This window comes from Nomascus leucogenys, unplaced genomic scaffold, assembly GCF_006542625.1.
Source record: "Nomascus leucogenys isolate Asia unplaced genomic scaffold, Asia_NLE_v1 000959F_65900_qpd_obj, whole genome shotgun sequence".
NCBI lineage: Eukaryota > Metazoa > Chordata > Mammalia > Primates > Hylobatidae > Nomascus > Nomascus leucogenys.
Window position 1 is genome coordinate 1 of NW_022096565.1, and position 65,949 is coordinate 65,949.

At 48.7% G+C, this 65,949-nt stretch overlaps 2 protein-coding genes and 1 long non-coding RNA gene across 4 annotated transcripts; 2 read left to right on the top strand and 1 right to left on the bottom strand.

Annotated features, from left to right (window-relative positions):
- Positions 1 to 350: 350 nt before the first annotated feature.
- Positions 351 to 7,143, top strand: LOC105740496 (mucin-4-like; the record flags this gene model as incomplete). Its single annotated transcript, XM_030808782.1, has 6 exons — positions 351 to 564; positions 1,257 to 1,330; positions 2,428 to 2,492; positions 2,587 to 2,858; positions 4,906 to 5,068; positions 6,568 to 7,143. Coding segments are annotated over 6 exons (993 nt in total), but the record flags the coding sequence as incomplete, so codon positions are not given.
- A 9,219-nt stretch (positions 7,144 to 16,362) lies between these two features.
- Positions 16,363 to 18,169, top strand: LOC115833989. Its single transcript, XR_004029152.1, has 2 exons — positions 16,363 to 16,826; positions 17,739 to 18,169. It is a non-coding gene; the product is annotated as an uncharacterized LOC115833989 (long non-coding RNA).
- Positions 18,170 to 25,752: 7,583 nt separating this feature from the next.
- Positions 25,753 to 57,471, bottom strand: LOC100588247 (zinc finger protein 354A). Of its 2 annotated transcripts, XR_004029153.1 has the most exons (5): positions 57,390 to 57,463; positions 55,403 to 55,529; positions 53,784 to 53,879; positions 35,205 to 35,439; positions 25,753 to 25,860 (listed from the first exon to the last, which is right to left on the bottom strand). XR_004029153.1 is itself a non-coding variant. In XM_030808785.1 (4 exons), exons 1-4 carry the CDS (start codon positions 57,420 to 57,422, stop codon positions 40,288 to 40,290), a joined length of 1,818 nt encoding a protein of 605 aa, XP_030664645.1. In that variant the 5' UTR covers positions 57,423 to 57,471; the 3' UTR covers positions 39,808 to 40,287. The 2 variants fall into 2 exon arrangements, 1 of the variants encoding a protein (XP_030664645.1); XM_030808785.1 differs by lacking the exons at positions 25,753 to 25,860; positions 35,205 to 35,439 and adding an exon at positions 39,808 to 41,849 and having other exon boundaries at positions 57,390 to 57,471.
- Positions 57,472 to 65,949: the final 8,478 nt, after the last annotated feature.

The following is a 65,949-nucleotide window of genomic DNA, read 5'->3' on the forward strand; positions in this document are numbered from 1 at the left end:
ATAAAATCTACAGATCACTGCGTTCAGAGCCGAGGCCAGAGTGGGTAGAACCGCAGCTGTTATAAAGGCAGAAAAGGAGATGGACGTGAGAGGGGAGGGCGTGAGGAAAGCCAGCTGGGGGCCCCTCCTCTGCCAGCCTTCGGGGTCCTTTCTGAAGCAGAGGGTCTGAGACACACTCCAGTCCCTCCACAGAAGTGGAAGAATACCTGCCTGGCCAGGGAAAGGGGTTGCCCTGCAGAGAAACGCCTGGAAAAGCAGGGAAGGCTGGTTTGGGGTTCTGAGTGGGGGAAAGAAAGCAGGCCTGTCCCGGAGCGCGTTTCCACGGGCTGGGCTGTCCCTCTGCTCCCCAGCGCGCGGCTGCTGACCTCCCTACTCACTCTGCAGCTCTGGGGAGCTCTTTCCTGTGTCGGAACCAGTCCTGCCCCATGAATTACTGCTACAATCAAGGCCACTGCTACATCTCCCAGACTCTGGGCTGCCAGCCCACGTGCATCTGTCCCCCGGCCTTCACCGACAGCCTCTGCTTCCTGGCTGGGAACAACTTCAGTCCAACTGTCAACCTAGGTACCGCCAGAGACCCCCCCCTCTCACCCGCGCACCCCGCCTGGGCCCCGCCCTCTCACCCCAGCACTCCTCCCGGGCCCCACCCTCTTGCCTCCGCGCTCCGCCCACCTTTGGAGAAGATGAGGAAGCTCTGGGGTCACAGGACAGAGCTCCAGATTTCTCTGGGACGGTGTAAGGTGCAGGCTATGGGAGCTGGCGAGGAAAGCTGTCATGGCAAGGACCATGGGCCTGTGTGGCCTATGGAGGAAGGACGGAGGCAGAGACCTCACAGCTGGCTCAGTGAGATGAGCGTCGGGGAGGTCCGGAGCATAGTGGAGTGAGCGCTAGGGTGAGGGCCACTTCTCCCGGTTTCTTCAGCGACCTTCTGTCACTGTGGAATGTAGGGTGAGGGCCACTTCTCCCGGTTTCTTCAGCGACCTTCTGTCACTGTGGAATGTAGGGTGAGGGCCACTTCTCCCGGTTTCTTCAGCGACCTTCTGTCACTGTGGAATGTAGGGTGAGGGCCACTTCTCCCGGTTTCTTCAGTGACCTTCTGTCACTGTGGAATGTAGGGTGAGGGCCACTTCTCCCGGTTTCTTCAGTGACCTTCTGTCACTGGAATGGAGCAGTCGGCCTGGGCTGGCCCGACAGACTTTTTGGGTAAGTCTGGGTAAACCGTGGGGTGATGACACATTTGCTTCTCCCATCTCCAGAACTTCCCTTAAGAGTCATCCAGCTCTTGCTCAGTGAAGAGGAAAATGCCTCCATGGCAGAGGTCAACGCCTCGGTCAGTGCTGCAGGCCGCGCTCTGGGTGGGAGGGGATGCTTGGCGGGTTCAGGCGAGGGCAGAACCATCACTGTGTGGCCTTCGTCTTGTCATCTCTCTGGATTCAACTGCCAGAGGAGGCTGGAGCCTCTTGCCCCATGGGAGGTGCAGGGCATTAGGAAGTGAGGAAGGCCCAGGACAGAAACCTCGACTCATCATAAGCAGAGGCCAGGATGCCAAGTCACCCCAGCTGAGACCTCTAAGCTTCTTGGTTATGATCTGAAAGAAACTAAAGGACATTTCACCTCCAGGGAGTCTTCCCTGACTTCCAAGAGGGAACTGGCAGCTCCCTCTTCTTGGCTGCCATGCCATACCTCAGTCACAGGCAAAGTGGCGCAACTGCCGAGTGGTTGGGGCTCTAGAATCCTGCACACCCAGAATCAGAATCCCTGCTCTGCCCCTCACTAGAGCAGTGTGCTAACTAGACACATCATATAACAGGTCATCTGTAAACACAGGGACAATCATAGCACCTGAGTCAACAGGCTGTATCACCATTTAAATGATAACGTGTGTCAAGCATTTAGTCCAGTGCCTGACACACAAGTATTCAAACATGACTGCTATTATTACTACTGCAAGCCTAGCACTCCACATTCCACACTCCACACGGTAAAATCTGTTGACATTTGTCACCTGCGCCAGACAATGCACTCTTTGAGTTTAGACTCCACCTAAGTCACCTTGACACCCCCAGCCCCTGACCATCTCCTAGGTCTAAACAACCCATGTTCAATATACGGGGAGGAGGTCATGAGTCATGCATCAGAGGCAAGGTAGGGGCCATTCATGTCAGATTCCCCGCTCGTCATATGAGGCCAAGGAGGGGGACAGAATGGAAAACCCTTCACTCTCAACAAACATTATGAAACAAGGACCCATGACAGTCACTGAGCTAGGCTAGAGTGTGAGGGTGCAGAGACAGGTGAGGAAGGTGCTGGGGTCCTAGGGCTTGCGTTCCGGGAGGAAACAGGGATGAATACACCCATCAAGGTGGGAGGGGGTCTCCCCCCGGATGGGGCCTCACCCCCACCCCCATCCCCCATCCTCTGGCCTAGGTGGCATACAGACTGGGAACCCTGGACATGCGGGCCTTTCTCCGCAACAGCCAAGTGAAACAAATGTAAGTGGGACTGTGTCCCCCTGAGCCCCCAGATCCTCTTCCTCATCCCCCGCCCCCAGCCCCCCAGCCCCCTCACTGTCGCCCTCCCACACAGCGATTCCCCAGCACCGGCCTCGGGAAGCCCCATTCAACACTGGATGGTCATCTCAGAGTTCCAGTACCGCCCTCAGGGCCCCGTCATCGACTTTCTGAGCAACCAGCTGCTGGCCGCGGTGGTGGAGGCGTTCTTATACCATGTTCCACGGAGGAGTGAGAAGCCCAGGAATGACGTGGTCTTCCAGCCCATCTCCAGGGAAGACGTGCGCGACGTGTCAGCCCGTGAGTCCGTCCATTCCGGGGACAGTATGGGGGTCACTGTGGGGGCGGGTAAACAGAGGTGCTTCAGCCCACACAAACAAGCTAACTGAGTTTTTCTGTTTGGTTTTGAGCGAAAACGTGAACATTTTATCCAGCTGCTTTTTAGATTCAGGAGCAGGAGCAGCCAGCGCTGCTAAGGCAGTCACATGCAGACAGCTTCACAGAGCAAGTACCCAGCCAGGGCCTTGCTGACTGTGGCTGCTAATCAAACAGCAGCAATTTATTTTCATAAAATTGCTAATAGTTTTCTTAAAATGCCATTGCACGTAAACATACACAGTGACACCCCCATCGTCTCTGCCCTCTAGCGGGAGGATATGAAGCTGGAGACTGGAGACTGGCCAGGGACAGAGGCAACTACTCCCTGAAATGATGTGACCCTGTGCAAGCCCCTTCCCCAGGCCAGGCCAGGCCTCAACACCCCCAAGCACCTTCTCCAGGCCAGGACAGGCCTCAATAGCCCCCAGCCCCTTCCCCAGGCTGGGCCTCAACACCCCCCAGCACCTTCCCCAGGCCAGGCCTCAACACCCCCAAGCACCTTCCCCAGGCCAGGCCAGGCCTCAACACCCCCCAGCACCTCCCCAGGCCAGGCCTCAACACCCCCCAGCACCTCCCCCAGGCCAGGCCTCAACACCCCCCCCCCAGCCCCCCCCCCCACCTTCCCCAGGCCAGGCCTCAACACCCCCCAGCACCTTCCCCAGGCCAGGCCTCAACACCCCCCAGCACCTTCCCCAGGCCAGGCCTCAACACCCCCCAAGCACCTTCCCCAGGCCAGGCCAGGCCTCAACACCCCCCAGCATCTCCCCCAGGCCAGGCCAGGCCTCAACACCCCCCAGCACCTCCCCCAGGCCAGGCCTCAGCACCCCCATCTGAAAATGAGATGGGATTTCTGAGCCCCCTTTCAGTGCTGACAGCCCCTGTTTCTTCCAGAACAGGAATAAGTTGGCAAGCTTGGCAGAGAAACAAAGGAATAATGCATCCTATTTTCTGTATAGGGCAGGGCAGTGGCCACACCCCAAACACAACAGAAACTGCTGTTTTACTTGGGTCTGGGACCAAGCAAGAGCTTCTCCCAGAATCCAGGCTAAGCCCGCTCTCTCCCGGAGCAGGGGGTGAAATCCCTCAGAACTACTGTATGTTGGGGAGTTGGGGTAGGAGGCGCAGGGAGGCAAGCCCTGACTATGCAATTAAGGAAAACCTATAATTTTTATTATACAAGCATCGTATGTTTATTGCAGAAACTTTAGGAAACCAAACTTAACAAAAAGAAAAAAGGAAAAAAACCCTGTAATCCCAACCCCCAGAGAGACAACAATATTTCATAGATATCCTTCTGAACTTTCTTTTATGCCTAGGAACCTTCACACATCGATTTTTTATTGAAGGATCAAATCATTCCTAATGTTGGATAACCTGCTCGTTCAACAATTGTGAACAGGTTGTCTCATATATTGTGTCCATATTCCCATTTGACATATTATAATGGTATGTTTGAATATAGTATCATATTTTAAAATACGTTATAATAATCATTACCATTTTTTGAGTGCTTACTGTGTGTCAGGCAGTGTACTGAGTACTGTGGACACATTATCTCATTTAAATCTCACAGCAGCATAAGTGCTACTATGATCATTTCCTTTTAAAGATAAGGAAACTGAAGCTGAAAGAGTGAAAGAGTGTTCCCTGAATTACACATCTAGTTACTAGCAGAGTTTCAGTTTCCACCCAGGTCTGGCCACCTTCAAAGCATGTGCTCTTCAGGAAAGCATTTTCCCTAGGAACCTTTTTCCATAGGAACCTTTTTCCCTAGGAAACTTTTTCCATAGGAACCACCATCCCTTGGTAAGGATGTGCAGTAGTTTATTTAACCAGACCCCACTTCTGAAATGTTGTTACTATTACCCACCACGCTGATCTGAATGTCCAGGGGCATATGTATCTGTGCACTTCTTATTTCTCAGGATAAACACCCGAAAAGGAATTCGTGGCTGAAAAGGTATTGATTTAGTGTTCATCAGTTGCTTTCTGTGTTAATCTGTGTCCTTCCCGACAGTGAGCGTGAGCACGCTGAAGGCTTACTTCAGATGCGATGGCTACAAGGGCTACGACCTGGTCTACAGCCCCCAGAGTGGCTTCACCTGCGTGTCCCCGTGCAGTAGGGGCTACTGTGACCATGGAGGCCAGTGCCAGCACCTGCCCAGTGGGCCCCGCTGCAGGTGCATAGGGCTGCGGCCAGGAGGTGGATGACAGTGCTGGGGAACCCAAGCTGGGCAAGACACTGCAAGGAGTCCAGGAATTAGGATGGCTCCCTTTGTAAAGAGAGAGATCAGAGACCAGGGAAGAGGGGACAGTGGAAAAGGAGAGTTGTGAGTGCCTGCTGTGTGTGGAGAATAAAGGCGCTATATTACAAACTCTGAAACCCAAAGGAGCCACAAGGGGCATTAGAGCCATTTTGAAGATGAGAAAACTGCAGCTTAGAGATGACAAGGAAGCTGCCCTGGGATGCAGCAGGTTAAGCAGCAGGGCGTGGTTTCCAAAGCCAAACATTTTTTATATTTTTATGTTTTGAGATGGAGTGTCATTTGTCGCCCAGGCTGGAGTGCAGTGGTGCGTTCTCGGCTCACTGCCACGTCCTTCTCCCGAGTTCAAGCGATTCTCTTGCCTCAGCCTCCCAAGTAGTTGGGACTACAGGCACGCACCACCACGCCCAGCTGATTTTTGCATTTTTAGTAGAGATGGGGTTTCGCCATGTTGGTCAGGCTGGTCTCGAACTCTTGACACCAGGTGATCCGTCCACCTTGGCCTCCCAAAGTGCTGAGATTACAGGCGTGAGCCACCGCGCCAGGGCCCAGAGTCAAACCCTCGCACCTGATCTGGCTGCTGCTTCCCTGCTGCCTCCTTGTGGGAAAAGAACCTGCAGTCCTGTGTCTAGGCCAGCCCTGCCCCTCAGTCGAGCGAGGCGCCTTTGCTCCTGCCCTCACCAGCAGTCCCCGGGGCTCCGCTGGTTAACGCGCAGGAGGCCGCGGCCCCAGGCAGGCCTGGTCTCGGAGCCCTCCGCCAGCTGCAGTTCCAGATCCCGCCGAAGGAGGGGGTGGGCGGGGTGGGGCTGGGGCGGGGGTGTGACTGCGCATCCGGGATGCTGTGGCCCGCATCCCTGCTGCACAGGTGCAGCTGACTGCACGTGCAGCTGAATTCACACCAGGTTTTTGTTTTTTTGTTTTGTTTTGTTTTTTGAGACGGAGTCTTGCTCTGTCCCCCAGGCTGGAGTGCAGTGTTGCAATCTCGGCTCACTGCAACCTCCACCTCCCAGGTTCAAGCGATTCTGCCTCAGCCTCCTGAGTAGCTGGGACTACAGGTGCGCACCACCATGCCTGGCTAATTTTGTATTTTTAGTAGAGATGGGGGTTTCACCATGTTGGCCAGTCTGGTCTCGAACCCCTGACCTCAAGTGATCCGCCCACCTCAGCCTCTCAATGTGCTGGGATTACAGGCTGAGCCCCCTCGCGCCGGCCCAGGCCCATGTTTCTAAAGCCCACACCTGCCTCCTTTGCCCAGTGGTCTCACTTCAGCACAGCCTCAGGGCTGACTCAGTCTCTCTGGAGAGTGGGCCGAGCCCAGCCTCTCCTACAGAACCTCTTCTTCCCCAGCAGAAGAGGAGGGGCTGGGAGGCTGAGCTCCCGCCTCTGACCACCTGTCGCTCTCTCTTGGTCCCCAGCTGTGTGTCCTTCTCCATCTACACGGCCTGGGGCGAGCACTGTGAGCACCTGAGCATGAAACTCGACGCGTTCTTCGGCATCTTCTTTGGGGTCCTAGGCGGCCTCTTGCTGCTGGCGGTTGGGACGTTCGTGGTCCTGCGCTTCTGGGGTTGCTCCAGGGCCAGGTTCTCCTATTTCCTGGACTTAGCTGAGGCCTTGCCTTGAAGGGGCAGCTGTGGCCTAGGCTACCTCAAGACCCACCTCATCCTCACCACACACTTAAGGCGCCATTGCTTTTGGGAGACTGGAAAAGGGAAGGTGACTGCAGGCTGTCAGGATTCTTCAAGGAGAATGAATACTGGGAATCAAGACAAGACCCATAGGCACAGGTGCACAGGGGGAGGCCATAAAGATCAAACATGCATGGATGGGTCCTCACGCAGACACACCCACAGGACACTAGCCTGTGCACGCGTGCGTGCGTACACACACACACACACAAGAGTTCATAATGCGGTGATGGCCCTAAGTTAAGCAAAATGCTTCTGCACACAAAACTCTCTGGTTTACTTCAAATTAAACTCTATTTAAAGTCTCTCTGACTTTTTGTGTCTTCAAAACCAGGAATTCCATTCCTGATTTTCTTCTGGTGGCTGAAGGGCTGGGCACAGGCTTCTCCCAACCATCAGAGGGCACCGAGTGTGGAGGTTAAGTGCTGGGCAGGCGGTGGAGCAGTAGGGGCAGCTGGATCCAGTCCTAATCAGCCCGGTCACCCATGCTGGAAGCCCTCAGTTGCTCCACCCCAACCTTGCTTCATAATCCACATCACCTTCTTCCCCCACCCCAGTGCAGGCCAAAGCTTCGCCCGCTAAGGATGAAAGCGAAAGAGATACCCCAAGATGGAGTGCCCCAGACTCTCTCCCAGGACCCCTCCCTGCCTGCCTGTCCATCAATTTCACAAAAGTCGTAAAAGGATTAATGTACAGTGTGTTTTCCTGTCTGGTGGCTGTCCCCACCGCCTGTGTTTCATGGAAGAGGGATTAAACCATTTCAGCTCCATTTCCAGGAACCAGCTCAAGAAACATGCCACCACCCCACCCTTAGATCTGGAGGACCCGAGCCCTAATATACCTTCTCTGTCCTTTCCCGGACCCCAGATGGAGTCTTCTGAGGTTCTCCATCCCACAGCCCTTCACCTCTACCCTGCCTCCACTTGTCCCCAGCAACCTGATCAGCTTCCACATAATCCTCTCAGCAGGTGGGGCTTTTACACCTATCTGGTGTAATAACTCCAACACAATTGGTCCACAATTCCTGTGTCTAGAAAATTTCAGTTCCAACTTTATGCAGAAACTAGGTAGCTGCCTCTTAGTTCTAAACCCCAAATCCCTGAAGAAAGAATGTGACTGGTCCAATTTACATCAGTTGTTTATGCCTGGTCCAATAAAATGCAGTCATGGGGTCAGAAAGGAGGTCACATGGTGCAAAGCAGGTGTTCAAGCTCATTCTTGTGGGTGGGTAAGTGCTGTTGAAGGAAGCTCCCAAAGGAATATCTTTGGCTGGGCACCGCGGCTCATGCCTGTAATCCCAACACTTTGGGAGGTCGAGGCCGGTGGATCACTTGAGGCCAGGAGTTTGAAACCAGCCTGGCCAACATAGTGAAACCCTGTCTCTACTAAAATACAAAAATTCACTGGGCATGGTGGCACACGCCTGTAATCCCAGCTACTCAGGAGGCTGAGGCAGGAGAATCTGTTGAACCCAGGAGGCGGAGGTTGCGGTGAGCCGAGATTGTGCCACTGCACTCCAGCCTGGGCGACAAGCGTGAAACTCCATCTCAAAAACGACAACAACAACATTATACCAGAGGATCCAGCCAGTGCAATCAGGCAAGAAAAATAAATAACAGGCATAAAGATCAGAAAGGAAGAAGTAAAACTTTATTAGCAGATGACATGGTGCTCTATGTAGAAATTCCAAAGGAAGTTACAAAAAAGCTTACTAGAACTAATAAGTCAATTTAGCAAGACTGCAGGATTCAAGCTCAAAATACAAAAATCAATAGTATTTACATATATTAGCAACAAACAACTGGAAAGTAAAGTGTAAGCAACGGTACCATCTTATAACAGCATTACTGACAATAGCCAAAAGGTGAAAGCCCCTTGAGGCCAGGAGTTGGAGACCAGCCTGGGCAACATGGCAAAATCCCGTCTCTACAGAAAATTCCAAAAAAAAAAAATATTTGCCAGGCATGGTGGTGCACACCTGTAGTCCCAGCTACCCAGGAGGCTGAGGTGGGAGGATCACCTGAGCCCAGGAAGTCGAGGTTGCAGTGAGCCGTGATCACACCACTGCTCTCCAGCCTGGGAGACAGAGTGAGACCCTGTCTTAAAAAAAAAAAAAAGGTGAAAGCAATCCAAGTGAATGGATAAACAAAAAGTGGTATATTCATACAACAGAATATTATTTACCCTTTAAAAAGAATAAAATTCTGACATAGGCTGCAATGTAAATGAACCTTGAATACACTACGCCGAGGTGAAATAAGCCAGGCACAAAAGAACAAATACTGTAAAATTCTCCTTCTATGGGGCACCTACAGGAGCCAAATTCAGAGTCCGAAGGTAAAATGGTGGTTCTCGGGGGCTGAGAGAGGAGGGAATGGGAAGTTACTGTTTAACAGGTGCAGTTTCAGTTTCACAAGATGAGAAAAGTCCTGGAGATGGATGCTGGTGATGGCTGTGCAACAGTGCGAATGTATTTACCACCATTGCAGATGGTTAAAATGGTAACATATTATGTATATTTTACCACAACTAAAAGTTTTTAAAAATAAAAAACCGATACTACCAGGAAAAACCAGTATCATTTACAACAGCATAAAAATAGGTACTATTTAAGGATATGTTCAATAAAAGATGGAAAAGACTGATATACCAAAAACTACAAAACACTGCTGAGAGACAGTAAACAAAGCCTAGATAAATACAGAGATACACACTGTTCATGGTCAGAAGGCTCAATATTGCTAACCCATCGATTCTCCCCAAATTGATGATACTCCCAATCAAAATCCCAGCAGGCTTTTTCGTAGAAATTGACAAACTAATTCTAAAATGTATATGGAAGTACAAAGAACCCAGAATAGCTAAAGCAATTTTGAAAAGACAAAACCAAGTTTGAGATCTTATCCTGATTTCAAGACTTACTATAGTTTATAAACCCACAGTAATCAAAATAGTGTGATACTGGGATAAAGATAGACAAATAGATCAATGGAACAAAACGGAATCCAGAATTAGACACACACAAACAACTGATTTTTTTTGTTTTTCTTTTTGAGATGGAGTCTCACACTGTCGCCCGGGCTGGAGTGCAGTGGCGCAACCTCGGCTCACTGCAACCTCCGCCTCCCGGGTTCATGCGATTCTCCCGACTCAGCCTCCCAAGCAGCTGGGATTACAGGTGCCCGCCACACCTGGCTAACTTTTTGTATTTTTAGTAGAGACAGGGTTCCACTATGTTCACCAGATTGGCCTTGAACTCCTGACCTCTTGATCTGCCCACCTCAGCCTCCCAAAGCGCTGGGATTAGAGGCGTGAGCCACCGTGCCCCGCCAGCAATTGATTTTTGACAAAGATTCAAAGGCAATTCAGTAGAGAGATACATCTTTTTAATAACTTGTGCTACTAGATCAATTAGATCTCTACATGCAAAAAAACGGGACATTGATTCATACCTTGCACCACATACAAAAATTAACCCCAAGTGAATCCTAGATCTCAATGTAAAGCCCCAAACTATAAAATGTCTACAACAAAACACAGGGCAAAACTGTTGGGACATTGGGTCAGGCAAAGATTTCTTGGACATGACATCAAAAATGCAATACACAAAGTAACAAATTAGTAAATTAATCAAAATTTAAAACTTCTCTTCAAAAACACACCATTTTGCACTACTGATCGTGAGAATTTTTTTAGAAGACATTGTTAAGGGATCAAAATACAAAGCCACATGCTGGAAGAAAAGATTTGTAAATCACATGCCTGATAAAAGTCTTATATCCACAATATATCAAGAACTCTTCAGAACTCAACATGAAAAAACCCCACATAATTAAAAGTGGGCAAACAATCTGAACAGACACGTCACCGAAGACATACATATGGTAAATGAGCACAGAAGATGCCCAACAACATGAGTCATTAAGGAAATACAAATTAAAATCATAATGAGATACTACAGATATGAGAATGTCTAAAATTAGAGACTGACCACATCGAGATGTGGACATATCAAAGACGTGGACAAACCAGAACTCTGATACACAGTGGGTGAGTACATAAAATGTACAACCACTTTGGAAAACAATCTGGCAGTTTCTTAAAAGTTAAATGTATACCTACCACATGACCCAGCCATTCCAGTCCTAGGATTTACTTCAGATAAATAAAAGCACACATCCACACAAAGACTAACAAACACGTTCACAGCAGCTTTCTCGGAAAACCCATCAACAGGTTAATGGATAAACAGACTTTGGCACACGTCTGCAATGACTGTTGATAGGTACAGCCACTGGACAAACTCCAAAATACTTCTGTTGAATGAAAGACGCGATTCTGTTTACAGTAAATGCTGCAAACTCAGATACAGTGACAGAAAGTAGACCAGCCTGTTACCTGGGGTAGGGGATGGCAGAGGAGCGGGGAATGGAGGGGTTCCACAAGAAAACTTTTGGGGACAGGGGAATAAGGGGGATGTTCACTATCTCGAGGGTGGGGGTGGTTTCACAGGTATATACATAGGCCACAACTTATTAAGTTGTATGTTTTAAATATGCTCAGTTTACCATACGTCATTATATCTCAATGAAACTGTTATTTAAAACAAACAAACAAAAAGAAACTGCATCTTCTAGACGAAGCACAAGGTGGGGCCTAATCTCGGGCTCAGGGGCCAGAGGGAACAGTCTGCACTTCCTCCCCGATGTCTGCCGGGGCTCCGGGGAGGTGGGCACCAGGCTCCAAAGGGCCTGAGGTTTCTTCACTCACGACACTGCAGGGGAAGCCCTGGCCCACTGCAGACACCAGGAAACTGAAACCTAAAGACATTATGTTGCCCAAGGAAGTTACACAGCTCGTAAGCGATGTAACCAGACCAAAAGCAATCTGTGTGATGCCAAGGCCTTTCTCCCATTCATCTACCACAAGTTCAAAAACGCCGACCTAAGTAGGTGAAGACTGCGTGTATGTGTTTAAAACAGTTCTCTCCACTGAAGCCAGACAGTGACAGCCACTCTGGCCATTCCAGAAGCGTCAGGCACCGTGGGCACAGCAGCTGAACTTCCGGTGCATGAGTGTTTGGGTGGCAGCGCGACAGGCATGGGACGAAGCTGACAGGCGGGTTTGAGTTTGTATGAGGAGCAGGCTAACCGGCTCCTCCAGCAGCTGCTACCTCCAGCACCACTCCCTCTGCCCCCACAGGAGAGCACCCAGTCTGGTTCGGGACAGGGGCCTGGGACCATCTGACTCAGAGCCACACCTCGGGCTGGGGCAGAGAGGGGTCCTCTAGCTCAGGCCCTGGGCAAGCAGCAACCCGGCACCCATCTCCACCCAGGGGCAGGGGAAGCAAGAACCTGACAGTGCCAGGTAAGAGGCGAACAGCTCTAGGAGAGTAAGGCCCACAAGCAGCCCGCCAAGCCCCCCCGGGGGCACGAGGCCACGAGGGAGTCAACAAGCCAAATACAGCCCCCACCCTTGGCCCCTACAAGCCCTACCTCTAGACTGCGCTAGGAGCTCCCGTCCTGACAGGTGCAGAGCCCATGATACCACAGCGGCCCATCTGCAAACCTCCCCAGGGTGGGGCCACAGAGGCAGCCCAGAGCCCTGGGGTGCAGGTGCACCCTCCTCTCCCGCCCCTCTCACGCTGGGGTCGTGAAGTCCCACTCAGAGATGGGAGGGCTCACCAGTTGCTCTCCCTCCTTCCGCCCACTAATCATCCTTGGCTCTGGGCCCTCAGGGTAAATCAGCTGTGACAGGATGGCGTGGCAGGAGCGGGTCAGGCTCGTGCCGTACCCAAGCCACTAGCTATCACACTCACATCTCAGCTCACGTGACCAACAGGGCTACAAGATAAGGTTCTGTTAATCCCACGCTGCCCTCTTCCCTTCTGTGGAACGTGTTTTGAGGATTCGTGTGTTGACTGCACCATGCAGAGCATATGGCATGGAGGCACCCCTACTGCCATCGGAGGGCAGGTGGAGGGGTGACCGTCCTGCAGCTCCTCCCTGGGGCTACCCCTCTCTTCCCTCTGCACAGACCTGGCAGCCACCCAGACGTCCGCCTGCTGCCTAGACTCCAAGATGCCCTATCACTCCAATTACCATACACAGTACTGGGAGGAGAGAGGTCCTGCCTTGCAGCTGAAAACTGCACTGCTTCCTCCCTCCAGGGATGAAAAGGCCGAGAGAACGAGGGCAGTGTGGAGACTACCCTCTCGCCAGGGACCTGCAGCCTCTCGCTTCCAAGCACACCAACTCCAGCTAACAGGACTGGGCTTCCTTACCTGCTGCCTTCCGCTGCCTCCCCGCAGACACAGCTTCAGCGACGCCCAGGCTGAGATAGAAGAGGTTCCCGCGGGCCGCGGCCTGCCCTCAGGCAGTAGCTCCCAGAGCTCACCGGTTCCCCGCAGTCTTCTGCGCCCGACTCCCCACGCCCCTACATCCTGCGTTCCCTTCAGCCCCGGAGGGACGGTGGGGCCCGGGCGGCGGCCTGCCAGTCACCACCTCCTCCTCCGCCGGCGCCTCCGGGGCCTGAGCCCCTCGCCAGGTCCCTCTCCCTCCTGGGGCTCCTTCCCGTTCAGGTAGGTTTCCTGGACAGCCCGCACCACCTGTCCCTCCTGCACCCCGGGCAGCCAATTCGCCTCTTGCACCCCCAGGCGCCCCTCCCCCGCAGGCCCCCGGGGCCCCACCGGCCGGGCCCTCCCCACCAGCTCGGGGCGGCTTCGGGGCGCCGGGGCCGCTCCCAGGACCACCGCCTCCCGCCCGACGCTCTCCCACGGCCGCTCCCCCAGTTCACCGGAACTTTCTGGCCCCTCCCTGCGCTCGCGGGGGCCTTCCCCGGACTCGGACGCCGGCTCGGGCTGCTGCAGCAGCCTCCGCGGGCTCCCCTCCCCGCGCTCCTGCACCCCCCGGGCCTCGCCGCGCTCCTGCACTGCGGGGCTGCCTCCCCCTTCTCCTGGTGCTGCCCGCGGGGCCCCAGCCCCTCCTCCTGCGCCACAGGCCAGCCCGCCGAGCCAGTCCACCGCAGCGGGCGCCCCCACTCCGCGCCGTCCGGCGGCCCCCACACCACCCCCCGGCTGGGCTCGTGGCCGCGGCCGCCGCGCTCCTGCAGCCCCGGGCCCACCCCGCCCTCCTCCTGCACCGCCGGGCCCACCCCGCCCGCTCCTCCACGCCGTGCTTCAGCCCGCGGAGCTGCTGCGGGCCCCAGCTGAGAACCCCTACGCGCTGCGGTTGCTGCTCCGGCAGCGCAGGGCTCAGCCCGCTGCGCTCCTCCTGCGCGCCCCGCCGGGGGCCCCCGACCGGCTCGGCCCAGCGCACTCGCTTGCCCCCCAGAGGCCGCGCGCTCCCACCCCTCCAGATGGTGCTGCCCTCGGCGCCCGCTCACACCGCCCGCCCGCCCCGGCCCTCCCCCTCCCCTCCCGCCCCGGGCCGCCCCCGAGTCCCGCGCCCGCCTCCCCGCCCTCGCCTCCGGGCGTCAACGTCGGCCCGCCGGGCCCCCGCCCCGCGCCGGCCCCCGCAGGTGAGCGCCCGCCCGCTGTCCCTCCTGCCGAGCGCTCCGAACCCGCCTGCGCCTGCGCCTGCGTCGCCCCGGGTTGGGAGGCGGGGGGTCGGCCCGCCCTCTTAAAGGGCCCGGCTCATCGCTCCTGCCCCCGCTCCTCCCCCAGCCTCCGGGGCCCTACCCCGCTTTCCCCCACTCCCCCAGGCCCGGCCTGCGCCGTCCTGCGGTGCCCAGGAACGGTGGCGCCCAGGGTGAAGAAGTAACCGCCGAGTCGAGGGGCGCCGTGGAGGAGCGCCGGAACGAGTCTCTCATGCCGAGTAGCTACCGTTGCACTGTGCGAGTGTAAAAGTCACTTCCACCCGGTCTCAGTTGCTTCAACCTCAGTTGAAGTGAGGAGGTTGGACTGGAAGGTTTCTGGGGTCACGCCAGTGAGGCTGGGGTTCTAGTCCTAATCTCACCGTGGCACCCCAAAGGCCCAGAAACTCGGACCATCACCTCTCTTTCCCCGGGGCCAACGGAGGACTCCTGAAGGAGGGAGGGTTTGTCTCAGGCCTGACAATTCCTGATGAGGACTTGGGCAGAAACAGCCCCAGACAAGCGGACCTTCATCATTCCTGCACTTGAGCCGTCTCCTCCCTGCCCCACCCCCCGCCCCACCCCAGAGGGAGAAAACCCAGCGCTCTGATTCCCAGCGGCGGGGCATCCTGCAGGCCCAGTCCCAGCCCACAGACCCATGTCCCAGCCCAAACGGAGTGGGCAGCGGGCGCTTGGAGCCCAAGGACTCAGGGCCACTCAGCCCTTGTTACTGTCCCTCACCTAGAAAATGGGCGTAATAACAAAACAATTCGCGGTAGATGGCAAGATCTACGTACTGCGTAGGGCTGGTCTCTCTGCACTCACACTGTCCAGCAGTGGGTCCCGGGGCCTTGGCCAGAGCGCAGTAGGGCAATGAGAAAGGGGTGGCTTCCGGAAACCTACACGAGGCCCAGTCTGGGTGGGTTTGGGTGGCGGTGCCTTGCCTGCGAGGTGGGCGGGGCAACTTTCTACTAAATTGTCTAACACTGCAAGTAATGGCAGCCCTTACCCAGGGAGCCAGGAGGCTGGGCCAGGAACACCCCCCTTTCGCCCGGCTTCAGGGAAGAAAGTGGGGAAGACAACAGATTTGGGAGAAGGAAACAGGAGGTTTTCTCCCAGTCTCCCTCACGCTGCCTCAGTCATGGCCATTGCTAAGACTCACAGAGCCCAACTGTGCAAGGCCCTGCACTTCGCATTCTTCTCATCCAACCCCACAACAACCCAAGGAGACACATAATATCCCCATTTTACACGTGGCAGAACTGAAGTTCTACATGGCCAAGCGACTTGTTCAGCGCCATACAGCTGGTAGTACTGAAGCCAGGATTCAAATCCAGTTTTCCCACTCTAAAGTCTAAGGCACAGACTGAATGTGGTGACTCATGCCTGTAATCACAGCACTTTGGAGGCTGAGAGGGCAAATCATTTGAGCTCCCAAGTTCAGGACCAGCCTGGGCAACATGGCAAAACCCTGTCTCTACAAAAAAAAAAAAAACACAAAAATTAGCAGAGCATGGTGGCACGCACCTGTAATCCCAGCTATTCGGGAGGCCGAAGTGGGAGGATCGCTTAAGCCTGGGAGGTGGAGGTTGCACTGAGTAGAGATACACCACTGCACTCCTGCCTGGGCAATAGAGCCAGACCTTGTCTCAAAAAAAAAAAAAAAAAAAAAAATCTGAGGTACAAAAAAGCAACACCAAATCCAGGGGCCCTGCTTCAGGAAGCATCAGGACTAACTAGATTTTATTGGTCAATAGATGCAAACAACTGATTTAGAGCAAACTTCCCCTCCAGTAAATCAAGCTCCAAATCAAACAAAGCTAGGGGTCAAAGCGCCTCCATCCTGGTTGGTCCTGCTCCTAGGGCTGCCCAGCCCCCCATTTCCCCAGCCCCCCATCTCTCTAGTTTCTCTCAAGAAGCCAGCACCACTCCCTGTATGCACCTCTAGTGTAGGGTTATCTGGAGCTTTAGGTTCAAAGGAAAGAGTGAGGTCTGCTGCTCCCTTCCTCCCTCCTACCCTGTTCCTCACCAACTCCTGGACGGTCCCCACCATGGGGTTGAGAACTGGGGCTATGCTGGGATGTGTCCGTGACACTGATCGTGGTGGCCAGAGAGACACCGAGGGAGACTGCTCTGCCACCAGAGAGCTGACATGAGGAAGGAGCCCCAGACTAAAAACAGTGAGTCTCAGGAGACTTGGGAGGTGGCCGCAGGGATAACCCAACCCTCCAATTAACGTGCCTGAGCCAGTCTCCTCCTACGTCTGGAACTTTAGGAGAGCTGCCCACAGCAGAATGACTCGGCAAGGAGAAGGGCTTGTCGGGTCTAGCTGGGAGCGGAGGTGGGCCAGGCTGCCAGAGGGAGGCTCTGGGTGGTGCCCTTAAGAGTCTCCGTCATGAGCTGTTTTGCACTGTGAGGTAAGCAAGAGGGCAAGGAAGGCCATTGCTGGGGAATGGGCCACCTGGCTCACACCTGCAGGCAGCTGCTAAGCCAAGAGTGGGTGGGTGCTGCTGAGGGATTGGGCTTCTAGTTTGTTTTTATTTTTTTATCTTTTTGAGATGGAGTTTCGTGCTCGTTGCCCAGGCTGGAGTGCAGTGGTGCAATCTCAGCTCACTGCAACCTCTGCCTCCCGGGTTCAAGCGATTCTCCTGCCTTTGCCTCCCTAATAGTTGGGATTACAGACACCCGCCACCACGCCCAGCTAATTTTTTGTATTTTTAGTAGAGACAGGGTTTCGTCATGTTAGCCAGGCTGGTTTTGAACTCCGGGCCTCAAGCAATCCACTCATCTCAGCCTCCCAAAGTGCTAGGATTACAGGCGTGAGCCACTGCGTACACCTTGTTTTTAAATAAAGCAGTTTTTAAAACTACTGTTGCAACCTTTTAGAGGGAGGTAAACTGAATATGGTTGATTTTGAATGACTATTTTTTTGTTTTATGAAAGAGGATAATAATAGAATAGAAAATATGAGAATGTTTGGCCGGGCGCGGTGGCTCACACCTGTAATCCCAGCACTTTGGGAGGCCGAGGCAGGTGGATCACCTGAGGTCAAGAGTTAGAGACCAGCCTGACCAACATGGTGAAACCCCGTCTTTACTAAAAATACAAAATTAGCCGGGCATGGTGGTGCACGCCTGTAATCCCAGCTACTCGGGAGGCTGAGACAGGACAATCGCTTGAACCTGAGAGGCAGAGGTTGCAGGGAGCTGAGATCACGCCACTGCACTCCAGACTGGGCAACAGAGCAAGACTCTGTCTGTCCAAAAAAAAAAAGAAAGAAAGAAAGAAAATATCAGAATGTAATTTTTGAACTTTTTATTGACATACAGCATACCTCCAGAGAAGTGCCGAAAGCTTGCATTCTTGCAGGTAATACACCCAGCACCCAGATCAAGAAACGGAACATAATCGGCACCCAAGAACCCCACCCTAAATATGTAATTTTAAAAAAGATTTTAATAAATATCTTTTAGCACGCCCTTTATATACATGGTTTACTTTTAACTTTCTGACCCCCTTGCCCTCCTCCTAGAATAGAAACCTCCCAACAACCAGGGCTTTCTTCTAGACACAGGCAGCTAGAAAGAGGCCTGGCACAAAGCAGGTGCCAAAACTACCTGCTGAATGGATGAGAGTGCAGAGTGCACCCCAGGTGGTGAAGGCATTGTTTCTGTGGCGTTCTTGTTTCATCGTTGTAAAGTCCATTTCTTTCTGTAGGTCACAGTCAAAACATTGAGAGCCACGGCTACAACTTGAGCAAGTCAAACACGCTGTGATTCAGGCCAGGGACATGAGCATGGGTAAAGAACCCTGTACGAACTAGCTCAGGGCTTCTGGAACTGTGTGCGGCTGAATCACCGGGGCATCTTGGTGAACTGTAAATTCTGATTCAGCAAACTGGGAGGAGGGCGCTGAGATCCAGCATTTCCGTCAAGCTTCCCATGGACCACACTCTGACTATCAAGGTCTTAGATGCAGACAGTCTCAATACAGCTGCACGCAAGAATCACACGGAAAGCTTTAAAAATGCTGATGCCAGGCCAGGTGCAGTGTCTCACGCTTGTAATCCCAGCACTTCGGGAGGCCGAGGCGGGCAGATCACGAGGTCAGGAGTTCGAGACCAGCCTGGCCAACACAGTGAAACCCCGTCTCTACTAAAAATACAAAAATTAGCTGGGCATGGTGGCAGGCACCTGTAATCCCAGCTACTCGGGAGGCTGAGGCAAGAGAATCACTTGAACCTGGGAGGCAGAGCTTGCAGTGAGCCAAGATCGCTCCATTGCACTCCAGCCAGGATGACAGGGCAAGACTCCGTCTCAAAAAAAAAAAAAAAAAAAAAAAAAAGTGCTGATGCCCAAGCACCACTCTAGAACACTTAAATTGGAATCTCTTGGATGGGGGTTGGCATCTTCATTTTATTGTTTTGTTTTTGTTTTTTGGTAGAGACAGGGTCTCAAGATGTTGCCCAGGCTGGTCTCAAAGTCTTGGGCTCAAGCTATTCTCCTGCCTCAGCCTTCTCAAAGTGCTGGGATTACAGGCATAAGCCACCCCGCCCAGCCTTAGCATCTTAGTTTTTTTGTTTGTTTGTCTCTGTCACCCAGGCTGGAGTACAGTGGTGCGATCTTGGCTCACTGCAACCTCTGTCTCTCAGGTTCAAGCAATTCTTCTGTCTCAGCCTACCGAGTAGCTGGGATTACAGGCACGCGCCATCACATCACACCCGGCTAATTTTTATATTTTGAATAGAGACAGGGTTTCACCATGTTGGTCAGGCTGGTCTTGAACTCCTGACCTCAGGTGAGCCACCCGCCCTGGCGTCCCAAAGTGCTGGGATTACAGGCGTGAGCCACTGCTCCCGGCCAGCATCTTAGTTTTTAAAAGCTCCTTAAGTGATTCCAACTGGCTACCAGACATGGGAGGTGCTTGGCTGAAGGCAAACTCCGGCGGGGAGGAGGAGCCAGTCTGTTCCCAAGCACACCCTCACTGCCTAGAAGGAGGCCCGGGCTAAGGCCCACGGAAGGGAGGGCTGGGATCAGGACCATCTGACTTGACAAAGGGCCACCATTTCTGAGTCAGGAGGGCATCACTTGCCTCCTGGTGGAGGTGAAGAGACGGATTTCTGAAGGAATTCTTAGGCATGGTGTGTATCTGCTAACGCCGGCCACATCCTTCCAGGACCGAGAACAGACTGTGCCTTCACCCTATTGCCCAAGTCGGAGGTCCCTGGAGCTGCCAAGGGGGCTGTGCTCACGTGCCCCCGAGCAATTCAGTTTTCAAGACCTTACTAGGCCATTGGGAGGAGCCACTGCCAGCTGCTCTCACACACCTGCCCCCTCTGCCCAACCACAGCAAGAGCCAAACGAGCCCAGAGATGACAAACCCTGAGGTCATCATGGGCTCTTCTGAAACAGAGCCTCATGGAGCCCTGGGCTCCAGTGCCCCCTGGTGGACACCTAGAGTTGTGGTTGGTAACCAAGAAACGGACCAGTGAGTTCGGTTACTCCTGATCAGTGTTCAGGCAGTGTCAGGCACAGTCATGCCAGATGTGGCCCCATACACACCATCAAGGAATTTCTAGTGTGGCGCGGTGGCTCACACCTGGAATCCCAGCGCTTGGGAGGCAGAAGCAGCAGGATCAGTTGAGCGTAGGAGTTCAAGGCTGCAGTGAGTATGATCTGCACTCCAGCCTGGGTGACAGAGAGACACCCTGTCTCCAAAAAAATTAACTTTTTTGAGACAGTGTCTCGTTCTGTCACCCACGCTGGAGTGCATGGCATGATCTCGGCTCACTGCAACCTCTGACTCTCGGGTTCAAGCGATTCTCCTGCCTCAGCCTCCCCAGTAGCTGGAATTACAGGTGCCTGCCACCACGCCTGGCTAATACTTGTATTTTAGTAGAGACAGGGTTTCACCATGTTGGCCAGGCTGGTCTCGAACTCCTAAGCTCAAGTGATCTGCCCGCCTCAGCTCCCAAAGTGCTGGGATTACGGGCGTGGCCACTGCGCCTGGCCAAAAAAAAAATTAATTTTTAAAAAAGAGGCTAGGCACAGTGGTTTATACCTGTAATCCCAGTACTTTGGGAGGCCCAGGTGGGAGGATTGCTTGAGGCCATGAGCTCAAGACCAGCCTGGGCAACATGGCAAGACTCCCTACCTACAAAAAATTTAAAAATTAGTCAGTTGTGGTGGTGTGCACCTGTCATCTCAGCTACTCAGGAGGCTGAGGTGGGAGGATTGCTTGAGGCCAGCAGTTCGAGGCTGCAGTGGGGTACCATCACGCCACTGCACTCCGGCCCTGGGCAACAGAGAGAGACCTTGTCTCAAAAATAAATAAATTAAATCAACAAACTTCTAGTGGAGGAGTCGAGACTAATATGAAGGATGGGCTCCTTTGATTCTTCACCTACTCCTTCTTTAACTCCCTGAAATCTGGCCTCCCCTGGAACCCACCATACTAAGCGTGGAAAATGTTGCAGTCAAGGCTTGCCTTTAAATGGGGAGGTACTGTGTCACTCTTGCACCTTTCTTCTGCCTTCTGCAAATCTCCCCATTTGCAGTGCAGACACTGCACAGTCTTTAGCTAACTGTTCTTCCTCCTTCTGCTAAAATGGTGAGCCTCCCAGGCAAGCCCACACCTGCTCCTTTTTTGGCTACCCTCTCCCAGCTTGGTAAGATCATTTCCACCCACTGCCACTCCCCGCCTCCCCTCCCACAGCTGAGCCAATGAGGCCCCCAGGTACTGAGCTCCCTGCATCTGCGGCTGCCTGCCTGAGCACTGATGTTGAGTGGACACCCAGACTTTTGTTCCATCTTGGGGGTAGAAACAGAACCCAAACTCTCAATTCCAGCTCTCCTTCCCTTCTCCCCTGGCTCTCTCATTTGCCCAGAAAGCAGACTCAGGTTCTTGGCAGCCTCCTTTACCCATCTCCTCCTTCAGCACCTAACATGCCTACTTCAGCCCCAGATACCTCAGAGGTCCATCCTCCTGCCTCCTCTCTCGACTCACTTCCTCAGCTACCACTTTATTCCATGTAGAAAGAAACTGTATCCAAGTCCCAGCTTCCCCACGTTCGTTTTTCAAACAGTGATCAAGTACCTTTGGGATCCCAGACACCTAACCATGAGGTGACTTCCATGTGAGTGGCATCAAATCCTTCCATTAGCCAGCCTCTGCGTCTAAGAAATGATCCCTCACCGGAGACTGTAAGAATTACACAAGATAATGCGATGATATTCACACCCTTGAATGGCATTATTACAACAAACATTGTGTAGATGACCTTGCTGACTTCAGTCCCTGTACCTCCTTGTTAATTCCCTGTTAATCTTCCTAAAACATCCATTTCATCATGTCACTCCCTTACTCAAGAACTCCGCATTGCTCCCCAGTTCCAAGCAGCATTGCTCCCCGGTTCCACGCAGCATTGCTCCCCAGTTCCACGCAGCATTGCTCCCTCGTTCCCCATAGGTGTAATCACAGCAGCCCTTAGGGGATTATTCATCACAGTAGCAGAGTGGGAAGTTGGGTCTAGAAGGGCCAAAAAGCCAAAACACACAAAAAGCCACAGCGAAGACAGATCTGTGGGTTAAAACTCAAGGAAATTCCATGTCTAGAAGACAAGGCAGGCAGTATGTCAGGAATTCAGGGAAGCAGGTGAAGCCACAGATACAAGTCACCCTCAGCAAGGATGCTAATCTGTAACTTCTGCAGAGACGGGCTTGTCCATAGAAAAAAGGCATGTTCCTGGAACATTCGCTGTAGTTGTCCAAGACACCTCACTATTAGCAGACCCAAAGAAGGTGACCGGGTGGTTAGACCCAGAGGAACACTCGCAGGGGAGCGCAGGGCACCTACGAGATAAGCACAGCTTCTATGGTCTCACCAACAGCACTTCTGTGTTACTGGGACGCGGAGGAAACGATTATGAAAGAATAAATTTAGGTCGGGTGCAGTGGCTCATGCCTGTAATCCCAGCACTTTGGGAGGCTGAGATGGGCGGATCACCTGAGGTCAGGAGTTTGAGACCCACCTGGCCAACATGGTGAAACCTCATCTCTACGAAAAATACAAAAATTAGCTGGATGTGGTGGCGGGCACCTGTAGTCCCAGCTACTCGGGAGGCTGAGGCTTGAGAACCACTTGAACCTGGGAGGCAGAGGTTGCAGTGAGCCGAGTTCGCGCCATTGCACTCCAGCCTGGGCAACGGAGCGAGACTCCATCTCAAAAATAAATAAATAAATAAATAAATAAATAAATAAATAAATAAAAATTCGAAGGGTAGAATTGAATCTGGGTGTGAAGTTTGAAGGAGGGAATGTACATTCGCAATGGGAGAGGGATTTTATGTTAGAGCTGAAAAGACCTTAGAGAACATCAAGTCTAACACTCACTTAGCAGTGAGGACACAGGCTCTGAGAGGTCGAGTGGGTGACCCACGGACACACAGCAATTGAAGGGTAGAGCGGGTGACCCACGGACTCACAGCAATTGAAGGGTAGAGCGGGTGACCCACGGACACACAGCAATTGAAGGGTAGAGCGGGTGACCCACGGACTCACAGCAATGAAGGGTAGAGCGGGTGACCCACGGACTCACAGCAATCGAAGGGTAGAGCGGGTGACCCACGGACTCACAGCAATCGAAGGGTAGAGCGGGTGACCCACGGACTCACAGCAATTGAAGGGTAGAGCGGGTGACCCACGGACACACAGCAATTGAAGGGTAGAGCGGGTGACCCACGGACTCACAGCAATTGAAGGGTAGAGCGGGTGACCCACGACTCACAGCAATTGAAGGGTAGAGCGGGTGACCCACGGACTCACAGCAATTGAAGGGTAGAGCGGGTGACCCACGGACTCACAGCAATTGAAGGGTAGAGCGGGTGACCCACGGACACACAGCAATTGAAGGGTAGAGCGGGTGACCCACGGACTCACGGCAATTGAAGGGTAGAGCGGGTGACCCACGGACTCACGGCAATTGAAGGGTAGAGCGGGTGACCCACGGACTCACGGCAATTGAAGGGTAGAGCGGGTGACCCACGGACTCACGCAATTGAAGGGTAGAGCGGGTGACCCACGGACACACAGCAATTGAAGGGTAGAGCGGGTGACCCACGGACTCACAGCAATTGAAGGTAGAGCGGTGACCTACGGACTCACAGCAATTGAAGGGTAGAGCGGGTGACCTACGGACTCACAGCAATTGAAGGGTAGAGCGGGTGACCTACGGACTCACAGCAATTGAAGGGTAGAGCGGGGACCACGGACTCACAGCAATTGAAGGGTAGAGCGGGTGACCCACGGACACACAGCAATTGAAGGGTAGAGCGGGTGACCCACGGACACACAGCAATTGAAGGGTAGAGCGGGTGACCCACGGACACACAGGGGGAGCGGGACCACGGACACAGCAATTGAAGGGTAGAGCGGGTGACCCACGGACACACAGCAATTGAAGGGTAGTGACTGCAATTGGATTAGAATCTCCATGACCAAGATAGAAACCCAGGGCGCCTACTCTGCTCTCTCTCTCCCTTACCCAACTCTCTAACGCTCTAATACACACGTAAATACCACGCCAAAGCTGCGCTGCAACAAACCCAGACGCGAGAAAAGTATGTTAGTGAATCTTGGGAATTTACATACGGGGATTGTATATGGCCCTGTCTTGATTTGCCTGGTTACAGGTGATGAAAAAGTACTTTGGCCAGGCACAGTGGCTCACGCCTGTAATCTCATTTTGCGAGGCCAAGGCAGGAGGATTGCTTGAGGCCAGGAGTTGAAGACCAGTCTGGTCGAGACCCCATCTCTACAAAAATAAAAGAAAAAATTAGGTGGGTGTGGTGGTACGCGCCTGTAGTCCCAGCCACTCGGGAGGCTGAAGCCGGAAGATTTCTTGAGCCCAGGAGTTTGAGGTTACAGTGAGCTATGATACTGCCACTGCACCCCAGCCTGGGCAACATAAGCAAGACCCCTTCTCAAGACATAAAAGCCGGGCGCGGTGGCTCACGCTTGTAATCCCAGCACTTTGGGAGGCCGAGGAGGGCGGATCACGAGGTCAGGAGATCGAGACCACAGTGAAACCCCGTCTCTATTAAAAATACAAAAAATTAGCCAGGCGTGGTGGCGGGCGCCTGTAGTCCCAGCTACTCGGAGAGGCTGAGGCAGGAGAATGGCGTGAACCCGGGAGGCGGAGCTTGCAGTGAGCCGAGATTGCGCCACTGCACTCCAGCCTGGGCGACAGAGCAAGACTCCGTCTCAAAAAATAAATAAATAAATAAAATAAAAAATAAAAAACAAATAAAAAGTAAACTGCCAGATGAACGATATGAACCCAGTGGTTTCAGACACTGGACAAGGGTGCATGGGACAGTGGAGTGAAGGCAGGAAACAAGGGTAGGGGCTCCTACAAGTACCCAGCTCAAACCTGCACGGAGTTTCCAGGCTGGAGAGCAGGGAGAGGGAAATCAAGCAGAGCGTATATGTTCTCCTGAGTTGAGAACTTGGGGAGAGTCTGCTGGACCTCACAGTGGCAAGTATAGGACACAGAAGCAGTACTGGGGAGGGGGTGGAGAGAGGGAAGCAGAGAGAGCTCTGTGGATCTACTGGGAAGTCCCCTGTCCAAGCACAGATCAGAGCATCAATGAGAGGAAACTGCCTGGGCTGGGAAAGCGGCGCGAGAAAGGAGCAGGCTGGAAAATTCCTGGGGTCACTCTGAGCGGTGAAGAATCTGAGTCTCCACAGCTGGAGTGAAAAGTCTGCCTAGTCCAAGGGGCTTTGAAGAGAGTGCTAGGAGAGTAGCGCCTCAGCAGTGGGGTCAAATTACCCACAGACTGAAGTTTCTTCCCATACCAACTAACAAAGATTCAAAGTGATCCCCCAAAGCATCAGTCTAACTCCAAAGGCTGCCTGTGGCTGAACATACAAAGGAAGCGGGTGCCTAAGAGGATAAGATGGCTCACTCCTGTAATCCCAGCACTTTGGGAGGCCGAGGCGGGCGGATCACGAGGTCAAGAAATCGAGACCATCCTGGCTAACAGGGTGAAACTCCGTCTCTACTAAAAATATAAAAATTAGCCGGGCGTGGTGTCGGGCGCCTGTAGTCCCAGCTACTCAGGAGGCTGAGGCAGGAGAATGGTGTGAACCCAGGAGGCAGAGCTTGCAGTGAGCCGAGATCGTGCCACTGCACTCCAGCCTGGGGGACAGAGCGAGACTCCGTCTCAAATAAATAAATAAAAAGGAACAGCACACAAAAAGCTGCAAAAATTCTTGTGAAATGAAATGAAAGCCAACCCCAGCCATCCTCCCACGAAACAGGAAGCGGGCTCCCTTCAACTTACCTCTATTTTCACTCCTGAGTTTTCTCCCGGGAGTCTTCTCACTGCGCCTGCAGGGTCTGGTCCGTTCCTGAGTTGGCGGAACACTGCCACTTACTCTCCTCCAATGGAACCTAGGAGAGTCGGGAGGAACTGGGGAGTCCGGAGTGTGGAAATGTGTTTGCTTCTCTCGGCTTCTGGAGGTCTCCGACCGGGAAATTGGAGATCAACTCGTCAGGGGTTCTAAGGGTCTCTGAGACCAGCATCTCCAAACGCAAAGGGATGGGTTGTTACATTCCTATAGATAAATTACCCCTTCCCCCTGAGTTGGCGCTGAATGGTCAGCGATGTCCTTAGGGTTTGACCTCTGAGGATTAATTGTGATGTGAGGATTAGGGGAAGAGACTAGGCTTCAGCTGGTTGAGGGTGAATGGATGGTCATGGATGGCAGTTATGGATGTGGGACCCTCTATGAGAAGCTTAGATTAAAAAGGAGTTTAGGGTAGGGAAGAGAGAGGCGAACAGAGCTTTCTCTTTACGAGAGGACAGACTTGAGATTTGCATATACAGAAATGAGGAAGCAGAGAGGGATATTGGAGGGTGGTTAATAGTTTGGGCAAGTAAGTGACAGTGGGGACCGAGAAGGAGGGTGCCGAGTTCCCAGTGTGTGAGGGAAACAATGCCTAGGTTGGTTTTGGCTTCAGAGTCTCAGATGCAGCCCAGGATTAGGCATGCCCCTCAGAATAAATCGTAACTCTTGGGATTGATTGCACTCTACTCGGCACGATCCTGATTCATGGCTTTTAGCTCATGATAGCATCTGAGAAGACAGGGAAGGGGGCTTTACAGTGAATGGTACTTTATTTCTACCCACTTTTTTATTTTTAGAGGCAGGGTCTTGCTCTGCTGCCCAGGCTGGGGTGCAGTGGCATGATCATAGCTCACTGCAGCCTCAAACTCCTGGGCTCAAGTGATCCTACTGCCTCAGCCTCTTAGGTAGCTAGGATTACTACAGGTTCTTGTGCCACCATGCTTGGCTTTCTTTTTTTTTCTTTTTTTTTTTGTAGAGACAGGACCTCACTACGTTGGTCAGGCTGGTTGCAAACTCTTCATTTCAAGCAATCCTCCTGCCTCGGCCTCCCAAAGTGCTGAGACTGCAGGTGTGAGCCACCATGCTGGGCCTAGTGGTACCTTGTTAAGTCAGAACAAATTCCATGTGGCTTAAGACTAATCTTTGCTTCTTTCCGTGTCATCTAAAAATATCACATTCTCTTCATTTCCACAGACAGATTTCAGGCCTCCATTTCCTGATGCCCATATGGCCAGGAAACTGCTCTGTGCTTCCCACTTTGGGCCTGTCCAATACACCCCCCACTCTGCCTCAGGGACCATCTGAGACAAAAATCTAACCAAGTTATTCCTTCCTCTCCCCCAAATGTTAATGAACACCGTCTTCTTCCCCAGGCTTGAGCCCCCTGTCTTGTTGGAGGCAAATAGAAACTTTAGGCACCTCAGCTCTACGTCTGTCAGGAGACTCTACTCAGTGTATTCACCCCCAGCATCACCTCCCATTCAACTCATCTTCAGGGTTTCTGCCTTGGTATAAATGGCAACTGCATCCAGGCTGTTTCAAAAACAGAAATGCAGAAATAATTCCTGAATTCTTTATCTTCCCAAGGACAGCTTCTTCTCAAGCAGAAATGATTGCTAGCCTATTTTCTTTCCTTCTTTTTTTTTTTTGTGATAGAGTCTTACTCTCTCACCCAAGCTGGAGTACAGTGGTGCAACCTCTGCCTCCTGGCTTCAAGCAATTCTCCTGCCGCAGCCTCCCAAGTAGCTGGGATGACAGGCGCGTGCCACCACACCTGGCTTATTTTTGTATTTCTAGTAGAGAAGGGTTTCACCATGTTGGCCAGGCTGGTCTTGAACTCCTGGCCTCAGGTGATCCACCCACCTCGGCCTCCCAAAATGCTGGGATTACAGGCGTGAGCCACCGCAACCAGCCTGATACCCTATTTTCTAAATAAGCACTATTAACTGACTTTGTATTCATGCTGAAATTAAAATAGTGCAGGCATCAAGGTTACTTCCATGGACAACAGCTGTTGCATTCTAATGGGGACCCTGCTTATCTTGTCCTCAGTATGCACCAAGCCTGTTTCTGTGGTTTTTCAGCGCAGACATTCTTCATTCCATGGCCATGGGGCAGCTTCAGATCAAGCTGATTTTCTCTGTTTGTCCGGACTCCAGGCTTCTCCCATTTCCTGAACACACTGGGCACCGTGTGGCCTCGGGGCCTTTGCTGCTTCTGCTCGTTGCTCTGCTCCCATCACTAGTCCCCCGGCAGGCTCGCTCCTCCTGCAGGCCCCCGTTGCCCTGGGCATGGGGGCCTTCTCCATCCCTGGCACTCCTCACAGGTGCTGCCTCACCATGCTGTCCTCAACTTGGACACAGTACATTTCAACACAACTCCCTGGTCAAGTCTAGCTCTTCCACCGGCCTATGCGTTCAGTGAAGTTGTGGATCTTGTCTACAGGTGAGTCCCATGATAGGACAGCTTCCCAGCCCTGACTCTACAATGGAATCAGCTGGAAGGCTTTCTCAAAGGCCAATTCCAGTCATTCAAATTTAGTTATCCTGGGCTGGTCACTGTGTGGAGAAAAGTCCTCTGGTGATTCTAACACTAGTCTGGCATGAGCTCTTTGCCTTAAAGGAGTTTCATGGGCTTTGCCATGAACTACATTGAGTCCAGGGGCCACCTTGGTCCTGCCCCACCTCACTGGACCCCTGGGAGGTCGGAGATTAGATTAGATTAGATTAGAACTGCCCAGGCTGCAGGCCAGCACTCCCAAGAGAGGCTGTGACCATCCTGAGAGTCCCTTCTCAGAGATTCCAGTGTGACCATCCAGGTTGATCCCGAGCACCAGGAGCTCAGAGGGTCCCAGGTGGGTTTGATGCACAATCTGGGCTGACAGGCTGACCTTGATGAGGCTCCGAAGGCCAGGGACCTTTTTATTTCTGACAACAGACGTAAGTGCCACAGAATCTCTGGGGCCTAGGGCAGGAGATTGGGACCTGATTTAGGAAAGACTTCTTGAGCTTTGAGATTTATTAGACAGGAGAGTATGACTTTAAAAGAAATAGTTTTCACACATTTTCAGGGCTGCTTCTCTTTTCAAGGGTGAGGAAACATGGGTGTTTTTTGTTTTTTTTTTTTTTGAGACGGAGTCTCGCTCTGTCACCCAGGCTGGAGTGCAGTGGCGCGATCTTGGCTCACTGCAAGCTCTGCCTCCCAGGTTCACGCCATTCTCCTGCCTCAGCCTCCCAAGTATCTGGGACTACAGGCGCCCACCACCATGCCTGGCTAATTTTTTTTGTATTTTTTTAGTAGAGACGGGGTTTCACTGTCTTAGCCAGGATGCTCTCCATCTCCTGACCTCGTGATCCGCCTTCCTCGGCCTCCCAAAGTGCTGGGATTACAAGCGTGAACCACTATGCCCAGCTGGGTGTTCAGTTTTAAACATTTGGGAAAATCATCTAATCTAGGGGATACTGTTTCAATGTTTCAGTGTAAAAAATTAATGTATGATTAATTTTGGCTGGATTTTTGGAAACTAGAAGGGCAACAGTGTAGAATACTGGGGGAAAGTGACTGAAAGTAATGGGGTGTGCCTATATGAAGGAGGGTCTGCACAGGTCAGACACTGGACAGGTTTCCCTGGATTAATTTAAAAATATATATATTTTTAATTAGGTATGGTGGTGCATGCAGGTAATCCCGACTACGTGGGAGGCTGAGGTAGGAGAATCTCTTGAACCTGGGAGGCGGAGGTTGCAGTGAGACAAGATTGCGCCACTGCACCCCAACCTGGGTGACAAGAGTGAAACTCCATCTCAAAAATATATATATATTTAAATATATAATATATCGATATATTATATATTCAAATATAAAATATATCTATATATTATTTATTCATAAATATAATATATCTATATATTTATATATTTATAAATATATATTTATTATTTAAAAATATATATTTTTTGAGACGGAGTTTTGCTCTTGTTGTCCAGGCTGAGTTCAATGGTGTGTTCTTGGCTGACCGGAACCTCCGCCTCCCGGGTTCAACCTCAGCCTCCCGAGTAGCTGGGATTACAGGCATGCACCACCACGCCCAGCTAATTTTGTATTTTTAGTAGGAACGGGGTTTCTCCATGTTGGTCAGGCTGGTCTCAAACTCCTGACCTCAGGTGATCTGCCTGACTCGGCCTCCCAAAGTCCTGGGGTTACAGGCGTGAGCCACCGCGCCCAGCCGCATATTTTTTAAAATAATGAAAATTGCAAAGAACGTCCCTGGATTAATTTTTTAAAAAAAAGAAAGAAAGAAACGGGACAGGATGAGCCAGTGGTAGTTTCTGATGTACCAAGGAAGTATTTTATTTGCAAATCAAAATGGAGTCTTTTCAGTTCCCTAGGGATGAAGGGAAATCACCTAAGAGAGATGAAGTATTACGCAACAAGGGAGTTTGAAAGAAATGTTGGGAGACAGTACATGGCAATTTTTCTTTCTTTTTTTTTTCTTTTTGAGATGGAGTCCCGCTTTGTCGCCCAGGCTGGAGTGCAGTGGCACTATCTTGGCTCACTGCAACCTCCGCCTCCTGGGTTCAGGTGATTCTTCGGCCTCAGCCTCCCAAATAACTGGGACTACAGGCACCCGCCACCACGCCTGGCTAATTTTTGTATTTTTAGTAGCGATGGGCTTTCACCATATTGGCCAGGTTGGTCTCGACCTCCTGACCTCATGATCCGCCTGCCTCGGCCTCCCAAAGGGCTGGGAATACAGGCGTGAGCCACCGCACCCAGCCAATTTTTCTTTTTTTTCAAGACAGAGTTTCTCTCTGTTGCTCAGACTGGAGTGCAGTTGCACCATCTCGGCTCACTGCAACCTCTGCCTCTTGGGTTCAAGCGATTCTTCTGCCTCAGCCTCCCGAGTAGTTGGGATTACAGGTGCTTGTGACCACGCCCGGCTAATTTTTGTATTTTTTAGTAGAGATGGGGTTTTACCATGTTGGCCAGGCTGGTCTCGAACTCCTGACCTCATGATCTGTCCTTCTCAGCCTCCCAGAGTGCTGGGTTTACAGACGTGAGCCACTGTGCCTGGCCCATGTCAATTTTCCTCTAAATGGTGTCAAGAGGATCTGAAGTAGCAGGTGAGAGACAGGCCAGAGAAGAGAGCAGTCATGGAGACAAACACACAGGGCGATTCCCCTGTGCAGACAGAGCCCAGCCTTTCCCACGCCAAAGACACACGAGAGAGCACCCGAGAGAACAGATTCCATGAGGACATCACGTTCCTCTCTGGATCTCAGCCTTCAGGGAGAGGCCATGTCCACTCAGAACAGGAGAGGCCAGGCCAGGTCCTCAGGGCTGCTGCTTTGTCCACCCGCTGCTGAGGAGCAGCGAGGCATGGACGCGCTCCCATGGCAAGCCCTGTGCGCAGGGGTGCGGAGGGCACCCATGGGCAGGGGCCCGGGTCTGGGTGCTTGGGCTTGGCTTGCTCCGCAGCGTGATGCGCTCAGCTTGCAGAAGTCACTCCCTCACCAGCGTGAGCCGGAACACAGGAGAGAAAATCCTGAGGAGACCTGGTCCTCCATTCTAGCCCAGGATTCTTTCTAGGGCCCCTCTCTAGGGCAAAGCCTGCGACTTTCAAGCCTAATGGTCCAGTATATGCCTATAAAGGGAGTGGATTTCACCATGGTTTAGAGCTGCTTCTATTTTCAACATGATGAGAGAAGAGAGGTTGATTAATGGATACAAACATACAGTTCGATAAAGAAATAAGACCTAGTGTTCGATAGATCAGTAAGGTGACTATAGTTTACAATAATCTATTGTATATTTCAAAATAGCTAGGAGAGAGTAATTTGACAATCTTGACCATAAAGAAAAGACAAATATTTGGCCGGGCACAGTGGCTCATGCCTGTAATTCCAGCACTTTGGGAGGCTGAGGCAGGTAGATCACGATGTCAGGAGATCGAGACCATCCTGGCCAACATGGTGAAACTCCGTCTCTACTAAAAATACAAAAATTAGCTGGGCATGGGTGGCACGCGCCCGTAGTCCCAGCTACTCGGGAGGCTGAGGCAGGAGAATTGCTTGAACCCGGGAGGCGGAGGTTGCAGTGAGCCGAGATCATGCCACTGCACTCCAGCCTGGGGGACAGAGCAAGACTCCGTCTCAAAAAAAAGACAAATATTTAAGGTGATCGAGATCCCAGTTATACTGATCTAATTTTTACCAAATATATGAATGTAGTAAATTATCACATATACACCCCGAAAAAATTTTAAAAGAAAATCACCAATTGTTTCAATACCAATCCCAAATAATTCACACAGCCACAATTTTGGAATTCAAGGGGATCTGGAAGGAATGAAGTCATTGGACAAAAGTAATTGAGAATTAAGTGTGTCACATCTGAATGCTTGTGTACCCCCCAAATTCACGTGTTGAAACCCCATAGCCTAATGTGATGGTGTGAGGGGATGAGGCCCCGGAGGTGATTAAGACGAGCTGAGTCCTGAGGGTGGAGCCCTCATGCACGGGATTACGATCCTTACAGGAGTCCAAAGAGAGCTTGATTCCCCCTTCACCACCTGAAGAAGGAGCTAGAAGGCACCTTCTGTGAGCCAGAAAGTGGGCCCTCAGCAGACACTGAATCTACCACAGCCTCCTCTTGGTTTCCAACCTCCGCAATGTGAGAAATACATTTCTGCTTTTATAACATAGCCAGTTTGTGGAATTACATTGTGGTAGCCCAAATGGACTAAAACAAATGGGTATGTAGTGATATCAGGGTTCCTGGGCAGAAATAGTTGTCAACAGAAGAGATTTGGGAAGCAAGTCAGAAATTGTGGATGTCTACAGAAATGTCAGAAGTGTCCACCGAGCTATGGATGAGAACCAGAAGAGTTGCTTTTGCAGATAAGGAGTCATTATTTTAGTGACAAAAGAATATAATATTTTAGGGATAACAACAAAGTGTCAGGAAACAGAAGTTGAGAGCAGAGAGAGAACTTCCACACTCTTAACCCAGCCGTGGAAGGAGGGGCAGGCACAGGGGATGAGACTGGAGAGTGGAGTCAGGGGGGCCACAGGCACATTTCCAGGCAGTGACTATCGCTGTGCCAGAGGGGAGCGCAAGGCCCTGGGGGCAGAAGCCAGCCCCAATGTCAAGGAACAGGCCATGACTTGCAGTGGGTGCTGGGTATCAAGACCTTGGTTTTCTTTTTTTTTCTTTTTTTTTTTTTGAGATGGAGTCTTGCTCTGTCACCCAGGCTGGAGTGCAGTGGCACAATCTTGGCTCACTACAGCGTCTGCCTCCCAAGTTCAAGCAATTCTCCTTCCTCAGCATCCCTAGTAGCTGGATTACAGGCATGCGCCAGCAATCCTGGCTACTTTCTGTATTTTTAGTAGAGATGGGGTTTTGCCATGTTGGCCAGGATGGTCTCGATTTCCTGACCTCGTGATCTGCCCGCCTCGGCCTCCCAAAGTGATGGGATTACAGGCGTGAGCCACCAGGCCCGGCCTAAGACCTTGCTTTTCAATGAAACAGTCTGAGACTAAGTCTCAGCACTTTCACTTGCTCTGTGAGCTCAGGCACATCCTCTGCTCTCTCTGGGTCCCCGTGTCTTACCCTGCAAAAAAGAAGAACTTACATCTCACCCTCCAAGATGTACTCCCTGATGATTAGCTTAAGGATTTGGGACTTTGATGGCATCAGCCAAATCCCTTCAGGGCAGCACCTAATCCAGGGTTTGATTGGATACCCGGGTGAGGGTGTGACTGCCTTCAACTTGCACAAGGATTTGGAAGGATTCTGGGCCCCGTATCCCCAACTGCAAAATAGGAGGTTGTCTTGGCTGGGCCTGTAATCCCCAGCATTTTGGGAGGCCGAGGCGGGTGGATCACGAGGTCAGGAGATCCAGACCATCCTGGCCAACATGGTGAAACCCCGTTTCTACTAAAAATACAAAAACTTAGCCGGGCGAGGTGGCGGGTGCCTGTAATCCCAGCTACCTGGGAGGCTGAGGCAGGAGAATGGCGTGAACCCAGAGGCGGAGCTTGCAGTGAGCCAAGATCACGCCACTGCACTCCAGCATGGGTGACAGAGTGAGACTCCATCTCAAAAAAAAAAAAAAAAAAAAAAAAAAGAGGTTGGCTTTTTTTGCACGAATGAACATCCATGATTTCTGTATTCTTTTCGACCTCACTGAGTTTCCAGTGAAACAGGAAGTGCTGAAATCCCAACCTTGGTGTAACTGTAGTTAGGTGCATTTTGTGAAATGCTTTTTCCACATGAAGATAAACACGTTCGCCCCTACCCATTCTATTAAATGTGGTGTGGTTGATTTTCATATGTTCAACAAACATTGGACTTCTGGGATAAATCCCAGAAGTTCATGATGTGTAATCATTTTCATTAGCTGCTTTATTTATATTAATTTGGCTGGAAATTGCCTAGCCAGGCCGGGCGCGGTGTCTCACGCTTGTAATCCCAGCACTTTGGGAGGCCGAGGCGGGCGTATCACGAGGTCAGGATATCGAGACCACGGTGAAACCCCGTCTCTACTAAAAATACAAAAAAAAATTAGCCAGGCGTGGTGGCGGGCGCCTGTAGTCCCAGCTACTCGGAGAGGCTGAGGCAGGAGAATGGTGTGAACCCGGGAGGTGGAGCTTGCAGTGAGCTGAGATCGCGCCACTGCACTCCAGCCTGGGCGACAGAGCAAGACTCCATCTCAAAAAAAAAAAGAAATTGCCTAGCCATAGGTGCCAGGGGCTTCAAATTCCTCTAGTATCCTTGCTTTGGTCTCCACTTGTGACTGAGTTTCCCCAAATGGTCCTCCTCAGGGACGGTCTGTGGCTCTGTCTGCTATAACCCAGCGCCGTTGCACTGCGGCTCTGTTGGGATGGTGGCAGAGGGGGTGCATTCTATAATCTTCCAGTTAAATGTGTCAGTACTCCTGTGTCCAACGGCTGGGATCTACTCAAGTGTTCTCCAGCGGCATAACTTTGCCTCCTTGCCCTGTCCTCCCTCTCCTGGTTGCAGGATTCCAATCTACTGGAATCCTCAAAGTGCTGAGCCATGTTGACAGTTTCCTCTCCCTTAGGTGAGATAGGAAGGATAGGGAGAGTGGGGAAATGTCCTTCCTGCAGCTAGCATAAGACTCTGGCAAGCTCCTTTCCCTAGAGTGTCCGCTTTTATGGAGAAGACTCTGGGTGTATTTCACAATGATTCCCCTTCTGCCACAGCCCTCAGGGGATATTTCTCAGATCATCACCTTGGGAATCTGTTGGGATTCCTGGAGCTGATGGCAGTGGCGGAATGTGGGACCCGTTATGACTATGGACCCAGAAATTCCACATTCTCAGTTTAGCCCATATTCAACCTCCAGCAATTCATCAAAATTACCTGTTAGTTTTCTAACCAGTTTATGGCTCCAGTAGGCTCCAAGTAAACAAATCTCAGCTGTGTCTCTGGATACATCCGTCTCTTCAGCTTTCACAGTTGTGACTTCAGTTCTCAGAAAGATAAAAGTCACTGATTTTCAGCTTGACTAGCTTTTTCTTATAAGGATAGGGGTGATGACTTCCAAGCTGTTTACGTGTTGTAGTTGAAACTGGGAGTTCCAACAAGTTTCTGAGTGCTAGAGAATTAAAGAGAGAATTGAATAATAGAATAATATCAAATGACAACAGAATCACAAAAGTCCTTTAACTGCTCAGTTTAAACAGTTTAAATGCTGAGGAAGGGAACAATTTCATGACGAATTCAGTGTCAATAGAATGGCTATCAGAGGTTGTCTGTGTAGCATCATGCAGAAACGCAGAATATGGATAGGACACCTTCTACAGCGTACTCCAGGCTTTACTTTAATTTTGAGTAACAATTGTTCGCACTTCTGGCTGGGCGCGGTGGCTCACTCCTGTAATCCCAGCACTTTGGGAGGCTGAGGTGGGTGGATCATGAGGTCAGGAGTTGGAGACCAGTCTGGCCGACATGGTGAAAGCCTGTTTCTACTAAAAATACAAAAAAAAAAAAAAAAAAAAAAAAAAAAATTAGCCGGGCATGGTGGCAGGTGCCTGTAATCCCAGCTACTTGGGTGGCTGAGGCAGGAGAATCGCTTGAACCCAGGAGGCGGAGGTTGCAGTGAGCTGAGATCTTACCACTACACTCCAGGCCAGGCGACAGTGCGAGACTCCATCCCCACAAAAAGAAAAAATTGTTTGCACATCTACACATCTACATAAATTTGTATTTGTATTATATCAACCAAAGGAATACAATTTGACTTATTAACTCAATTTAGTTTCTGCAAAAAGCTTCAATTTCCCAGGTCTCATCTAGAAGGGATAAGATGGCTTTATAAGCACAAGTTCTCAAAAGAAAAACATTGCAGAGGCAAAAAAAAAAAAATTCTCATTGTGATTATTTGCATCTGGGGTTATACTGTAAAAAGGGACATTTTAGATCTTTTATATAGTCTCTAATAGTAAACAGAAAGATTACATTTGTATTACTGCAGATTTTATCTGGCACTTGAAAATTCATTTGCAATTTTAGAACCAAGAAATACTTTTGGTGTGTTCCATTGGTCATTTGAGCTGAAAAGATTTGAGTGTGGAAAGTCATTACAATTTCTGCTATGGTTGTTTTATTTTTATCTGAATTTCCTTTCATCGGAAAATTTGTTACTTTATCTGTTTCTTTAGCACTGTTCGAGGAAATCACGTATTGCTCAGGCTTAGCTGTTAGTATAACCTGCCTTATATCTGACTTTGCAGTATGGTCAACACTGAATGAACAACTGTGCACTGTAGAAAGAGCTTCAAAACATCTTTTCTCTAATAGATACCAAATGTTTTAAAAATTAATCATGAAACTTATACTTGCATTTTTATTCAAATATGCATAAATGAAAATAGGCAATGGGGTAGATCTCATATTAAGTATCCTTAACACAAAATATAAAATAAAAAATAAATTATAGTAATCACAATAATTGAAAATACTAATTTTGATCATCTCACTCACAAGAGCGAAGCATAATTACCAATAAATTGAGGCCGAACTATTGAAAGGTTGGAAACTTACAAACTAACAATAAACTTGAACTTGGTATGTGACACAGAAAAATCGAACTTTATGCATGCCTGCAAGGGAGAAGTGTGTTTGCGGGAACAGTATACCTGAAGAAAGCCAGAGCTGATCTTATCCAAAATTTTGAGCAGCTCAGTGTCCGGGACTGGCGAATTTTCAGGGGCAGGGCTGTTTATGGATTGTTAGACTTTCAAGTGTGTTAGTGTGGTCACTGGAATTAGACGGTTGTTGACTGGCCAATTTCCAGAAGCACGGTCACTGGAGGGAGGGACTTGCTGACCGACCGTGGTCTAGAAGCAGCACTAAGTGGCACTCAGAAGCTGGAGGCTGTCATTAAGTTGATTTCAGAAGCATGGCTACTGGCAGTGAGGCCATCACTGATTTTTCAGACCATGTGTACTGATCCAAAGATCTAATTATTGGGGATTATTTTACAACTTAGGAATTTGGCCAAAAGAACAGTCTTTTCCTTTCTTTAATATGGAAAACAAGTACTTTTATTCTCACTTCCCTCTTTTGTCTTCCCTCAAACACATAGGAGAAAACATAAGAGATTGTTCAGATCTTTATTTGTGGAGGTATGATTTGCAGCTTGTATTGCCACTTAAGCGATTTAAGTGCCAATTACTGAAGCAGAACCGTAGCTCAAAGTGTTGATTTTTCATTAATGAGGGGAGAAACCCTGAATACATTTAAGGCATCCTAACAAAGTTAATACAGGATTCAGGACAAAATCATTAAATACAGGACGTTTGGCAACCCTACCTTAGTCAGCTTTCTTCTCGCTCGCCACTCTCACCTATTTGCCTGTGAAAACCATGCCTTATTTATTCTAATACATAATTATCTGTCTCCTGTTCTCCATCAATGCTGTCCTGTTTGAGTTGGAACCCTCATTTACCTATTAGTTGAATTTAAACAGCCCAGATTTCCTGCGTGGCATCAGTCAACAGGCATCAGCTTTCTTCAACCCCCTACGCTTAGCTTCTCTGGAATTTCCCTTGCTTACCATCTTTGACTCCACCGATTTACCATAAAATCCAAACTCCTTAGCTTGGCAAATAAGGCCTTTTGTGATTTGGCTTCTGCCTTCTACTCAAGCTTTAACATTTGTCATTTTCCTGCTCACTAGTTCTAAATTAAGTTTTCCAAATGTCCTATTGTCCACCTGTGGTTTGGCACATGCAGTTTCCTCTTAATCGGAATGCTTCTATCTCCCTCGGAGTTCCTATTACTCTCCCCAAATATAGCTCAGGCATCACTGCCCCTGGAAAGCTTTGATGTCTCCAGGCTGTCTTCATGAGTCTCTTTCTTCATCCTGTGCAAATCTTTGCAATATTTTCATAGTGGAACATAGTCTTGTCTACTGAAACAACAAAAACTGCAATATAATCTGCTTGCTCATTTGCTAGTCCAACTCCATCCCCTTCCCAATCATGGCTTCTTGAAGCCTGTGTCTGTCTTAAAACTTGTAGTTTTAAGACTTGTATACTTGTAAACTTGTATAGTACCTGCTCCAAAGTTAAAAAATATTTACTGTGGTGAGAAAAACTTGGGACTGTAATGTCCCCCCTAACTGGGAAGGAGCCGAGAGACCAAAGAATGACTCAGACAAGTCCAGCTTGATGAGCAGATGAGTTTATTAGACTTCCATACAGGGCACTCCTGGACGGCAGCAGGACAGCTCTGGAGATCTGTACCACCTTGCACCTCTAAGCTGCTTTTAAGCCAATTTTCTGGCTCTTTGCCTCGTGTGTGATTGGACTGTTTGCTTAGTGTGTTCCCAGATACTCTGGGATGTTTGGGTTCTCAGGGACACTTGCTCCTCGGTTGGGCACCATGGCCTTTGCTTACTGCCCAGCCTTCAGGGCTCAAGCAGTGGATATAAACCCTTAGGTAACCTGGTAGGGGATCTGTCACACTACAGTTTATGAAACAATTCACATGTCTTGTTTGGGCTGCTGTAACAAAATACCTCATCATACTAGGTAACTAATAAAACATTTCTCACAGTTCTGGAGGCTGGGAAACCAACTTAAAGTGCTAGCAGGTTTGGTGTCTGGTTATGGCCATCTTGATTCAAAGAAGGTATCTTATCACTGTGCCCTCACATGGCTGAAGGGCAGAACAAGCTCCCTGGGGGCTCTGTGATAAGGGCACTGAGGGCTCCGCCCTTATGACCTAATCACCTCTCCACACATCCCACTTCATAATACCATCACCTTGGAGGTTAGCATTTGGACATAGGGATTTGGGGGAGACATAAACATTGAGACCATAGCAATGTCCTTTTCAAGAGTTTGCCACAGGTGTTAGATTTGTGAAAGTTCTTCTGATGTATTCATTATAAATTTAAAAAATACATATTTAGGGTGGCTGGGCACGGTGGCTCACACCTGTAATCCCAGCACTTTGGGAGGCCGAGGCAGGTGGATCACCTGAGGTCAGGAGTTTGAGACCAGCCTGGCCAACATGGAGAAACCCTGTCTCTACTAAAAATATAAAATGGCCGGGTGTGGTGGCAGGTGCCTGTAATCCCAGCTACTCGAGAGGCTGAGGCAGGAGAATCGCTTGAACCTGGGAGGCGGAGGTTGCAGTGAGCCGAGATCGCACCATTGCACTCTAGCCTGGGCGACAGAGTGAGACTCTGTCTCAAAATAAAAAAAAAATAATAAATACATACATATTTAGTAGCTTTAAACCTGAAATTATTGCCTGTTTTTCTATCTAATACAGTTCAGGGCATATAACTGGTATACCTTCCTAATAAATGACTTCAGAGAAATAAAATGCAAAACCATGAGTAGAAAATTCCCAACTACTAGAACACCAGATTTTTCTTTTTCTTTTTTAATGAAATCCATGCACAAATTTGACATCAGGGTAGGAAAAGGACGAACCCCAGAGACTGAGAGGTAGTTCATAATTCATTTTTCTTTTATTTTGGTCCTTTTCTCTAAAAAGGTACAATTTGATCAATTCATTTGTATGCTATTAAAATGCTATAAAAATATTACCAGTTTGGTGGTCTTCTAATGAGAAATCTAAAGCATACCTCCCCACCCACTCAGATATCTGTTACTGATGATCACGTGACATCTAGCATATACGTCTGTAGGAAAAGGGAAAAAGCAAACCCATTTCACAAATGGCTAAAGTCAATGTCTCCAATTGTAAATTCTTCATCTCAGGTTATTTTTTTAAGTGTCTGACAAGCACAAACACTTTCCTCATATCTATTATATAGTTGAGGTTTATCCATGGAATTGAATATCTAATAAGGGCTAAATTATTACCTTTTTTTTCCACATCCATGACATTTATTACATCTCTCTCAAGGATGTATTCTTTGATGAGCTTTGGTTTAAGGCTTTCACACATACAAATTGACTTTCTAGGGGTCCTCTTCGATATGAATTTTATAATGATTAGTAAGAGATGACCTATGGTTGAAAAGTTTCCCACATGTATTACATTCATAGGGTTTCTCTCCAGTATGAATTCTCTGATGTGCAATACGTGATGAGCTTTGTCTAAAAGTTTTTCCACATGTATTACATTTAAAGGGTTTTTCTCCTGTATGAATCCTTCGATGTTGAATAAGAGCTGAACTTTGGCCAAAAGACATCCCACATTCCTCACATCGATATGGTTTCTCTCCAGTATGAATTCTCTGGTGATTACTAAGCGATGAGTTACACCTGAATGTTTTCCCACACTCATTACACTTATAGGGTCTTTCTCCAGTATGCATTCTCTGATGTTGAATGAGAGCTGAACTCTGTCTGAAAGCTTTTCCACATACTTTACATTTACATGGTTTTTCTCCAGTATGAATTCGCTCATGAATAATAAGTGTTGAGTGGGAGCTTAAGGCTTTACCACATTCATTACAATTATAAAACTTCTCTCCAGTATGAATTATTCGGTGTCTATTAAGTCGTGAAATAGAAGTAAAGCCTTTCCCACATTCATTGCATCTATAGGGCTTTTCTCCAGTGTGAATTCTTTCATGTTGAATAAGAGAGGCACTCTGGCTGAAGGCCCTCCCACATTCACTACATTTAAAAGGTTTCTCTCCAGTGTGAATTCTCTGATGATAACGAAGGGATGAGCTAGACTTAAAGGTGTTGCCACATTCATTACATAAGTAGGACTTCTTTCTAGAATGAATTCTTTGACATCCAGAAAGGGATGTGCTGCAACTAGATGCCTTCCTACCTGGATTATACTTACAAGGGTTCTCTTCAGCATGAATTTTTTGATGTATAAAAAGGCCAGACCTTCGGCTGAAGGATTTACCACATTCTTTACATCTATAGGATTTCTCCACAGTATGGGTTCTTAGATGTTTATAAAGGGATGTACTGAGAGTAAAGGCTTTCCCACATTCTTTACATATGTAGGGTTTCTCTCCAGTATGCGTTATTTGATGTTGAATAAGAGCTGAACTTTGGCTAAAGGCTTTTGAACATTCTTTACACTTAAATAGTTTCTCTCCACTATGGTTTTTCTCATGTTTACGAAGGGATGAAGTGTTAATGAAGGTTTTTTCACACAGACTACATTTATAGCGTTTATCTGCTGTAATTTTTGGTTGGTTAAGTAAATGTGAATTCTGTTTGAGGCTGTTTCCTTGTATTTCACATTTTGGTGGTGTTTTTTCTCTGGGAAGTATCTGTTGCCTAATAAGCACTGACTTTGGGCTGAAGTTTTGGCTCAATTCGGTATTTTTATGGCTTCTTTCTATAGTGGGGATTTTTTTGTGGGTAGCTGAACCTATCTGAAAACTTCCCTTTTTATCCTGCTTTTTCTCTAATCTGCCTTCATATATGTAAGGCTTTTCTAATTTCAAATCCCAAGGTACATTCCTGTTGGATCTTTTCAGTATCAGTCCCTGAAATGAAGAGTCTTGTGTTTGCGTTGACTTTGTGGTTTTATGACTGCTCTTCGATCCTGGAGGGAAAAAAAAATCAAAAATGTTTCATGTGATATCATAGCATCTGACTACTGAGGCTAAAAGTGTAGAAGGAATAAATATTGGTGATATTTAAATAAGGCCCTGATATCTGTATGAAAAAAACTGCAAGAAGAAAAAGTAGGACAGTTAGACAGTATGACAAAATATAATTGACAGCAATTTAAGTACTAGGGTGAAGAATAAAATAAAGCAAACCCATTTAAAGAGGGTGAGAAAGAGTGACCAGAAGAATTGGCTAATGAAGAACAGAGAAAAGGGTTATAAGGGCATCATGAGTTGAAAGAGGAAGTTTGGGGTCAGGACCCAAAACCCATGATGGAATCCTAATTTTTTTTGTTTGTTTTTTTTTTGACATTTGTCTTCTTTGTGTAATTTTTTTTTGAGACAGTCTCACTCTGTCGCCCAGGCTGGAGTGCAGTGGCACGATCTCGGCTCACTGCAACCTGTCTCCCAGCTTCAAGCAATTCTTGTGCCTCAGCCTCCTGAGTAGCTGGGATTACAGGCACCCACCATCATGCCTCGCTAATTTTTGTATTTTCAGTAGAGACAGGCTTTCACCATGTTGGCCAGGCTGGTCTTGAACTCCTGACCTCAAGTGATCTACCCACCTCGGCCTCCCAAAGTGCTTGGATTACAGGCATGAGCCGCCGTGCTTGGCCTTTATGTAATTATTCTTAATCTGGAAAGTCCCTCCACCCCATGTCAAATTCCCTCATATCCTTCAGATTCAGTTCAAAAATGGACTCTCTCAATCCTTTGACTCTGAGCAGCCACAGTCCATTCTCCTTACTATAGCACTTACCAGAATATTAAACATATGTATTACTGACCTTTCTAATATATACACACATATATAGTATATTATAGTTCTATATCTATGTCTGTATGTATCTCACTTTCCTTTTCTAACATAACTGTTCTTCACAAGCAGATCAGAATGCCCTATTTTCCTGCAGATCCTCTTGACAGCACTCCAATTGTATACAAAAGTTGTATGTTGTGTTAATCTGCCTTAATTACTTATACATTCCTAACTCAAACAATGTCAAATATTCTTACGCATTTCATAGATATACAAATATGCACATGTGTTATACATACATACACACACACATTTCAGACCCTTGTAGAAGCTGCCTCCTAGGCCAGTACATGGGTGATTAGAGAGCTTTCAGGGCCAGTTCAAACAGGAGGGCCCTGTTATTGAATTAATCGACAAGAGGTGCCACAAGGCTGGCCTAGAGCCAAGAGTTGCAAGATAGGAAGGCAGCCTACTCATGCATCAAGCAAGAGAGGCTACACGGGAGGGCTGAAAAGAGTCAAAGATCAACAATAAGACAGGCATGGATATATAAGATAAAACATGGTTAACGTGGAAAAGTAAAGAACAGAATTGAAGAAATATTAAAATTGGATAAGAACACAATTCAATAAATACTAAATTCTCTCAGGGGAATGGTTATGCTCATAGTCTTAGCATTTTCTCCTGGGGTAGAGGTAACTGTTTAAAGGGACCATTTGTATTTCACTGTATTTGCGATTCCTATATGACAGTCACTTTCACACGTCTACAAATTACTTCTGCTTAATAAACACAATACATTTTGCTTTTCCCTTATTAGTGTTCACTTACTAGTTCCCTTCATATAACTCTTCTTCCATTCCTTCTTTAAATAATGGTATTCCCTAGGGTTTTGGTTTTTTTTTTTTCACTCCACACACCCTCCCTAACTTCACATGCCCTATATCTTTATACTATTTACTGTAAGGGAAAGCAGAGTTTCTTAACTTTATGCTTAACACCTTCCTAGTTCCTTCTTCGTTTCAGTCTTGCTAAATTAAGTGATCAAATTTTAATACATTATTTAGGCCACATATATGGAGGGGGCAGTGGCAAAAATGAAGTGAATATCGGTCGTTGTTTCTAGGCTTAATATATGTGCTAGGAAGAAGGCAGCAGCAAGATTCTGCAACTTGGATTCTAGCTTGTAAGGCAACCATACAGAACCTGCCTTAGGCCTAGTGTAAAGAAAGGCCCCTCACCTTTGCTACAGCCCTGAGCAGGGGGATCAGGTACTTCAGTGATATTTTGTTTGCCATGCCTTACTATCTCTACCATAATGTCCTAACTAGTCTTGCCCTCTGCCAATTCAGTCTCCACACTGCAGCCAGAATAATCTCTGTGGTTTTTTTTTTTTTTTTTGAGATGGAATCTCACCGTGTCACCCAGGCTGGAGTGCAGTGGCGCGATCTCGGCTCACTGCAACCTCCCCCTCCCAGGTTCAAGTGATTCTCCTGCCTCAGCCTCCTAAGTAGCTGGGATTACAGGTACACGCCACCACACCTGGCTAATTTTTGTATTTTTAGTAGAGACCGGGTTTCACCATGTTGGTCAGGGTGGTCTCGAAGTCCTGACCTCATGATCCGCCCACCTCAGCCTCCCCAAAGTGCTGGGATTACAGGTGTGAGCCATCGTGCCCGGCCAATCTTTCTAAGATCAATATTTTACTATGTGGCAAACTTCCTTAAGGTCCTCCTATAGATTTTCAATGACTCACATCTGAAGTCTCTTAAGAGTCTTGAAGACTCTTAGGAGTCCTTAACATGGTGAATACAGTACTATCTGATCTGACCTTTACCCACCTGTCCTCACCCCCCCTCCCCTGGCTTCTTGCCAGGTATGCTGAACTACATGCAGCTTCAGGAGCACTCCATGACTTTACTTGTTTATCTTTACATATGCTGGCAGCATCCTTTCCATACACAAATAATCATTAAGTGCCTACTGTGGGCCAGGTAATGTTATGGGGAATGCATATAATGTATTCAATAAGACAGGGTTCCAGCCTTCAAGGAGCTTATACTTTGGAGTGTGCACATGCGCACATGCTGGGGAAGGAGGGGGGATGAAGGGACAAATAACAAGTACATAAATAAAAGTCATGTGGATATCTGAAGAAAGTGCTCAAGAGCTCCCTGGGCAAAGGAACCAGCAAACACAAAAGTGTGGCGGACTTAGGAACAACAGAGAGACTGGCCAGAGTAAAACAAGAAGAGGGAAAATGGTGAAATGATAAAATAAGAGTGGAACAGGGCCGGGCACAGTGGCTCACAGCTGTAATCCCAGCACTTTGGGAGGCCGAGGTGGGTGGATCACCTGAGGTCAGGAATTCAAGGCCAGCCTCGCCAACATGGTGAAACCTGTTCTCTACTAAAAATACAAAAATCAGCTGGGTGTGGTGGCACACACCCGTAATCCCAGGTACTCGGGAGGCTGAGGCAGAGAACTGCTTGAACCTGGGAGGCAGAGGTTGCAGTGAGCCGAGATCACACCACTGCACACCAGCCTGGGCGACAGAGTGAGACTCCATCTCAAAAAAATAAATAAATAAATAAGTAAACAAAAAATAAAAAACAAAAGAGTGGAGCAGGAGGTGGGGGACAAATCCTCTAAGGCGCAGGTCATCATAAGGACTGGAATTTAAGCCTACGGGAAGCCACTGGGGAATTATGTGTTCATCTGAGTTGGCTGCTGTGTGGACCGACTATGCTGGGGCACCAGTGGAAGCAGGGAGGGGAGAGGCTACTGAAGAAGCTACTGCAGCTCTTCAGGTGAGAAAGGGCTGGAGGTACAGATGACTACGCCAGGCTGTACTGTGAAGGAAGAGCTAGCGGGACCAAGAATAACAAGACTCAGGACTCCCAGGAAGCTGAGAGGGAAACAGGAAAGTTAGGGATCATGCCTAGGTTTCTAGCCAGAATTCTGAGAGCTGCCACCACAACCACCAAGAAGGGAAAGACCAGGAAAGGGGCAAGGCTAGAAGGGGAAGACCAGGAAAGGGGCAAGACTAGAAGGCGAAGACCAGGAAAGGGGCAAGGCTAGAAGGGGAAGACCGGGAAAGGGGCAAGACTAGAAGGGGAAGACCGGGAAAGGGGCAAGACTAGAAGGGGAAGACTGGGAAAGGGGCAAGACTAGAAGGGGAAGACCGGGAAAGGGGCAAGACTAGAAGGAGAAGACCAGGAAAGGAGCTAGGCTAGAAGGGGAAGACCAGGAAAGGGGCAAGACTGGAAGGGGAAGACCAGGAAAGGAGCAAGGCTAGAAGGGGAAGACCAGGAAAGGGGCAAGACTGGAAGGGGAAGACCAGGAAAGGAGCAAGGCTAGAAGGGGAAGACCAGGAAAGGGGCAAGACTGGAAGGGGAAGACCAGGAAAGGAGCAAGGCTAGAAGGGGAAGACTGGGAAAGGGGCAAGACTAGAAGGGGACGACCAGGAAAGGGGCAAGACTAGAAGGGGAAGACCAGGAAAGGAGCAAGGCTAGAAGGGGAAGACCAGGAAAGGGGCAAGACTGGAAGGGGAAGACCAGGAAAGGAGCAAGGCTAGAAGGGGAAGACCAGGAAAGGGGCAAGGCTGAGGGGGCATTCTGTTTCTGGTATGTTTGTGATGGCTGAGATGCCTTAATAGAGTTGCAGGAAGATATTGAAATACTAGATTATTATTCGGGAGATCGGGGGGAGGTCAGAGCTACAGACAGGCATTTGGGGGTCAGCAGCATGTGGGTTGATTTAAAGCTGAAGAACTGAAAGGAATCACTTGGACACTGAAATATTAAGCGGTTAAGAAGAATAATATCAGGAGACTACAGTGTTCCAGATGCCAAGGGAAGAAGTACTTCAGGGAGGAGTGAATGATAACTGTGGCAAATAATTTGAGGACTAAAAACTTAATCCTGATTGTGGCAAGACGGAGGTTGCTTGGGATTTAATAACAGAGCTATCAGTGGAATTATAAGGAAGAAAGCCCAACTGGAGTGCACGGAGGAAAGAATGGGAGGTGAGAAAATAGAAACATCCAGAGCAGAAACCCTTTTCCACAGTTTCTAAAGGAGAGTAACCAAATGGGACACGGGGAGCTTTTATTTTTTAATGGGTATGATGACGACTCGAAAGTCCATTATCAATTCTGGAAAACTCATCCCAACTCTAAAGTGCCAACATTTTAGTCCCGAAATCATGTTTTTCACTGAAGCAGACATGAGTTTTGGATTGTGGATATCCTAACTCTTCCTTATGATCTGTTTAGAACTTTCTAGAGGCCTACAAATAGGTCTCTGGAAGTGCAGTTCAACCTTTGCTTCCTCCTAGAATCCAGCCCAGGCCTCAGCTACCTGATAAACAAGGTGAAGACCTAGGTCAGAAGTTGAGAAACCAGAATGATCTTGCTGATGGCCACTGCCCTGACCACTTCCTGTTATCAGGTCTAGACTCTTCCACCTGGACTCTTATTACACCCGGAGAATGTTTCCTCAACCTTCTCTCCCTGGGTGATTTCATTCCCTCCCACACCTCCTGTGTGTGCGACTATCCTGAAAAACACTTTACAGAGGTCTTTCCAACTGCTGGCTAGAATTTCCACTTGGGTATCTTTCTTTTTAAATTCAGCCTGTCCAAATCTGAACCCAGGGCATTCCTTTTCAAACCTTTTTTATATGTTTTCCAGTTCAAAATGACACCATCATCTCTTTAGTTACTTTACCATAAATTCTTAGTTTTATCTTAGAATTTTCTCTTCCCTAGGCAGTCATCAAAATCTTTATTTTTTTGTTTTTTGAGAGACAGGGTCTTGCTCTGTTGCCCAGGCTGAAATGCAGTGGTGCCATCATAGCTCACTGCAGCCTCAAACTCCGGGGCTCAAGCGATTCTCCCACCTCAGCCTCCTGAGCAGCAGGAACTACAGGTGCACACTGCCAAGGCTGGCTAGTATTTTTATCTTTTGTAGAGACAGGGTTTCATTGTGTTGCCCAGGCTGCACATTCTCTTAAATCTCATCACTAAAATGTCTCTAGCAAGCCATCGTGAATATGTCTAAGTTCAGGATCTCCTCACCGCAGAGTGACTTGCTCCTGATGCTCAAGTTATTCCTTTGACCTGTTTCTCGCCTTTCCAGCATTCTTTCCCACTGGATTTACTCCTCTTAATACACAGAATTGCTCATGTTATTTCAAAAAGCATTGGTCACTCCTTACTTTATTAATTTATCAAATATTTAAAAAGTACCTACTATGTATTAGGTTCTATCCTAGGCATCGGTGATCCACAGTCCCTACGGATCCAGTAATTAAAAGGAACAGTTGATTTCTTCAGGGAGTTTACAGTTAGACATTAGAAATGAAGACATCAATAGGTAATCACAATACAATATGACAATTTCTACAATAGAAACATAAGCTAGAAATGGACGTGAACATGAGCTTAGAATCATATCCAACTGTCCTTAGATAGTGAGGGTGCAGGTAGAAAAGGGGTACAGCAGGACGTTGCTGGAGTGTTTTGTAAGAACTGACATATAAGATAGGATGTGAAAGGAATCGCCATAGGCTAGATGAAGGGGTAGCACGCAGGCTGAAGGCAGCACCCAAGTCTTTGAACGCAGGTCAGTTTTCCAGACTTATTTGCTGAAGTATCCATCCCCACCTTATCCTATAGCTAGACAGAGTAAAAGCTCCACCTATAAAAATGTCATTTGCATTTGCAGTCTCACAAGGTTTTCTAGAGTCAGAGAACTCAGGGAGCAACCTGCTGGGAACGGTACATGAACCATGACGGGGGCAGTATTGCGTATTTGTAAACATCCTCCATAATCTTTGTGCTGGTGGAAAAGAGAAAAGCTGTTCTAGAAATGTTGTTGTGGTAACTCTTATTTTTAAAGCTTTTAACATGGAAATTTTCAGCATATGTAAAAGTAATGTGAATTGTACAATGAATCTCCAAGCCAGTTTCAATAACCATCAACACTATTATAACCTTGTTTTGGGCTGAACTGCATCATTCAAAAGAGACGTAGAAGTCCTAACTTCCAGGACCTCAGAACACGACCTTATTTTAAACTATGGTCTTTGCAGGTTCAATCAAATTAAGATAAAGTCATTGGGGTGAGTCCTAATCCAACGTGACTGTTGTCCCTGTAAACTGGGGAAATGTGGACACAGGCATCCAGAAGGAAAGATGATGTGAAGACACAGGGCGAACACAGTGTGAAGACGGAGGCACAGATAGGACTGATGCAGCGGCAGGCCACGGAGATCTCCAAGTTGGCCATCACTACAAGCTAGCAAGAGGCAAGGAAGAATTCTATGCAGAGTCTCAGAGGGAGTGGGGCCCTGCGAATATCTTGATTTTGACCTTCAGAACTGTGAGACAGTAGATCTCTACTGTTTTAAGCCATGAAGCTTGTGGTACTTCAGTATGGAGCCCTAGCAAACTAATACAAACCCTTACATCTCATCCACTAGATTGTGCTAAAGCAAATCCCAGACAGCAATCATTCCATCTGTAAAAACATTGAAACTGCTCTTATCACATCCACCAAAATTAACACTATTGCTTGCGGTTACTTTTGCCCTTAGAATACATACCACTAATAAGTCAAACTGCTGCAATGTAAAGGCAATTCAAATAATTCTTTTTGTGGCTAAGCCACCAACCTGGAACACAATTCGGGTGGTTTTATTCTGCTTTCAATATGTAGGGGGTACTTTCTCATTTTTGTTTAATTTTGTTTTATAATTTTATAAACCATTTTTATAGTTCTGAAGTCAGAATTTTGAGACCTCAAAAGTGCTAGATTCTACCCCGTTCCATCCTTTTTCTTCCTTCCCCTTATAGATAACCATTTTTATTCATCTCCTTCTTTTTCTTTTGCTTTTATCTTTCTAAAAAAAATAATTGCACTGCTTAATGACTGGGATATGTTCTGAGATACGCATTGTTGGCGATGTGCAGTCATCACAGAGTGTGTTACACAAATCTAGATGGTATAGGCTACTACACACCTAAGCTAGAACCCCTATACCGTATGTTACTTAGCTGAATACTGTAGGCTACTGTAACACAATTGTAAGTATTTGTGCATCTAAACATATTAAAACATAGAAAAGGAACAGGAAAAATGCAGTATTATCATGTAAGGGAGCATCATCATATGTGTAGGGCATCACTGACTGAAACATTATGTGGCCCATGACAGTGAAAGTAAATAGACACACACTTTTCTTGGTATTCCCACCCACCTTTCTTAGATAACAGTACTAACTGTTCTGTTCTGTACTTATTCTCACATTCTGGAGGTCACCCCATAGTGGAATTTTCAGAGGTCTTCCTCATTCCACTTTACAGCTGTGTGGATGTACCACAGTTTATCATCCTTGGAGTGCCTTAGCTTTAGTTCTAGGCCCCCAATTCTTCTCACTCTGCATCCTTCCACAGGCAACTTCAATTGTAGACTCATCTTCTAAGGAAGATATCTCCTATACTCGACTCCCCCTTACAGACGACCTACTCAAAATAGCAGCTTAGATGCCTCAAAGTCAACACACCGAAAATCACACCCACGATTCTTCCCTCCGACCTGGTCAACCCCTTGTCTCTGTAAATGGCACCACTTCTGAATCAAAACCTTAAGAGTTATCCTTAATGCTTCTCCCTCCCTCAGCCCGCTCATCTAATCAATTACCAAGACCTCTTTATTCTGCCATCTAAATCTGCCTCATATGCGTCTACTTTTCCCCATCTACTGCTACCATTCCATCATGAGCCTTGCCTCCAATGTCACCTGCCTCTCCTGATTTTCCTTATAGTATGCTTTTACCTGTCTTCCCTATGGGTTCATTTCTCTCTGCCTGGCTTCCTGAAATGCTGGAGTCCCTCAAGATTCAGTCTTAGCTCTTTCTTACTCTTACTGTAATATGAATGCTCTCCCTAGGCCAACTCACCCTCCCCTATTATTTCAATCACCCTTTATTGATCAGGTTCTCCCAAATTTACATTTCATGCTCAGTCTATATTTTGAGGTACTGTACTCTGAAATCAACACTACTTGTCATCGCCATTGGGATAGCTAGGTCAACCAAAAACAATTCATCTAAAACCAAATTTATATCTTCAAATCTGATCTGATTCTAGTGTTCCTATCTCGCTGAATGACATCACTGATCATCCCAGAACAAACCAGAAAGAAAACAAGCATCCCTGACAACCCTATCTCGTATATCTTCCACGTCGAATCCAAGTCCTGCTGGCTGTATCTCCTGGACATCTCTGGGACTGGTTCACTTCTTTCTGTCTCCAACACCACTAACCTAGTCCAAGTCACTCGTTCATTCATTATACAACTGGACGCCTACCCTGGCCAGGGACTGTTTCAGGTTCTTGGAAAACAGGAGTGAATGAATGAGGCAACCCTCCTACAGCAGCTTACAATGCAGAGGCAGAGAGAGATGATGAAGACACAGGTCTATTACACAGCACTAAGCACAGGGAAGGAAAATAAAGCACGCTGAGGAGATAGCGTGGGGGCTGCAGGGCTGCATGTCAGATGATCTGTGCCTGTGTGAGCCGAGGCCTGTGCAGCACAAGGCAGTGAGTGCGCCACATGGACGCAGGACCGCCACGAAGAACAGTCCCAGACAGAAAAAAGCAGGGCAGAGGCCCTGAGTGGGGGCCTGCTTGGCCCCCCTGACAAACCTCGGGGCGGCCAAGGGTGATCAGAGGCCTCGAATGAAGGGCAGAGTGGAAGGAGATGAGGGTGAAGAGGTAGCCAGGGCCAGACCACATAGTGTATTTCTCCCAAAGGAGAGTTAAAAAGATAAACAAGTGTGGTTCCCATATCAAAAAATCTCAACTTTCTTTAGGGAGGAGAAAGCTCTCCCCAGCACAGGGGCTGTGGGGGACCGAGGCTGCCTGCCCTGCAGCTCCTTGCTGGGCCCATGGCACGAGGGGCCGTCACTGAGCCCTCTGGACCTGACAGGCCCTGCACTGTGGTCGTCAGGTACTCCACATGGGCTGGTGGCTGTAGAATACGGCCTGGGCCTGCCCTGGGCTGCTTATGGCTCTCAGAGCCTGTGCCTGGCTCTCAAGCAGCAACCAAACCCTGTGACAGGGCCCGGGGCTCTCTCTTGGGTGCCTGTTCCACATTCGCCTTGCTGGCTTTGCTTCTCCGGACCTTCATGACCATCATTCTTTAGGCCTGAGCAATTCTTCAGTCCTTTGATCCCAGGCCCTTCCACAGGGAAGCCTTTGCTGACGCCACCTGCCTGCTCTGCACTCTCACAGCACTGTGTCTTTCCCACGTGCTCCTCACTGGAACGTGTCCTTCTGTGCCTTGTGTGTACTGAGCGTGTTCACCTTGTCCCCCACTAGACCGTGCACTCCAGAAGCACGAGACCTGCGTCCCTTTCTGCCCAATGCTATACAACGCTGTGGGCGAGGGGTCAACCTCGATCCCCCAGAGCCAGAGCCCCCTAGTTCAACAGCTCTCAGCCCCCCACTGCTACGATGGCCCCTCCCCGTTTCTCTCCTCTGATTACTTCTCGGGCTCTGTCAGATTCCTCCTGCTTAGGCACCTCGCAAATGCTGTTTCCTGAAATTTGGGCCTCCACTTGGCCCCCTTACCCGGCCAGCTCCAGGCTTCTAATGCCCGTCATGCTGATGGGCTCCCTGACCTCCCTTGAATCTCAGCCCTGTCACTTACACACCTGCCCACCAGGGTTCCCCACTTGACTACTTCACTCACATCTCAAGTGAAATCCATCCCACACCCAACTGCTCCTGTGCCCTGATCATGCAGGCACCACCTCCTCCCTCACGAACTCACGGCAAGTGCCTTCTTCCAGGCCCTTCACCTCCCGCCTCCCTCCATGACTGCAATGGCTCTGCAAGGCTTCCCGCCTCTTTTTTTTTTTTTTTTTAAAGACAGAGTCTCACTCTGTCGCCCAGGCTGGAGTGAAGTGGCGCAATCTCGGCTCACTGCAACCTCCGCCTCCCGGGTTCAAGCATTTTTCCTGCCTCGGCCTCTGGAGTAGCTGGGACTACAGGCCTGCCCCACCACGCTTGGCTAATTTTTGTATTTTTAGTAGAGGCAGGGTTTTGCCATGTTGGCCACGCTGGTCTCAAACTCCTGACCTCAGGTGATTCGCCTGCCTCAGCCTCCGAAAGTGCTGGGATGACAGGCGTGAGCCACCGTGCCTGGTGTTCTGCCTCACTTTCAAGCACGATGCTTCCAAAGTGACCATTCTTGTGAATTCAAATCACCTAAGAACGTCACAAACATATTCTCTTTGTGAAAAATTAAAACATTACATGTAAATAACATCCCCTTTCATGGACCCATTCTCAATCCCATTCCAAGTGTAACTAATGTCACCAGCTAAGGTGTGTCCTCCTAACCTTTCTGTCTGCTTACGTGCATGCACATTACACATACACATAATTTTCACTAGACATAAATGGTGGCGTCCTAACAACGCTCTGTAACTTTTTGGGAGCTCTGTCCACGTCCCTGGACTTGTTTTCAGGGTGGTGGTGCTCACCAGAGTAAGGACACGCCGCAGGTCCCTTCGTTGTTCTTACACGGATGGAGACTCGACTGTTTCTGATTCAGACCAACTTTTATAAGATACCAAGGACGATATGATTTCTGCCCAAATCCTTCAATGATTTCCAGTGCCCCACGGGACAGTTTCCACCTCTTAGAACTGTGCCCAAGCACTTACCACGCGGCCTTTCCCTAGCTTTCTAGGCTATCTCCTTCCTCACCTCCTCCTTTCCCAAATACACCCTGAGCTTCAGCCAGAGTGATTATTTGAAATTCCTTAATATACTATGTTTGCTGAATGAATACATGAAAAAACAGCCCTATTCTAAAACAACAGGAAAGAGTAAGAAAAGAGATTCTGAGAGATTCATGGGGAAGTGACTACAAGGGAGTAATCCTGTCTAAGAGCCTGGGCTTCCCCTTCCCCACCACTTCTTGAGGCCTGAGAATCCTCAAGGGAATTTCCCAACCAACGTTCCTACCTCCTCTCATTAAGCAGACCTGTCTGCGGCGATTCCCGAGCACCTCGGGCCACCCACTTACCTAAAGAGGAGACGCCAGAACTGTCTTTCTCCACCTTCCAGGGATCTTCTCCTTGCTGCAACAGGGAGATGACTTTTGGTTTGGTAAATGGGAGCCCTGCACATAGACAAAAACCAAAACAAAACAAATCAGACTCAGTTTTGTGTTGATACAGTTATCCCCAATTTAAACACAGAACTCATAGGATGGTACAAAGAGCTTCTGTGTAGTGCTTCAGTTGTGCCCCTAGGAGGTAAGGGGTAGGGTGAGGAAAAGACAAGTGACTTGTAGGACATGACTTTGGGATAATTAATTATCGGTTAGGAAAATATGACCAACATGCAGTATTGGTAATAGGATACCACTAGCTTTCTATAGAAGAGGAAATGTTAAGATATAGAGACTGATTAAATTTTGTAAGTAGGTTATCTACGAAAAGGATTATGTACCAGGTAGCTTGTCTAAAACAAAAAAACACTGTCTGACTCCCCTTTTTTTTTCTGAGGAGAAGCCTCACTCTATTGCCACGCTGGAGTGCAGTGGCACAATCTCGGCTCACTGCAACCTCTGCCTCCCGGGTTCAAGTGATTCTCCTGCCTCAGTCTCCCAAGTAGTTGGGACTACAGGAGCATGCCACCATGCCTAAGTTTTGTATTTTCAGTAGAGACAGGGTTTCACCACGTTGGCCAGGATGGTCTTGATCTCCTGACCTTGTGATCTGACCGCCTCGGCCTCCCAAAGTGCTGGGATTACAGGCGTGAGCCACTGCGCCTGGCCTATCTGACTCCCTTTTAAGGATGGCAGTGATCAGCAAACTACAGGTCATGGGCCAAATCCAGACCACTGCCTGTTTATGTATGGCCCTGTGCAAAGAATGGTGGAAAAAAACAAGAGAAATATGTTACAGAGACCATTACGCAGGCCACAAAGCCTAACATCTTTACTACGTGGCTTTTTTTTTTTTTTTTTTTTAGACAAAGTCTCGCTCTGTCGCCCAGGCTGGAGTGCAGTGGTGGGAACTTGGCTCACTGCAAGCTCCTCGCCATTCTCCTGCCTCAGCCTCCAGAGTAGCGGGGACTATAGGCGCCCGGCATCACACCCAGCTAATTTTTTTTTTTGTATTTTTCAGTAAAGACAGCGTTTCACCACGTTCGCCAGGATGGTCTCTATCTCCTGACCTTATGATCTGCCCGCCTTGGCCTCCCAAAGTGCTGGGATTACAGGCGTGGGCCACCACGCCCCGCCTAAGTGGCTTTTTATAGTAAGTTTGCTGATCCCTGGAAAAGACAAGTGGGAAAGGCAGGTGGCAGGCCTAGAGGCTGAATGAAGCCCCCTGCTGGGAGACAAGCAAACTACAGAATCGTTGGGAAATGATGCCTGAATCATGGACAAACTTCGAGTGTGCAGTTACATGGAGGCAGAGGAATGATTATCAATACCACCTCTTCCATTCCCAGACACAGGGCAATTCCATGCCTATAAGGGGGAATATGTTTTTAATGTTTATTTATAAAGATCTGATTCATACAATCCTCAAACTCAGCTCAAATTTTTCAGTGATCAACTGCTTTTATTCAGGGAAGGAGGTGCTGAGATATCCTGATTTTTGAGTTCTGTTTCTAGAGGGGAAATTTCCTTACCCAGTGAGACCAGGTTCCTATAGTTCTCCAGCATCACATCCCGGTACAAGTTTCTCTGAGAAGGAGCCAGCTTTCTCCACTCATCCCGGGTAAAGAGCACAGCCACGTCCTCGAATGTCAGTGACACCTGGAAGGACAAGTCGCTCCAGCTCACCCAGGAGCACCCTCACAGAGTGGAGGGGGCGGCAGTGGGGAAGACAGGCTGCCCGTGAAACACTTCTGATACTATTCAAGCTTCTGAAGGTTCTAGATCATTCATTTAATGAATAATTGGCCAGTAACAAATATATACTGAGCAGCACACAGTGAAATTCAGGCCTTGTGCAGCCACTGTAAGAGATGGGTGGAGGAATTACGGCCATTAGTGGGAGTGTTAATTAGAAAACTCTTTCTGATGGCGATTTGATAATACATATTAGAACCCTTAAAGTATGCTCTTTAAAGTACCAATTACTCTATTTGTACGAAATGAACAGTGCACAAAAGTACACACAAACATATTCATGGTGTTTTTAAGAGCAAAAAACCAGGAACAATCTAAATACTTAATGATGGATGTTAGGTTAAGCAACTAATGGTACTCTCTGTGTGCTTACTCAAGCTTAAGGATAGTAATGATGAAGAGTAAAATAGCTATAATTTATTGAAGGCTTTCTATGGGCCAGGTATTGCTCTTAGAGCTTTATGTTCATTTGCAGTGTATAATCTTTATTTAACATTCACAACAATCCTGTGAAGACGATACCATTATTGTTACCACTTTACACAAGAGAAAACAAAGTCACAGACAAGATAAGAAATTTGACCAGGTCACACAGTCACCGACCAGCTGTGTGACTTGTACACATTTTTTTTTCTTTGAGACGGAGTTTGGCTCTTGTTGCCTAGGCTGGAGTGCAATGGCATGATCTCGGCTCACTGTAACCTCCACCTTCCAGGTTCAAATGATTCTCTCGCCTCAGCCTCCTGAGTACTTGGGATTACAGGCGCTCGACACCATGCCCAGCTAATTTTTGTATTTTTAGTAGAGACAGGGATCCACCATGTTGGTCAGGCTGGTCTCGAACTCCTAACCTCAGGTGATCTGCTGGCCTCGACTTCCCAAAGTGCTGGGATTACAGGTGTGAGCCACTGCGGCCGGCTGACTTGTACAAATTTCTTATCCTCTCTGTGACTTTGTTTTTTCTTGTGTAATTCAAATCCAGCAGATGTCTGACTAAGCCTCCATTCTTAACTACTCTGTAAAATTGCCTTTTAATGCCTGCCCCTAGGGTTAAGAAATAAATGTGATAATCTACACAATGAAGATGATAGCGAAGATAGTTGCACAACAATGTGAAATACCTAAAATGCCACTGAATTATACACTTAAAAAGTTAAAACGGTAAATTTTATGTTATATATATTTTGCCACAATAAAAAAGGTAAAAATGGTAACATACATGGTAACAGGCATACACAGACACACACACACACACACACACACACAAATAAATGTGTACGAAAATGATTTATTCGGGCTGGGTGCAGTGGTGCACGTCTGTAATCCCAGCATTTTGGGAGGCTGAGGCGGGTGGATCACCTGACGTCAGGAGTTTGAGACCAGCCTGGCCAACGTGGTGAAACCCCATCTCTAATAAAAGCACACAAAAAAACTTAGCCCGGCGTGATGGCGGGCGCCTTGTAATCCCAGCTACTCGGGGGGCTGAGGCAGGAAAATTGCTTCAACCCGGGAGACAGAGGTTGCAGTGAGCTGAGATCCCGCCACTGCCTGGGCGACAAAGCGAGACTCAAAAAAAAGAGAACCGCTAGACACGGATGGGGGGGTGGGTGGTCCTCCCTACAGAATCCACCACTCATGAGGGCAGACCAGCTCCTCCAAAGGAAAAAGACTTGGGCTCCATCCTGGCTGAAGATGGTCCGGGTGAAGAACTCCAGTTAGTGGGGAAAATCCATCCACTAGGATCTGAAGGGGCAATGAGCTCACCTGGGGCCTCGCTTCCCGCTGCCCGGCAGCCATGTCCTCTTTCTGGCTCTCCCGTGAGGACGGTGCAGTCTCCAGAAGGCAATCTGAGAAGAAAAAGGGAGCCAGGAAGAACCCCTTCTGCTTTCCAGCCCTGGAATCCGCAGCTCTGAAACCCCGACTCCCGCTGGGAAGGACCCCCGCGCGCCCTCAGAGGGATTCGGGAGGAGCCAGGAGCCCGCGGACCAGAGCAGCGCTGGGCAGCCAGGCCAGGCCCAGGCCTCACAGGCTTGGGGCTTACAGAGGGGACGCTGGGACCCGCAGTGGCAGCAGCGACCCACTGAGCCCATCAGGGCCAGGGCGCGCCCCACGCCGCTGAGTTCCTCGGCGCCAGCTGGCACTGCCAGCACCCACCGCACCGCTCAGGAAACTGAGGCAGCACCGGGGCACCTGCCCCATTCACGCCCTGAGAGGCGGGGCCGGAACTCCACCACGACGGCCCCGGGACGACTTCCCTCCGCCTCAAGCCTTTTCCCACCTGGTTCCTCTCCCTCCCGCAACGAATCATCTCCTGACTCCACAGAAAGCGGCTTTTGAGGCGGAGTCTCACTCTGTTGGTCAGGCTGGAGTGCAGTGGCGCAGTGGCGTGATCTCGGCTCACTCCGAGCTCTGCCTCCCGGGTTCAAGCAATTCTCCTGCCTCAGCCTCCCAAGTAGCTGGGACTACAAGTGCCCGCTACCACACCTGGCTAATTTTTGTATTTTTAGTAGAGACGAGGTTTCACCGTGTTGCCCAGGCTGGTCTCGAACTCCTGATCTCAGGTGATCTGCCCACCTTGGCATCCAAAAATCTAGGATTACAGGGGTGAGCCACCACGCCCGATCCATGTATCCATTTCTAACACAAGCTTCATTTTTTTTTGAGACGGAGTCTCGCTCTGTCGCTCAGGCTGGAGTGCAATGGCTTGATCTCGGCTCACTACAAGCTCCGCCTCTTGAGTTCACGCCATTCTCCTGCCTCAGCCTCCCAAGTAGCTGAGACTACAAGTGCCCACCACCACGCCCGGCTAATTTTTTGTATTTTTAGTAGAGACGGGGTTTCACCGTGTTAGGATGGTCTCGATCTCCTGACCTCGTCATCCGCCCGCCTCGGCCTCCCAACGTGCTGGATTACGGAGTGTTTAGTAGAGATGGGGTTTCACCATGTTAGCCAGGATGGTCTTGATCTCCTCATCTCGTGATCTGCCACCTCGGCCTCCCAAAGTGCTGGAATGACAGGCGTGAACCACCGCGCCTGGCCAGAAAACGGCTTTGAAGAGGAAAGCGCTGGGTGTCCAAGGCGGGAGGGGTGGCCTCCTGGGGACGGACTCGGAAACCGGGGCCCGGCTGCCTCCGCCCTGCCCTTGGGTCCCGGTGCCCCGAGTCCGCGAGGCCCACACGGAGCGGGCAGGGCGGGCCGGGAGGAAACGCCAAGCCCGGCGTCCACGGTGGCCGGTGGCGAGCCGGACGCGGGTGCACCACCAAAGGCGAGGAGCACCCCGCGGGGGGGCCAGAGTCCAGATCCCGGCGCGGGGGTCGGTGACAGACGCCGGGGTGCGAGCCAGCGCCCACAAAGGCTTTTGGAGCCCCGGCGGCCGCAGGCCGTCCCGCGCCGGGCGCCGCCTCCTCCCTGCCTGCCTGCCTCCGACGCTCACCTCCCTAAGCTCGGGCGTTCCCGGGCCGCGCCTCCCCAGCCGCACTCCGCAGGCGGGAAGCTCCGGAACCACCGGCCGGGTGCAGCCTCGCGACCGGCTCCGCCCCGACGGCGTCTGGGCGACCTCAGGCTCGGCGCTGCTCACCCCGCGACGCGCCGGGGACCAGGAGGGGCGGGCAGCCGCTGACGCCGCTGGGGAAATGGAGTCCACGGGAGGACGCCGGCATTCAGGGAAGTGTAGTTCATGCGTTTGAGGCGGTGTTCTGGCTGAGCTGCTAGGCGCCCATATGCCACAAGAGGGCCCCTGTGAGCTGGAGGCCCCAGATTCCTGGTTATAGGGAAGATAAGGGGAGGTTCGTGAGGACAGTAACTTGCAACCCGTGTCTGTGTGGATTTCGGGAGGAGGGCGTGGCGCAGCAAAACAACGGCCCAGAACACACTATTTCCCCTCAGTTATTCACAGAGAGCACTGAGACTGCTGTGTGCCAAGCACGGTTGCAAGTGGTTTCAAACCTATCAATGAATGAAAGCAAACCGTCATTGCCCTGGAGAACATTTTTTTTGGGAGGGTAGGGAGCAGACATAAGCCATACACGATTATAAAAACATTTTGGGGGATAAATGTGAGGAGAAAAAGGTATGTGGAGGGGTTTCGTCGCTGAGGTGAGAATGGGACGAGGACTCCCAGAAGTTCCTGAAGCAAAGGGAGGGAGCTTCCGTGAAGCCAACGGTGTGCGTGTGTGTGTGTGTATTTTTTTTTTCATTTTTTCTTAACTAAATCTTCTCAGTTACAAAAGAACACCGGCTCCATTTAGAAAGTTTGGCGCTTCCCTACCTTAAGAATATGCCTTGAACATTTGAATTTGTCAATAAATATTCTCCCTCAGTGGCATTTTGATAGCTTCATTCCATTCCATTGCATTTAATTATTTAAAAAAAAAAAAACGTCTAATTGGCTGGGGGCAGTGGCTCATGTCTGTAATCCCAGCACTTTGGGAGGCCGAGGCGGGCTGATCACGAGGTCAGTTCAAGACCAGCCTGGCCGAGATGGTGAAGCCCCCGTCTCTACTAAAAATACAAAAATTAGCTGGGCATGGTAGCGGGTGCCTGTAATCCCAGCTACTCAGGAGGCTGAGGCAGAGAATTGCTTGAACCTTGAACCGGGAGGCGGAGGTTACAGTGAGCCAAGATTGTGCCACTGCACTCCAGCCTGGGCGACAGAGCGAGACTCCGTCTCGATAAAACAAACAAAACAAAACAAAGTTTAATTAAATTAAGCTTATTTCAATATTTAACTAAACTCCTAGTTATTTATATAATTTATATTTAGTTGTTTACATTACTTCAATTTTTTTAACACCTTAATATTCCTTGCAGCTGTATCTTTGAAGATTATTTTCTTAAACCGCTTTAAATTGACTTGCCGATGGAGGACTGGTAGATTTGAAGACATCTGAGCACGTTGCCTAGCTGCTTAGTTGCCTTCCTGGAATATTTTAGTTGTATTTCCATAGGCAGTTCACAACAATATGTGCCTAGTACCCCTGCCCACTCTGGATTTTTAAAATGCTTTTGATTTTTTAATAGTGCAAATAGTTTATCTTGTTTTCATATGTGATTTTGAGTACCTGTTAAATTTGCCTTATCCTTGTTAATCATTCAGATATTTTCTGATGTTAATTGGTATGTTGGATGTTTCCTATTGAAATGTTCAAATTTTTGGCATCACTTTGAAATACTGTGTGTATACGTAATCTTTTAAAGAGGAAGACCTCTGGCTCACGCTTGTAATCCCAGCACTTTGGGAGGCCGAGGCATGTGGATCATTTGACTTCAGGAGTTCGAGACCAGCCTGACCAACATGACAAAACCTCATCTCTACTAAAAAAAAAAAAAAGAAAAAAAAAGCTGGGCGTGGTGGCACATGCCTGTAACCCCAGCTACTCAAGAGGGTGAGGCAGGAGAATTGCTCGAACCCAGGAGCAGATGCTGCAATGAGCTGAGATTGCACCACTGCACTCCAGCCTGGGCAACAGAGTGAAACTCCGTCTTAAAAACAAAAAACAAAAGAGGAAAGTGGCCTGGTGCAGTGGTGGCTAATGCCTGTAATTCCAGCACTTTGGGGGGCCAAGTAGGTGGAGATGTCAGGAGTTTGAGACCAGCCTGGCCAATATGGTGAAAAACCCATCTCTACTAAAAATACAAAAAATTAGCCAGGCATGGTGGTGCATACCTGTAATCCCAGCTACTTGGGAGGCTGAGGCAGGAAGAGGATCACTTGAACCCCCGGGAGAGAGAGGTTGAGACTGCGCTGCACCATTGCACTCCACCTGGGGTGACACAGCGAGACCCCGTTGGAAAAAAAAAAAAAGGAAAGTGCTTTTCTGTTTACCCCAACTATGAAAATAATGCATTCATTATAAAACATTTACACAGCATATGGAGTGAAGAAACATGTAATAAATAAATAAGTCCAGCAGAAACACTGTTATATCTATTCATAAATGCTATTTTGTGTACATACACACATTTGTGTGTATGAAACAAAAATGGAATCACACTTCTCATATTATTTATTTTATATTTTTTGTCTTATTTGGCAGTGTGTTCATTCATGAACATCAGCCTACTGGCTCAACCACAGAGATATCTAAGCAGCCAAGTGTTTACAATTCTGATTTGAAGGCCACACTTTATAGTATACAGACCTTATGAAATTTGGCTAGCAGCTGTATTAGTCTGTCTCACACTGCTATAAAGAACTACCCAGCCGGGCCACAGTGGCTCACGCCTATGATCCCAGCACTTTGGGAGGCCAAGGCAGGTGGGATCACCTGAGTCAGGAGTTCGAGACCAGCCTGGCATCATGCAGAAACACCGTCTCTACTAAAAATACAAAAACTAGCCAGGCATAGGGTGCGCCCCTGTAATCCCAGCTACTGGTGGGGGCTGAGGCAGGGAGAATTGCTTGAACCCGGAGGTGGAGGTTGCAGTGAGCCGAGGTTGCAGTGGGCCAAGATCACGCCAGACTCCGTCTCCAAAAAAAAAACAAACAAAACAAAAACACTACCCTAGACTGGGTGATTTATGAAGAAGAGAGCTGTAATTGACTCACAGTTCCACAGGCTTAACAAGAATCATGACTGGGAGGCCTCAGGAAACTTACAATTATGGCGGAGGGTGAAGGGGAAGCAAGCATGTCTTAGCATGGCAAGCAGGAGAGAGAGCAAAGAGGGAGGTGCCACACACGTTCCAAACAACCACATCTCAGGAGAACTCTCACTATCATGAAAACAGCACAGGGGGAAGCGTCCCCAGACCCCTCCCTCAACACGTGGGGACTACCATTCAAGAAGAGATTTGGGTGGGGACACGGAGTCAAACCATATCACAAGTAGACCTCAATAGCCAGCTGGAAATCAATTTAGAAAGTAATGAGAAAGGAACACAATCAATAAACTTCTGATTTAGCCACTCCAGCACTTACGCTATTTAAAATATGAACTATACATACAAAAAGCCAATTAGAACACATAGATTATAAGTATAGAACACAGGATTATAAAAGTAATACCCCTGTAACCATCCACCCAAGTTGAGAAGTAGACCCTTACTAACAGCCAGTACAGTTGCCCCAGGTATCCACAGCGGATTGGTTCCAGAATACCTGTGAATACCAAAACCTGATGATGCTCAAGTCCTTATTATAAAATAGCATACTATTTGCATATAACTGATATGTATCCTCCTACATACTTCATATCATCTTTAGATTACTTATAATACTAACACAGTGTAAAGCTGTGAGTTTATCATATGTGGCCTCTATTATTTTGAGGTATATTTCTTCCATACCATGCTTGTTGAGGGTTTTTATCATAAAGGGATGCTGAATCTTACTGAATGCTTTTCAGCATCTATTGAAATGAGTATACGACTTTTGTTCTTAAGTTTTGTTAATGTGATGTAACATTTTTACTGATTTGGGTATGTTGAACCATCCTTGCGTCTGGGATTAATCTCACTTGATCATGGTGAATGATCTTTGTAATACGTTGTTGAATTCCGCTTGCTCTTGTTTTGTTGAGGGTTTTTACATCTGTGTTCAGCAGAGATATTGGCTGTACTTTTCTTTGCTGTTGTTTCTTGTGAACGTACAGCTATATGGTTATATTGGAGGATTATTTATTCCAGTCTTCTCTGTCTGGCTTGTTTTGATTTTTATTGGATATGTTTACTTAGAGATTCTTTGTAATTTACCTGTTGATAGTTTTGATAGTTTTTTTCTGTTTTGTGTTTTTTTTTTTGAGACGGAGTCTCGCTCTGTCGCCAGGCTGCAGTGCAGTGATGTGACCTCGGCTTGCTGCAACCTCCGCCTCCCGGGTTCGAGTGATTCTTCTGCCTCAGCCTCCGGAGTAGCTGGGACTACAGGCACCTGCCACCACGCCCGGCTTTTTTTTTTTTTTTTTTTTTTTTTAGTAGAGACAGGGTTTCACCATGTTCACTAGGATGATCTCGATTTCCTGACCTGGTGATCCGCCCACCTCGGCCCCCCAAAGTGCTCGGATTACAGGCGTGAGCCACCGCGCCCGGACACCTGTTGATAGTTTCTATTCCCCGCAAGTAGGTCTCTGCCTTCTTTTTAGCATTAGACGGTGCTGTAGGGACAGGTTTGCCTTGGTTCTGGTCAACAGTGCTGCTCGCCTTAAATGGGGGAGGTTCCAAAGGGGATATGTTGGTTGTGTAGGAAGGCTGGCCAGGGGTTCATGACCAGGGAACCTGTGGCACGAACCTCTCACAGCATAATGCTGATGAACAGCCACTTGGATTTGGCATCTACTTTGGCCAAGTTACCAAGCAGGGTTTCCAAAGCTGGGAATGGTAGTCCTGCCTCCCCCTTTGTCTCTGGCTGTCTCAGGGGTATTTCTTCCTTCAGGGATTTTTGGTACTTCCTGTGGGTTGAGGCAGGGACAGATCTCCTGTCCAGGAACCCAGGATGAGCGAGGAAGCTGGTTGTCCGTGTCAGTCTCACTTTTTCCAGTGTAGAAATCATGAACTGGGGGAAATTTTCCACACACTTGGTGTTGGCAGATGGCAGTTTAAATAGATCCCATTTGTCAGTTGTGGCTTTTGTTGCCATTGCTTTTGGTGTTTTAGTCACAAAGTCCTTGCTCACACCTATGTCCTGAATGGTACTGCCTAGGTTTTCTTCTAGGGTTTTTATGGTTTTAGGTCTAACATTTAAGTTTTTAATCCATCTTTGAATTAATTTTTGTATAAGTGTAAGGAAGGGATCCAGTTTCAGCTTTCTACATATGGCTAGCCAGTTTTCCCAGCACCATTTATTAAATAGGGAATCCTTTCCCCATTTCTTGTTTTTGTCAGGTTTGTCAGAGATCAGATGGTTGTAGATGTGTGGCGTTATTTCTGAGGCCTCTGTTCTGTTCCATTGGGGAAGACCCTGAGTTTTTTTCTTTTTTTATAAAAAAATATTGTCTGAGGCCGGGCATGGTGGCTCACGCCTGTAATCCCAGAAATTTGGGAGGTTGAGGCGGGCAGACCACCTGAGGTCAGGAGTTTGAGACCAGCCTGGACAACGTGGCGAATGGTGAAACCCCATCTCTACTAAAAATACAGAAATTAGCCAGGCATGGTGGTGCATGTCTGTAGTCCCAGCTACTCGGGAGGCTGAGGCAGGAGAATTGCTTGAACCTGGGAGGCGGAGGTTGCAGTGAGCCAAGATCACGCCACTGCACTGCAGCCTGGGCGAGAGAGCAAGACTCCATCTTCTCAAAAACAAAAACAAAAACAAAAAAAAAATATATATATGTAGTCTGAAGTTTGTACTTTGTTAAAAACATAATATGGTAAAATGTCAACACATTTGTATAAAATCATCAACATCATTTAATGAGAACTACGTAGGGCAAAGAGTTTGATTTTAACAATTAGATGACTAGCATTAACATTTCCCAAATATTCAGTAGAAGATACCGTAGGGTATAAACATCTAGACGACAGAAATAGAGGAAAGGGGCAGAGAGAAGCAAGGCAAGGGCAAAGAGGTGGAGGGAGAGGGAAAGCCTCACATCCCTGGCCCTGAGGCTTCAAATCTCACCCTCCCAGGACTTGAAGTTACTGCCCTTTCCACCACTCACGGGCTTGCTTCCCTAACAGTCCCCTCTGGGCTTCTTTCTGCTGTGGGATTTAAAAATCCAGCTTTCATTATTGTCTCCCCCACCTTAGCCTACCTACCCATACCCCAACACACACAGCATGTTTTCTTTTTCTTCTTCTTTGTCTCTTATTTTTCAACGAAGTCCCACCATTTATTGAAGTTAAATAACTTTTCTTTTTTTTTTTTTGAGATGGAGTCTCACTCTGTTGCCCAGGCTGGAGAGCAGTGGCGCAATCTCGGCTCACTGAAACCTCCACCTCCCGGGTTCAAGGTTTTCCTGTCTCAGCCTCCAGAGTAGCTGGGATTACAGGCGCCCGCCACCACAACTGGCTAATTTTTGTAGTTTTTAGTAGAGATGGGGTTTCACTGTGTTGGCCAGGCTGGTCTCAAACTCCAGACCTCATGATCCACCTGCCTTGGCCTCCCAGAGTGCTGGGATTATAATAGTGAGCCACTGCGCCTGGCTGAAGTTAAATAGCTTCTGTAACAGGCATGAATTTTACAGTCCCAAAACCCAGATGTGCAAACGTAAACCCCTTTATTTTTTTTTTAAACTGACTTAGATCACAAGACCCACTTCCACAAATGGAAAAATACCTCACTGCCAATTCAGGAAAACGCAGACATTTCTGGGATTTGCTTCTCAGTTTCTTTGGGTAAATAGGAAGTCAATACGAAATTCATGCTCTCTCTTATTTCCTTCTGTTCTTTCCA

Coding starts and splice junctions, on each gene's coding strand:
- LOC100588247 (XM_030808785.1), bottom strand. CDS start 57,422: ATGGCTGCCGGGCAGCGGGAAGCGAGGCCCCAG. Junction 53,880..55,402: donor TAGGAACCTGGTCTCACTGG/GTAAGGAAATTT, acceptor GTCTATGTGCAG/GGCTCCCATTTACCAAACCA. Junction 41,850..53,783: donor TTCTGGCGTCTCCTCTTTAG/GTAAGTGGGTGG, acceptor TTTTCCCTCCAG/GATCGAAGAGCAGTCATAAA.